The sequence below is a fragment of the Nanorana parkeri genome, unplaced genomic scaffold (assembly GCF_000935625.1).
Source record: "Nanorana parkeri isolate BGI_ZX_2015 unplaced genomic scaffold, ASM93562v1 scaffold467, whole genome shotgun sequence".
Classification (NCBI taxonomy): Eukaryota; Metazoa; Chordata; class Amphibia; order Anura; family Dicroglossidae; genus Nanorana; species Nanorana parkeri.
The window spans coordinates 114526-167919 of NW_017306735.1; the positions used below are offsets into that span (position 1 = coordinate 114526).

General features: G+C 41.4%; 2 protein-coding genes across 2 annotated transcripts in view; both read left to right on the forward strand.

The window, feature by feature from the left end:
• Positions 1-2244, forward strand: part of NDUFS1 (NADH:ubiquinone oxidoreductase core subunit S1) — a 32081-nt gene extending 29837 nt beyond the window's left edge. The window contains exons 17-19 of the mRNA XM_018560592.1: positions 523-657; positions 757-829; positions 1937-2244. Coding sequence (XP_018416094.1) covers positions 523-657; positions 757-829; positions 1937-2028 — 300 coding nt within the window. The 3' untranslated portion in view covers positions 2029-2244. The remainder of the gene's footprint in view (positions 1-522; positions 658-756; positions 830-1936) is intronic.
• A 12763-nt stretch (positions 2245-15007) lies between these two features.
• INO80D (INO80 complex subunit D) lies at positions 15008-43643 on the forward strand. Its single transcript, XM_018560587.1, has 11 exons — positions 15008-15242; positions 18325-18411; positions 20228-20474; positions 25218-25957; positions 28188-28296; positions 29886-30110; positions 31424-31533; positions 38199-38332; positions 39826-40043; positions 42078-42235; positions 42475-43643. The coding sequence occupies exons 3-11, from the start codon at positions 20257-20259 to the stop codon at positions 43641-43643; spliced, it is 3081 nt and encodes a 1026-aa protein (XP_018416089.1). The 5' UTR covers positions 15008-15242; positions 18325-18411; positions 20228-20256.
• The last annotated feature ends 9751 nt before the right edge of the window (positions 43644-53394 follow it).

Sequence of the window (53394 nt, forward strand, 5' to 3'; positions counted from 1 at the left end):
TTCTCAATTTAATTTTTATTAACTTTTTTTTTTTTTTTCTACTTCATTGCTACCACATGGGGGGTGGGGGGCTCACAAGGCTGCTGTCAGTCAGCAGAGGAGGGACTTGAAGAAGAAAGTTATCCTTCAGGTCCTTCTCTGCTGATCGACAGCAGGCACGTGCAATAGTATGGTATTGGCTTATGTAATTGAAAATAGCCAATAGCAGGCTGGATATTGCTCCCAGCCGCAGGATGGGAGACTTGACGGCGGCTTTTTACCGCCGGTAATTGAGAGGCAGTGGGGAGGAACAGAAGTGCAGCAGGGGCATGGGGAATGCAGAGGCACAGTGGTCTCTCCTCCTTGGGAAGGAGGAGAGCAGAGCAGCAGCGGCTTGTGTCTCTGCTACTGATTACATGGCCCGATTTTCTTGCTAAACTGATGCAGCAATCTTTAGTTCTGTGAGTGAAAAACTTACCTGCCCTAACTTGAACAATGTTTGCTAGATTCAGTTGAGGTACATCTTTGGTTGTTCCTTTACAGTTGGCTGGTATTACACTCCCATATGATGACCAAGATGCTGTGAGAGCAAGATTACAGGAAATTTCTCCAAATCTAGTCCGCTATGATGATGTTGAAGAAGCAAATTATTTCAAACAATCAGCAGAGCTTGGAAAGGTATAGCAATAAGTACATTTTCTGTAATGCCTTCAACATACATGAATCAGATTTAAAAACATTTTTTTTGTATTAATTCCTATTGTGTTTTGATTTTAGCTTGCTAACCAACAGTTGCTTTCTGATCCGTTGGTTCCTCCCCAGACGGCCATTAAGGATTTCTATATGACAGGTTAGTAACAATGAGATAATATTTTAAAATGGCCTCTTGGGGTGATCTTGTGGGAAATGCAAGCTTATACTGTTCTGTAGAGGACCTTAACATAAGCAGACACTTTGATTTGTGAAAGTATTTGGTTGGCATGTTTTTTTTCAGCTCACACTTTTAGCTCTATTATTACTAGAGGTGCACCGAAATGGAAAATTTAGAAACGAAACCGAAATAAAAAGAAATTGTCAGGCCGAAACCGATACCGAAAATGTTTTTTATTTTATTTTTTTTCACATTTTTAAAATATTTTTTTTAATAAACTTTTAAAAATTATTAACTTTTTATTAAATATTTTATTTTTTACTTTTAGGGCCTTGGGGAAATAGTCCTCCATCTCCTTTTTTTCTGTATCCCCTGTTATCAATGAACAGGAATCCTCCGAGTGTTCCTGTTCAATCATAACATGAGTTTACTATAACTACAACAATGAATGGACAGGAGGTGATGTAGATCACTTCCTATTCATAATTGAGGATATAGTCAACTTACCATGTGCTCAATTATCTACAAACACTCACTGATCACTGAGTGTTTGTACCTTGCTCTCCTCTCTGACAGCTGTCACAGGAGGCTGAGCGAGCGGTGTGAGGAGAAGAGCTCAGCCTCCTGTGACAGCGTGGCCTGTCTCCGCCCACACACCTCTGCCGGACTGTGATAGGAGGCTGAGCGGTGTGGGAGGAGACTCCGGCCGCTCACAGCGCTCGCCTCCCGGCTGTCACTTTCTCTCCTCCCCGCTGGGACACAGAGCAGTGCCCAGCGGGGAGGAAAGAAATCACGGATGCGCTGATGTATCGGCAGGAAAATAGCACTTTCGGCATTATGCCAAAAGTGCCATTTTCGGCCGATATGTTTCGGCGGCCGATTTATCGGTGCATCCCTAGTTATTACATTGTCCTGTAACAGCAAATTTACTTGGTACACTTCAATGAAGAAATAGTGAAGCAAGAAGTGTGCCCCCTTGGTGATCTTCTTTATTCTTCTACAGTTTAAATTCTTCTTTTTTTTTTGTGTGAAATCTTTTAACTTTGATTTATTTATACTTGTTTTCTATTAAAATGTCTTCTACAGATCCAATAACCCGCGCATCACAGACTATGGCCAAGTGTGTAAAAGCTGTAACTGAAGGCGCACAAGCAGTAGACGAACCATCCATTTGCTGAAACTGTCTTTCATTAAAGATCTGCATTCTGCTCGTTACCAATTTATTTAAGGAAAACACAATATATAACTCTGTCAACGTCACAACAACTTGGGAATTTGGCATTGTGTCTGAGCTTGTTTGAAAGCTTCTGTGATTACTGTACCTTAAGGCACACTAGACCTCACAATTCATGTGTGTACAAAATACTTATAATCTTATTAAATGGTTTATTACAAGTTGTTGTGGATTCTGTATATTTTAATTTTTAAGTGGGCTATGCTGTCTCCTGTGAAGCTTAAAGAAGAACTCTGGGCACAAATTGTATTAACTCGTGCAGTGGGGCTACCCTTGCACTACAAGGGTCAACTGCTGTTTTTTGCCTAAGGTCAAAGTTATACTCACCCGATCCTTGGAACCGACAATGCTGCCTCCAGTCTGTCTCCTTTTCCTCTGCAGCGATAGTATGTGCATCGGTGTCCATGTCCAATACAGTGTGTTGGACCTTTTGACTGCTGCAGCGGAGGAGGAGGGATGCTCCAGGGTCTGGCCTAAGAGCTGACCAGTTCCGAGGATCAGGTGAGCGACTTGTTTTTTGGCCCTAGGAAAAAACAAGCAGCTAATCCTTGTAGTGCAGGGGTAGCCCCACTGTAGGGGTTAATAAAATGTGTGACCGGAGTTCTTCTAAAAGGTCTGACGATTCAAAATGCAATTACTGTACATATCGTTTGCACATTTTGAAGGAACTCGGAATACTGGCTAGAATCTTGTTATTTAAAGCAAAACTAAATTCCCCTCCCTTCGTTCCCTCACTGCTGCCGACATCTTCACCCTTTTCTTCTTCTGGGTACAGGATCTTCGGCCATCTTGATTGGCCAGAACCGGAATGACTCAACTCCTGCGCATTCTGGCACCAAGGTGTGTCAAATGTACACGGAGCTGCACATGACCAACTCGTACATTCTAAAGAAGATTTGGGAACAGGCAGGTAGGTTTGTTTTATTGCAGAAGAAACCTAGCATGTCTCTTCTCAATAAAAATGCTGCCTGCTTGAAGGCAATGCCACCCTTTGAAAACTGCTTTCCTATTACCTCATTAAAGTGATATTAAAGTCAAAAGGTTTTAAGCTATTTCAAATGCTGATTACATCACTTACAATGATTGCTGCTCCTTGATGTTTCAAAGTTTTAGTTTCCTGCAGAATCAGCTGCTCTCCTGAGTACTGGCCCTGATATCCTGTTAGACTCCTTTCTTAAGCAGAGTGCTATGCAGTCACGCTTGTGTGTGCTAGTAAGCTGTGTGCTTCTCCACAGACACAGCAAATCTAAGCTTCCCCCCCTGGCCCCCAATCCTCCCTCCTCTCTTCTACAAGCTAGATGAACAGTTGATGGAGTCTGCTCCTATCTCCTGTGATCTCGTACTGGACAGGAAGTTCAAGGAAGCTGAGAGACTTGGAAGCAGCTGTTCAGAAACATATTGACTAAATGTTTTTTGCAAAAATGACTATTATTATACAGACTTTAAAAATGTAAAGCAATGCTTTGCTGTTACCGCGCGTTCTGGTGCAGGCGATTGAACTGTTGGCGGGAGGTGTGTTAGAGGTGCCATTTAAATTAATCGCAACGCACCAGAAAGCATAGTAGATGTGATTGTGTGGTACAGTGTGCTAATGGCACAGGACTGTTTGATTAATGCACTGTACTAGTGGGAATGGCCCCTCAAAAACACTGACACACGAACAACCACAGACACAATCTCACACACATACAGGTGAAACTCGAATAATTAGAATATCGTGCAAAAGTTCATTTATTTCACTAATGCAACTTAAAAAGGTGAAACTAATATATGAGATAGACTCATTACATGCAAAGCAAGATAATTCAAGCCGTGATTTGTCATAATTGTGATGATTATGGCTTACAGCTCATGAAAACCCCAAATCCACAATCTCAGAAAATTAGAATATTACATGCAATCAATAAAACAAGGATTGTACATAGAACAATATCGGACCTCTGAAAAGTATAAGCATGCATATGTACTCAGTACTTGGTTTGGGCCCCTTTTGCAGCAATTACTGCCTCAATGCGGCGTGGCATGGAAGCTATCAGCCTGTGGCACTGCTGAGGTGTTATGGAAGACCAGAATGCTTCAATAGCGGCCTTCAGCTCTTCTGCATTGTTCGGTCTCATGTCTTTCATCTTTCTCTTGGCAATGCCCCGTAGATTCTCTATGGGGTTCAGGTCAGGCGAGTTTGCTGGCCAATCAAGCACAGTAATCCCACGGTCATTGAACCAGGTTTTGGTGCTTTTGGCAGTGTGGGCAGGTGCCAAGTCTTGCTGGAAAATGAAGTCAGCATCCCCATAGAGCTCGTCTGCGGAAGGAAGCATTAAGTGCTCCTAAATCTCCTAGTACACGGCTGCGTTGACCCTGGACTTAATGAAGCGCAGTGGACCAACACCAGCAGATGACATGGCTCCCCAAATCAACACAGACTGTGGAAACTTCACACTGGACTTCAAGCATCTTGCAGTGTGTGCCTCTTCATTCTTCCTCCTGTCACAGACCTACTCGGATCAGAGCTCCGTGTTTGAGGCGTGCCGTCCGTCCATGACGTCACGGCCGACTCCTCCTCAAACACAGCTGAGCCACTCACTCGGCGTGCTATCGTTCTGGAACGTAGAGCAAGAGACAGTGTGTTACAGGCTGAACTGGAGAGTGATACACACTCCAAAAAAAACCAAAAAAACATTTTATTTTTTTTAAGGTCCACCCAGTCTCCCTACCTTACGAGAACTGGAGTGGATCCTCAGCCTGGGGTCCAGTGTGAGTTGCTGTGCTGTAATTGAGCTCCATCCATATGTGCATTGCTTGTACAGCTCCCTTGTGTGCCCTGTAGGAGGTGCCGGGAGCCAGAATGTGATGTGACTCCGGTCTGGGCACCTCTACAGGACACGTGAGAGAGCTGTATGGATGGAGCTCCCCCGTGGCCAAAACTCCACCCCACCTCAAGCTGACACTCGGCACCGGGCAGCAAATTTTGAATGGCTGCTTGGCTCGAGAACTAACAGTGCTGCTCTAGGGGGAGGCTGAGGAGCCTAGAAAAGTGGAAGGCATGTGGCGACCCACCAGTTGAGAACCAAGGATCTTCTAGATTAATTATTGCAGATAATCTGCAGATTTTCTATGTTCAGATGGAAAAAGTGCAACAGATTCCCTACGCTTTTTTTTAACTTTTCATACCAGTGTTCACATTACTATCACATCTTAATTAACCAGCTCTCAGGATAACTCTTTTTTAGTGGTTCATTTTTTACCCTTCACCAGACCAATATTATTATTATTGATCATCATGATTTTATTCTATATATTTACATATTAAAAACATTGTTTTATTCACTAGTTTCTACCATTAAATCATTCAGCTCTCGTGGTAATGTTTTTCTGGGGTTTCCCACCCCTCCTGACTCTAAGACTAACCAACAGTACAGTATATGTGAATAGGTCCCCTCATATGTAAAAACATCCACTGACAGTCACAAATTGACATTTGTATTTGATCCTTTCAGAAGACTTGTACAATACACCACGGCCCCAACCGAAAAGTCTGTCCCCTGGGAGGTCTTATACAACTTCAAGCTCCACCCACAAGTTGTCGGCCAGCCTATCATTGGGCAGAACAATCCAACACTCCGCCCCCCTTGTCAAATTTAAAAGCCCCCCGAGTTCCTGCGGATGCTATTACACTGAGGCTTGATAAAGAGGGACACCTTGAAACGCATAGCCGCTGATCCTATTAGTGCTGTTACTTCCCCCACAGCTCACATCAGTCCCGCAGCACTTCCATCACCCCCGGCATTCCGTCCCATCACACAGTGGGGTTACATGACAATCAGTAACCCTTAGCAGTTAGCGGCTCTTCTTCGTCCTCCAACCGCCGCGTCTCAACCTGGCCAGCTGAGTACGTGTGCAGATTAAAAACCTGACTTGGGCTCGAGACCTGCAGCCCACCATCCCGCACACTCGATCACTAAGACCAGGACACAAGACATCAGACGCTACTGCACAGGGGAACTTCAGATATTTCCGCCACTACCCTAACTGTGAGTTACCCCGATTTTCTTTACATAGAACATATTGCATGAAAGCAACTTGCACCCCTAAAAGGTAGTAGCGCTCCTTAGCCCTGTTTGTTTATTTCTGTGTTTTACGGGGTTCCTCTCCCTGTCTGAAGGAGCTTTGCACACCGACCACCGTTGATCACGTTCTTTGAACGCGACCACTGAACAGCAGTGTGCTGATCTATTTGTTTTGACTCATTCAACTGTGTGGAATCTCCCACTTCAGTATCCTGAACCTGAACAATGCCTGCATCCAATCAGATTGTTCAGGTATTTTGAGAGCCAATGGGGCTCACTAGCAAGATACTGAAGCTTGGCTCCTCCATCCACACAGTTTAGCGTAAATGGAGAAATCGGTTGCACTTTTTCCATCTGACCATAGGAAATCTGCACATAATCTATAGGTGTATGGCCAGCTTTACTAAACTCAAGTTTATTCCTGACTAGCAGGTTGCCCCTCTATTGGGTTCCGCAAAACAAACAGGCAGCTCTGGTACATTTTTGGTGCTCTGTCAGCGGTCAGCCTTTTCAACAAGCAGCAGGCTCTCATAGAAACGAGAAAGAGAGCCCCAACCAACAGTCAGCTTACATTTAAAAAAAGGCCTGTGCACAGCTGAGATTAATTAGTGAGATCTGGCAAACATGGAAGAAATAGACCGACTGAAGGCTTTATGACACCAAAAGCTCCAACAGCTTCAGGACTCTGGTCAGAGCTTATTGAGTTAAGATTAGCATATATGAATGAGAGCACATTATACAAACAGATCTGCATACCTGAAGATTTATAATTGTATGTCATGCTTATTTTTATTTTTTTTTAAACCAGTTATTGATATGATATTTATGTCCAAAACTGATATTTTATTTAATAAACTCTTTTTGTAATTGGAATACTTGTCCCGATCCTCTGTTAACCCTTTTTAAACCAGCCACTCTTGCTAGCTGGTTTATCTTTTTGGTATATATGGTTCATTTTGGTTACGGATCTGGTTGACAAGTAATTATGAGATAAAGGGTCATTTAAATGGTTCGGATCCCCAGACAGAAACAAAATCGTTTTCTATTAGTACTGCAGCACCGCATGTGGGCTGGGCACAAAAATGGTGTTTAACTGCATGTAATATTTAAAAAAAGACATTAAATAAAGAAATAACTATGTAAACATTGAATAATGTAATGAACTGAATATTTAGATCATGTCATTGCTAAGGCTTGTATCCCTATAGTGAGGAAAATATGAGCACATGTCCAGACTCGAGAATAGTGTATTATTGTATAGTGTTGCACAGCTATATCCAATTCTGCATACCTGGCTTTATATTATAACGTTCTTATAATATAAAGCCAGGTATGCAGCATTGGATATAGCTGTGCAACACTATACAATAATACACTATTCTCGAGTCTGGACATGTGCTCATCTATTTTCCCCACTATGGGGATACAAGCCTTAGTTAGCAATGGCATGATAAATATTAATTTCATGTTCATGTTCTTCATAAAATTAAGAAACTGACCTAAAATCATGATTTTGTATTGCTTTAGAAAAAATGTGACCCGTCCCTTTAAGAAAAAGTATCGGTAATTGGTATCGGCGAGTACTTGCGCACACCAGCCCGTGCGGCTTTTATCTTACGAACATGCTACACACCCGCCGAAAATCGTACGATTCTCGGCGGGTTTTCGAACATGTTCCTAAGATAAAAGTCGTGTGACCTTACAGTAGCAGAGGTCACACGGCTCCCACACACCTTACGATAATTGTACGATCGCGGGATTTCCTGCGATTATCGGAAGATGTGTTTTAAAGCATTTTCATTTCTGATTTCAGCAGGGAAATGGTTAAGAGTCTGTGCTCAAGTTTCTGCTAATTAAGCAGTGGTAAGTTTATTGTTTAAAGCTTAACATTTCTTTTGGGCAAGTAAGATATTTTTGTTCCCAAACTGTATAAACTGAAGTTTGCCTCCATCCAGGCATGCTCCACCTCCTGCTCTCCACCCTGATGTGGCTCCTGATGTGGTGGTTGGACTCCCATGTGAAACTCTGATGTAAAAAGACTGGGGGAATCTGATATGAAAGTGGAGCTCTGATGTAGGGGGGGACTCTGATGTAAAAGAAAAGGCCCCGATATGAAAGTGGAGCTCTGATGTAGGGAGGGACTCTGATGTAAAAGAAAAGGCCCCGATATGAAAGTGGAGCTCTGATGTAGGGGGGACTCTGATGTGAAAGGAAAAGTCTTGATGTGAAAGGGGTGCTTCTGATATAATGAGAGCTGCTGATGTGAAGAATGGACCCTGATGTAAAAATGGAGAGGGGGCTCTACAACAAAGTGGAGACTGTGACGACATGGTAATCAGTTTGAGTTAAATGTGTATTGGTGTTGGGTTATGTTTAAGTGTGTTAAGGTGCCCATGTACGAGAATCGTGCAGTGTGAACGAAGACGTGCGACCGTTTCTACTGTACGGTCGCACGTCTTTTGTATAAGGAGCATGCTAGATTTTCGGCTGGCTTGAATGATGCTCAGGAGACAAATGCCGAACGGGCCGGTGTGCGCACGCGCACACTGCCCATTCAGCATTGTGGTCATCGGAAGCCCGCCCCTCAGGGTGGCAGGCTTGCGATGATCGCAAGTACGATCTGCCTGTCCAAGATGGGCAGATCATACGTTTTTTAAATTACTTTACAACCATTGCAAGACTAAGGTCTTGCGATGGTTGTAAAGTGTATGGCCACCTTAATGCTGTGTAACCTGGTTATCAAAAGACTGTCAGCACCATCCCTCATTATCTCCCATTGTTCTCTAAAGGAGCTCAAGATAATGACATTCTGGCCAGGCCCCTGCTATGGCTGTCTGGAGCTCGTTAGCAAGTGGAACCCTGTGGTGTTGTGCAGACAGAATGTCTGGGGAGGGCAGGGTGGATGTGATGGGATTATAATCTGATCTGATCACTTGCTGTATAAAAGTTTGCACAGTTGCTCAATAAATCAGAGTTTGTTTCACCCTGCACTTGAGTCTCGACCAGTGACTAGGGAAACTGGGAGCTAAAGATCAGGGGGTTGCAATATCTCATGAGCAAGGAAGAATACAGCGGCGGACATACTCATCCTGAGTACTGGGGTCCGTCACAGAGACCATGCAGCAATCTAATCAGGAGAGGAGTGGGAGCTCCAGTGTAAACTAAAAAAAAAAAAGAGAGAGACAGTATAAAAGACCTCCATAGTTTAGCAGGTTATAATAAATGGAATTGTACTCACTAGAGACAAAAACCCTAGGAGTAGGTGCACTGGCACATCATCAAGCCCAACTCATTCAGGTAACATCAGCAGGTCAGGAAGCCTTTCGGGGATGAAAAATATAACGGATTAGTATTTATAAGGTAGAAGGTCCTATAGGTTAGTCTGATGAAGTGAAACCTCTACTTTTTTTATCCCCAAATGCATTCAAACCTGCTGATTTCACCTGGATGAGTGAAGCTTAACAACATGTTCCTGGACTTACTCCTGGACTTCTGATCTCTTGCTGCTTCAGTGTCCTTTCCCTCTGGTGGTTGTCTGTTTCCTCTACCTGTGGCCAGGGCACGAGGTAGATCCCGGAAAGCGGGGTTCCTTTTCCAGTAGTGCATGCTGTAAATTCTCCATTGCGTTTGAGTTTATCTCTTTAAAGTTAATTGTAACCTACTACAGCACTATGGAGGTGTTGTGCACTCTCTCATTATGTTTATTTTTTATGCATAGTTATCTCTTCATCTCACATTTCTATATTTGATAATAGCAAAGTTTGGACGATCAGGGTCGATAAACAAGTAGGCATCCACGTAAATCCACGTTTAACCCGAATATAGGGAATAACAAATATGTTGACGTTTTCAACAAGTAGGCATAGCTTTGACCACCATCTAGTGGTAGTTTGTAAAAAAAATCCTTTTAGAAGTTTCTTCTGTTAAGCGTTTTAGGTATTTTCTATGTGTGTTATGTACTGTTTATTTTTCTATAGACTCATATCCTTATAAATTCCACCAAACCATCTGAAATAATTCACCATCTATTTTTTATATTTATGACCCTTGTTTTAAAAATTGGCAAATACTTTTCTTTAAATTTTTCCAGCATCACTAATGATGTATGTGGTGAAGGGGTTCTTTGGCTTAGTGCAAGCTGCTAAACCGCTGGTTAAAGAAGAACTATGAGGTGAGTGCTTTTCACTCACCTCATAAATGTCAGGATGCGCTTCAGCTGCGGCGTCTCACTATACCGCGAGCAGCAGCTCGCGGTATACCGCGGCGTCTCAGTATACCGCGAGCTCCGCTCGCGGTATACTGAGCCTAGGGTGACAATAGGACGCTAGTTTGTGTCCTCCCGTTGCCCTAAGGAGAACTATGGGGAAAAGCCTTAACCCCATAGTTCTCCTTTAAGTTATCAGAGTAGACCAATTTGTCCTCTGAAGATCGCTTGGTGCTACCTTGACTGTTGTGCAAGCTAAGTCCTCCAAAATGCTTTCAGGCATGTTATTTAAAAGACATATGTACCAAAACTCACCATAAATACTCAGAGGACTGCTATCTGAATGAATGAAATGCAGCCCTCGACTCGAGAGGAAGGGGGCGTGGCCCCAGAAACGCGTCAACTGAGGCATACCTTGCTGGCACACAGCAACACTATCTGTGCAGCTCTCACATGCTGTGTTTTGCTCTTTGCTAAAATGACGATCAACCTTTGTTTTTGTAGGCTCATTGTCATCTACTCTTTTGTGAGAATACAAAAACAAAATAGAGAAATGGGGCTTTAAAAGTGCAATTTATCAAATGCAAGGAGACCCAGTTCAAAATTACACAAACAAGTCGCTTAATGTATAAAAATATATATATATTCTTTATTAAAATACATAATTAACAAAGATGACAGATTAGCGATATCATTAAATGGTACAAAACCTCCCTGGATCACATATACATATATAGATACATACTGTGTATATGACAATAACTTAACATATCTCCTGTAAATATCTCTTTGTATAATTGCATAAATAATATATTCATAATAATAATATCATCTAATCCAATTCCATACTGAAATGTTGGGAATATATACCTGCTCAATGTAGTATCACTCCTCCAATCCGAGCAGGCCACATCTCCCCCTGCTATATTCCCGCCGCACCAAACCACGCCGTTTGCCGCTACCGGCGTGCGTCATGTGCAGCTGGGACGGGCCAAAAGTCTGCACAACCTGGATGATGCCTATAAATAGATAGGGCGACATCCATTTGCAGACCGCCCCCATATGTTGTAGAAAGTGGATACGCCCGGTGATAACCTGCCCCAGGTGATGGAATCGGCTCCCAGGTGCATAGACACATCAGCCAACACAGAGACACCCATTAACCAACAAACGTCCATTAGTTAGTAAATTATACTACATTTATGCAATTATATAGAGATATTAAAGGAGATACATGTTAATAAGTTATTGTCATATACACAGTATGTATCTATATATGTATATGTGATCCAGGGAGGTTTTGTACCATTTAATGATATCGCTAATCTGTCATCTTTGTTAATTATGTATTTTAATAAAGAATATATATATATTTTTATACATTAAGCGACTAATATGTGATAGCATTAAGTCCCTGTTCATACCTAGGAATTCCATGAACGTGCGGCAAAATGGGCACTTTGACATATGTTTGTGAAAAGCGTCAAAAACGTGCAATTACTTGTTGATGGCAACCCAAAATCAGCCAGGAAAATGTGCTTTTCCCCCCCTGCCACCATTTTATTCTCCAGGGTCTCTGCTTTCAGAAAATTCTGGAGGGAGGGTTTAATGAATCTTAAGGCCTAAAATGTTCGCTTGAATGTGCATGCAAAAACAACCCTGGCAGCGAAAGGGTTAAATGCTTGTTTTTGTCTAGAGTACTGTGAAAAAGCAGTTTTACAAACCTTATTCCACACTCCAGTAGACTTCTCCTTTCCCTGAAGGGTCCCCGAAGCTGCTGTTAGTGCTCCATCCATCCGTCACACTCTGACGTCATCATGTACAACGCAAGAGCAGCAGTCCTATATTGTAAATGAGAACACCAAGAGCCTGCTCACAATCCAGACTGTAAGAAAGAAGATGGGGAGCAAAGGGTAAAGCTAAGTAAAACTGCTTTTTTAAGGTATCCCAGACAAAGAGGAGCATTTAACCCTTGCAGTGCTGGGGAGCCAGGTTAGTTTGTAATTTTCAACTTTAAAAGCATACGTCAGCTGTCATACCATGTTTCATGTGACACTCATATTTAGGATGCCACATGAAACATTGTTAGATTTTACCCCAACTTACCAAAATCCCTTCTCTCTGCAGGCTCCTGTATTTATTTTTTGCCGTAGTTCCGCCTGCACAGCTGCGTCCTCCATTCACAGGTCGTCACACGGATCTGTGAATAAAAAGACTTCCAAGTCCCATCTGCGGCACAGGGACTCATACACTGAGTGGCCAGATTATTATGACCACCTGACGTTTGTAGGATAATTAGCTATAATTTCACGCTGAAGTTGCTAGAGGGCCAGACCATTATAAATAGAGAAGCAGGCTGTTTACCATGGCAGTAGAAGTGATTTTTTTTTCTGAAGATATGGGTAAACAACGCGATTTAACAGCCTTTGAACGTGGGATGATTGTTGGCGCTGGGAGCCATGGAGCGAGTATCAGCAAAACAGCAGAATTCGTTAAATGTTCAAGAGCAGCTGTTGTTAAAGTGTTTAAAGACTGGACTGTCAGCCGAAAATCTGGGTCTGAACGTGCGAATTGTGGCCGTCAGCGACTAGTCAATGTTAGGGCAGAACGGAGTGTGTCAAGACTGGTACAAGACAACAGAAGGGAAACAGTGCAGTGTCAGATTCCTCGCATCACCTTTCAACATATTGTGTAGTCACGAGGCGGCCCAACAAAGTCATCTCGTGGCCCAACGAAGTACTGATGGGGTGGTCACAATAATGTGGCCACTCAGTGTAGATCTCAATGGAGGAGACGTGCCATGATGTAAAGGCACTTGTAGCCTATCGGTTGCTTCCCGTAACCGAAGGTCCATACCTCTGTACAGCTCTGTGGATGGTCCGCAGAGGCCTTTGCACTGCACCCGTCATCCACCAATCGCAGTTTCGTTATTAAATGCAAATGTTTTTTCTTTCACCGATGTGTGCGCTTGTATTATTCTTTCCAAAAGGTGGACTATACCTTTAACCCCTGCAGTGCGGGAGTATCCCCAGTGCAAGGCTAGTTTTATCATTTCCTCGGAGTTCAGCATTAAGAGCAGTAACTGGGTGTTCACACCAAAGCGTATCATGAACGCGTGTCAAATGTGTACAAAAGTGTGCGCTTCGACGCGTGTTCCCGATATGTGCACAGTCATGGAACATGCCTGTGCTGCCAATATTAGCAAATGGCACCCCAAACGCGGCTGATCAAATGCTGGTTTTCCCCGAACGTGAGAATGCACATGAACGTGTGGAAAAAAACAAGGAAAGCATGTCGTCAAATTTGGGGCTGGTACTGCTTTTCCATGGTTGGAGCGCATCCAGAATGTGTCTCTGCTACATCCTAGTGCAAACAGGGCCTTAGGTTCCTTTCACACATTGGTTTTTTGATGTACATCGCGGGTTTCTCTAAGCGTTTGTATGTGCGGCACAAAAACCCGCACATTTTAACATACATGCGGTTTACACGCGTTTGCGGCTACTACTATAGCCGGGAACACACAGGAAGCTGCCCAGAATATCACACTTGTACTTTTTGTTTTCTTGCCGCATGCATGTTGCGCAGGTGTGAACAAGCTACATTAAAATGTATGGGATTTTGTGTTTTGCGCGTTATCGCGCATGTTAAATGCTAATGTGTAGGATGACCCACCCTAATGATCACATTACAATCTATTGCACAGGGCCGCCGTCAGGGGGGTACGGCCGATATTGATGTAAGGGGCCCGGCCAGGCTTAAGGGCTCGGCTCGGGCACCTTACATGAGTATCGGCCGTTCAAGTGACAGGCCAGGATGTGGCCGGGCCCCCCGCAGCACCGGAGGAGGCCAGGGCCCGCACCCTCCAGACCCTCACCTGGGATGCCTCCTCCGGTGTCCCCAGGGGGTCTCTCCACTGTACATTCGTTTTTAAAGATGGCCGCCGCGATTAGCGGCGGCCATCTTTAAAGCTGGCAAGCGCCCACATATCATTTAATATATTGCCGAACAGGCAATATATTGAAAAATGTTTATGCAGCTATACAAACTGCGGTATACAGCACACACAAAACAATACGGATTTTGTCGCAGCTTCCTCATGCTTTACCGATATCATCTTCACAACGTTCGCTAAAATTAATCTCTTTGTCGTCACACCACTCAACTGTAGAGGCGCTAAGGCCGCAGGACACATTAACTGCGCATGCGCACAGGTGCGTCCATCTGACGCCGCCATATTGAATGACCGTCACAAGTAGGCCGCCATGTTGGTTGTGGCAGCTGAGCGAAGCATTAAAAAAACTACGTGGGTAAGTAAGTCAGAAGCGGGGCAGTAAATTGGAGTCCTGAAGGGTGCTGCCTCGGGGAAGTGCATAGAAATTCTCATTTTAGCCGGTTAGTCCAAACTCTGCCATGTTGGTTGGGGAACTATGGTGGACGCGGAGCCGCCATGTTGGTGGTGGAGCTAGAGGCTGGGTGCTTTTGCATATTCTTGGTGGGCGTGGGCAGTCCCTTTTGAGGAGGGGAGTAGTTTACGGTGACTTGGCCCCTCCCCTTGCACTCTGCCCTCCGTATCGTCGAACGAATGGCTACTACACAGGAATTGTGGGCGGGGCGTACGGAACCTTCACATACCGGATCTCTGACATACCGGATCCGGAAGCTTGCTTGTCCCCAGTCCAAATCAATACAGCAGGATAGCAAACGAAATTCTGAATTTTCACTCTGCTAACAGCCGGTCATTTTTTGTGCATTTTTGTTTTTTAAATTGAACTTCAGCATTCCGCGTGTCGGTGTCCCGGATTTCTATTGGCTGCTTCTGCAGATTGAGCCCCTTCCACCGTCTCTGTCCCTTGGATGATGATCTGCCGGTTTGTGAGGAGCTGTGCTGTGGTAAGAAGTGCTTTATGATGTACAGATGTGTCTATAGGGAGAAGTATCTGCTCAAACATCTAGGAGCTGTATTTGAGTGTAGGATCACCTTTGCAGAATGAACTGATGCATAGAAATATGTCCAGGGAGGTGCAAGGCTTTCTACATTGGTCCACTCTCTGAATATGTGTGGTCAGGAAGATCTGATCTGTGTTTTTACTACTGCAGATCAGCTTGATGATTTCTGGGTCAATGAGACAAATGGGAGATGTGATGTGGCTGCTTTGAAATAAGCGATCTGTTATTTTAGAGCTGTGACGATGATGAAGCTGAATGTCAGATGTCAATTTGCTGGAAGATCTCTCATGACCGATCTAAGTGGCAATCCTTTCACCAATGCTGCACTATCCTGAGAACAATGACAGCCTTGGTAGCTGTCATATACCTTGAGTGACAGATCTCCAGGTCACCCATGAGACCTTCCTGTCTAAAGATATTTACAGGCATAAGAAAAGGTTTGATCAGTCTGGTGGTTTAAGGATGGATCTGAGAACATTTGTAGGTCTGTAGGCCTTCTCCCAATGACCCCTTCTTGGGGAAGAATTGAATGGCTCTGGTGAACTCACCAGATGATCGGGGTTGTTTGGAGATGAGCTAAAACCAGCAGTGCACCTCCATAGATATGAACGTGTACGTTTGCATCAGGCAAAAGAGTTTATTAGACTGCCTGTTGTGGATCTTCTTTTAAATGTTTTCAGGCCACTAGTTGTCAGCTTATTAGGTATACGGGGGTCTCTGTTGCAGCCCTTGAAACCCCAAAGGGCCACGCATAATGTCTATATATGTGGTGCTGGAGAAGACTGTCAGGCTTACTAGAGGAAATGATAAGAGGCTGTGCTGGTTTGGTTGGAGACGTATTGCAGAGGGACTGGGGGCATGTTATGTGATGCTTGTAGAGATCACTGCTATTACCTCTGTACAAATCATTGCTTCCACTACTACTACAGACTGATGAGGTCCAAGGGCCACACAACAAGTCCCAAAGGGTAACGGTTGACTGATGGACCTTGGATTGGGCACCAGTGTTTGTAAGAAAGGAAATGTACTTCAGGTATACAGTGTATTTATCTAGGTTCTTGCATATACCTGTAATGGCTTACAAAACATAGCAGTTATGACCAAATCCCAGGCTGTTCTGACATTCAAAAGCCCTGACACTTCTAGGTTGTGGCAAAGAATGCCACTACCTGCCCCTCACACACTCCCATTCTTTCTCTATTTTAGGACCACTGTAAGGTGCATTCACACCAAAATCGGAAGGAAATCGCAAGTCAGCGATGGGTCCGTTGACGTGTAGTTGTACTTTCCGATTTTCTTTCTGATCGGTTGCAATACATTTTTCAATGGATGCTAAAGGGAGGGCACCTAAAGATGAATGGGTGTGAATAGGGCAGAATTCAATCTATCTATCTATCTATCTATCTATCTGTGTGTATATATCTATAGATATATGAAATTGGCATCACTGTGCATGGCACACACAGCTGTATCATCCATTCACAGATCCTATGGTAGGATCTGTAAGGCTGGGTTCACACCTAGGCGTATTGAATATGCCCGTCTGTCGCGCTTTTTTTTTAACCGCGATTCGCTGGGAAAAAACGCGCGACAAACGCGCGTTTCCGAGGGCTACTTGGCTGTATCCCAATGGAAACGCCCAACAAAAACGGCCCAAAGAAGTACATGTACTTGTTTGGGCGTAGGCCGTTTTGTAGGGCGTTTCAGACGGGCGGAAATACGGAAAGGTGTGAACCATACCCATAGAAAACAATGGGATTTTCATGTTTGTACGTTTTTGTAGAGCGTTCATAGAGCCTTGAACGGGCGACAAAACGTAAAGGTGTGAACAGGGCCTAAAGGAAGAGACCACAATTCCCATCAGCCACCGCAGCAGAGAGAATCTTATTTCTCAATGGAATACAAGTGCAGTGATATCACTTTTAGTCCATTGACACTTCCTCCTGTCCCTGTTGCATTTATGCACTTTGGCTGGTGTAAAACCTGCTTCAGCCTATGACTGGGCATTGTAGCAGCACACTCTCTGCTCTTTTCGCCTATCAGGTTTAATCTGGTTATACACTGCTAGTTTTTTCTTATTCAGCCCACGTTGGGCTATTCTTTCGCTGTCAAAATACCTGACCTGTCACTGTAGGACCAGATCCTTCAGTAAAAGTCCATTGAAAAATGAACTTATGGCAGCAAACAGTGGGTGCCAGTGGGGCCACACACTGGTTGAATTAGGCAGAGTCCGCCTCACTCCCCTGACATTCAACCAGTGTATGGTCAGCTTTAGGATTACAGAACTGTTCAATGCCCTATGTAAAAAAAAATACATTTATGAATATATGTTACATGCTGAAAACTGGAATAAATTGTGTTGGGTTTTTTTTCTGTCTGTAGTCCAGCTTTAAATTCAATTTTGTGATCTTCCTATGAAGGACAAAGCAACAGGTTGATTTTAGTGATGGCACTGCCAGTTGCTTCTGTTTACTTTCTTTTTGCTCCTCCGCTGCTCAGTACAGCCTCTATGAGCACAGAATGGAAGCCCAGCACCACCGCTGTTATGTGGGTGGAAGGGCAGCAAGTCGCATGATCCTCCTACTCAAAAGTACTGGGGTTTTTTTTTTCTTCTTTCCTGACAGCCAAGCAAGTGATGATCAGGTAAATATAACCTGCTGGTGGGGCCATCAATGGAGCGGTCCTATTGCTTTGCCCTATATGACCGAAGCACAGCTTCATTTTAATGCAAGAATGCATCTTTAAAATTAAGTTCTCTGACTGGTAATACAAGCGTGATCTAAATCTAATTTTGTGTTTCTTGGTAGAGTAATTTCTACAAGTAACATATTGTCAGTGTGTAATATATAATATTTTTTTTTTTTTTCTGGGGCTGGATGTGGGGGGTGTAAATAGTGCAACTGGTTCAGTGTGAATACTTATTTTATTGTTGGGGTAAATGCTGCAAGTGGTTTCTGTAAATGTTATATAAGTGGTGGTCTTAATTAAGCATAAAAGAATAAGTATCATATCTCTGTTTTGACAGGGGACCTCTTGGACCATACATCCGTGAAGATGTCCTTGGAGATGCTTCACCAGTAACCTTGATGAAATGTATAATGCTTAAAATTGGGTAAGGAAAGCTCTAAGATAAGGATGGAATTTATATTTGGTCATAGTTTGGCCAGTCCAAAAACATGGTATTCAAGAATCCACTGGTGGTCACATTGTGCTAGTCTACTTACTACCAATTCTACCATTTAAAGCTGAACTCTGGGATGAAAAAAAAAAAGATGCATAATTGCCGTGGGTCCCCCTTCCCACAGAAAGGGCAACTGCTCTTATTTTTCCTAGTAGATGATGAATAAGGCAATATACTTGCTTTATTCCTCGCTTTCTCTGCAGCTGGCAGTCTCTTCCACTGTGCAACCCTTCATAATGTAGGCGGGCCCATTAGTGTCCTCCCCGTACAATGCATTACATGGGATGACTTCAGGAATCTGTGATCAGGGGACTGGTCACATGAAGAGGAGGAAGCCTATGGAAGCAAGGAATAAGGTAAGTTTTTATTGATTTAAACCCTAGGCAAAATAAGCAGTTATGCTTTGCAGTGAGCAGTGACACTCTAAGGGTTAATTTTTTTTTTTTTTTTTTTCCCCCTCTTCCACAAAGTCCAACTTTAAAACCCACTTAACCCACCACCTTTCCCCATAGTTAACAGCATATGTATATATATTTTTCCAGCTGTATTCTGGCCAGTTATGTGATGTTCCAGGGTCCTTCTTATCCTCCAGCAATGTTGGTGGGTAATACTCAATGCTGCTTAGAACCGCACTGGTGTTATCATTGCCGTTCTCTGCAGCATTGCATTGAGCTCAGTGCGACATCACTCTCCTATTAGGTTTGCTTATGAAGTTCTGGGCTCGTAAGGAGTGGATAGAATGTTGCTAGGCTTCATTCAGCCTGATCGAGTATTGTTGCTGGAGTACGATGCAGATGGCAGTGCTGAAGAATGTAGCTTGCAAGCGCGCAGTCACTACTTCTTTTTTTCTGGATAGGAAGAAAAGTTATTAAACCCAAAAAACTTTAGTGTTTGTTTCCTGTCCTTAATTCTCTCAGTTTTTTTCTTACACAAGACCAAGATAACAAAACCAGATGTGATCTTCTTATCCTGGTCTCCAGGGATTCCTCTATAGTTTCTGCCCTGTTTCCTGACACTGCCTCAGCACCGCTCTAACCTTTCTACAGCATCTCAAGCAAAAGTGATGAGTGCTAAGGCATTGACCTGAAGTGGGATCGTTCCTTCAGTTCATCAGCCTGTGCAGACAATACCCTCTTACTATGTTTTCATATGTGTAGAATCCTTACTGGAAACCCAGATGCAGCAGACAAAGCACATGTGGCCGCACGACCAAATGCGCAAACACGTGCGTTAAAAATTGTGTTAAGCTCACAGCTCTAACTGCTGCATGAGCTTCTTTGCCACTCATAGGGCAGCCCATTGAAATAACAATACGCAAAAACGTGCCGCATAGTCATGCGCGCCGCAAGTGTGAACCTGCCTTACACAAGTGTAACTTCCTACCATGGGAAAACCGGAACGTCAGCAGCACACCATGGTAATGTGTTCAAAAACATCTTCTTTTATTGACGCATATTGTCACAAATACAGCGCAGGGTCCCCTTCATCAGGCTCAATTTGAAGATGATGAAGGTGACCCTGCTTGGCCTTGGAATGTTGCGCAGTATTTGTGACAATGTGTCAATAAAAGAAGACTTTTTTTTTTTTTTGGACACGATATCATGTGTGCTGGCGACGTTCCTGTTTTCCCATGTGATTTTGTGCAACGCCATCCGCAGTCACTTCAGCACCCACCTCCTAAGAGGAGTGCGGTGGGATTCGTATACAACTTCCAACCATTTCTCTCCTTTATTTTTTTTTCCTCCAGCTGATGTTCACAAGGAACAGAGTCACGTGATGTATGAAGGCAAACACATACACTTTTCCGAGGTTGACAATAAGCCCCTATGCTCCTACAGTCCCAAACTCTGCAAGCAGAGGAGACTCAACGGCTATGCCTTCTGTATCCGACATGTTCTAGAGGACAAGACAGCCCCCTTCAAGCAATGTGAATATGTGGCCAAGTACAACAGCCAGCGCTGCACCAATCCCATCCCTAAATCCGAAGACCGTAGGTATGTCAAGCTGCCCCTATTATCAGCTGATCTAGAACCCAGCTGTCATTCATTGGCATATGCAGAATTATATTGATTGTTTTTAAGGGCATTTAAAGTTGCTCAATTGCCCCTGGAGCCTTTGCTATATGTACAATAATGTTGGTTGTTTTAGAGCGGACCTGGAGTCCCCCAGGAGAAAGGCAAGGGATCACTGTAGAGGTGAGTATCAGTGGGTCGTAATGGAGGGACTTTCCGCAAATGCGGTCACTGCAGGGGTGGGAAGTGTGACAGTGTCTCCTTGTATTCTCACATATAATATTATCTAATACCCTGTATGATACCCAATGAGAGACAGCTGAGTTTTGTACATGTGACATGGCTAGGGCACCCGCCATTCATCTAACCTCACTGGTGTTGTCATTATCATCAGAGACATATCCTGCCCACCCCTGCCTCTGATTACTTCATCAGGGGCTGGATCTAGGAACTGTAAGAATTATCTGGTGTGCCTAGGGAAAAGTTGCCTACTGCATAATTTTTTTATGTGAACCTTCTGTTATCTTCTACAAGGAATCACTGAGACTAGGAGGGGGGGCAGTACAAGGAGTGAATCAGGCTCTGCCTAATGAACATGTGCTAACAGGGAACTTAATGACAGGAGGAAGTTAGTGAGTTTTAAGTGGATTGACTTTTAAAGTGACTTGCTGTACCATGAATAAAAGATGGTGACGGGTATAAAGTGTGCAAAACAAATGGCAAACACACTCATCAATTTGTTACCAGCTTTACAGCAAGGTGCACATGGAAAAGCCTAATACAGTACAAACAGCAAAAAGTTTTCCCAGCACACTCACAAGCCAGCATGCAAAAAAACTTGTCTCACCGCTAAGGTTAAAAAAAACAGAGGTTTAGTGTAAAGTGTGAGCACCTAGATGTATCTGCACATTATGAAGCAGGTTCCGTTGCCCCAAAACTGGGTCATTCTGATTAGGCAACAGACTTAACACTTCATGGTGGTGTTGGCACTTGCCTCCTTCCTCTGTACATTCCTAATTAGAGGTGCACCGAAATGGAAATTTTAAAACCGAAGCGAAACCGAAAGGTAAAAAAAATGTCAGGCCGAAACCGATACTGAAAATGTTTTTTAAAAAAAAAATAATAAATGTTTATTAAGAGTTTAGTACAGGTAACATAAAAGACAGGCAGACATAGGGATCAGCGCAGTTTCAGGTCATGCAGTCACAGCTCTGCATGAGACACACAAGCATATAACAATGCATATATAGGTGTTCGGTTCAAGTATCCATCACATACAGTGGTAAATATGTAGATCGAGTCATACAGAGGGGGGTAAATTTCTAGTTTCTATAGCTACTGAGCGCATCTCACCCAGGAGATATAAAGGTAGCTGCGATCTCCCATCTGGCTAGCCAACACTAAAGGACTGAAAATGTTTTTTATATTTTTTCAATTTTTTTTTTTTTTAATAAACTTTAAATTTTTTTATATTCATTTTTTATTAAATATTTTTAACTTTACTTTTAGGGGCTTCTGGGAAATATTAGGGGTCTAAACAGACCCCTGATATTTCCCTTTTAAATAGAAAAAGAGATTGAGAACACAAAGTCCTTTTTTATCTCTTTCTGTATCCCCTGTTATCAATGAACAGGAATCCTCTATGAGTGTTTCTGTTCATTCATAACATGAGAACATTGTTTGTTTACTATAACTACAATTATGAATGGACAGGAGGTGATGTAGATCACTCCCATTCATTCATAATTGACGGTATAGTTAACATACAATGTTCTCAATTATGTACAAACACTCAGCGATCACTGATCGCTGAGTGTTTGTGCTCGCTCTCCTCTCTGACACGCTGTCACAGGAGGCTGATCGAGCGGTGTAGGGAGGAAAGCCCAGCCTCCTGTGACAGCGCTGTCTCCACCCACACACCGCTCTGCTGGACTGTGATAGGCGGCAGGTGGTGTGGGAGGAGACGCCGGCCGCTCACAGCGCTCTCCACCGCAGCGCTCGGCTGGCTGTCACTTTCTCTTCTCCCCGCTGGGACACAGAGCAGCACCCAGCGGGGAGGAAAGAAATCAGGGATGCGCCGATGTATCGGCAGGAAAATTGCACTTTCGGCATTATGCCAAAAGTGCAATTTTCTGCCAATATGTTTCGGCGGCCGATATATCGGTGCATCCCTATTCCTAATGCTTAGTCACTATAATAGTCTGCTTCTACTGCAATAGGAACCAGCAAGTTCCAAAGTTTAGCCCAATCAGTATGCCTCAGCAATCAGGCAGAGAGGGGGCTTTGGAAGTGCTGCAGGTTAGGGACGAGGTTCGGGTTCACTGCTACAATGAGTTGGAGATTTGTGGTCCATGCAGATTCACCAGGACATGTTTTTTTTTTTCTTAACTATAATGCCCTGCATGACCTTTGAACTATAACAAGCAGGCTTACAATAGCTAATGAGGATGATTTTGGATAAACCAGCCCCTTGCTATAAAACGGGGTTTAGAGCAGCCATATTGTCAGTGTATTGGAAGCTGCTATAGGGAAAGCTGACAAACTGCATAGGGAGAGATTAGGGTCAGTTGGGGAAACTGTACTTTACTTCTGATTACCAGCTGTTTGTAAAATATGCCCGTTTGCTACTTTTTTGTTTTGTTGTTATTGAGGATTCAAAGTGCAGCATTCACTTGTTGGGCCTCATTCACACTGCCGGACGTATGTGCGTATTGTACCATATTCAACCTATGCATATAAATGGCTCCATACACACAGCCGCGTATAGAGCCGTATATTTGCGTAGCGTATATATGCACGAAAACATAATGGAACAGAGATGCATCTGGGCAGCGTATTTATGCGCATATACGCGTCCAGCACATTAAAAATTCCATTACGAGTGATGCATTCTGGGATTGCATATAGTGCACGCATATATAAGCTTGTGTATACGCGCGTATATATACGCATAGACGCGTATATACGCAACATACAATTTTGCTTGCGTTGTGTGTGAATGAGGCCTTAGTGATCATCCTTTCTTGAAGCTGCCTTATGTTTACACTAGGTCGTAGCATCGATGGAAAGAGGAAAAAAAACCCCATCCCTATAGATAAAATTTAGGCATACACTGTTTTTTTTCTATTATCCCTTAATAAAACTGTTTTGCTGCTGGCTGTATTCTAATTCTTATAGGAAAGCCTAAGCCTGTGCTCTTTGTTGCTGGTAAATTTACGTCCTACCTTGCCCATTAAAATTGCCCTGCTTTGGCTATTTTTACTTTGCTGTGTCATCTGTGGTCTTTTATTTCTAGGATAACGCCTGTCTGTACTGTTTTGTCTCTAGTACATTTTGGCCAATTCTGTCATTAAAAAAATGTCCTGCATTGTTTTATTATTTGTAGTCTCCATCCATAATTAATTTTTAATAGAAACTGGACAGCCTTTTTGAGTCAGCGATAACAGAAAGTACCCCACAGCAAACTACTGGCTGATATCTATCTGGTGGTCCAAGTATGTGTTGGTTTTAAAACTACCTGGAAAAGGGCCTTTTTTCCCAAACTGAAGTAAATCGGATTGGGGTGATGCTACTACTGTATGGAAGCCAAGGACATTTTAAAAGGACCCCCCCGTGGATAGTGTATTGTGTGCAAAGGCAGAGCTGGTGTTTAGTTATCATGTTGCACAGAATCACAGGGAGGGACCCCAGTGTCTGACTGAGTTTCCTGTGGAGAAAATTTTGAATTTGTAGGATTACTAAAAAGGCCCACTAAAAAGATCACTTAAAAAATTACTTAAAAAATTAACTTTAACTGCTTGAAGACCAGGTGTTTAGATCCCCTACCTGGCCAGGCCATTTTTCAGTGTTCAGCGCTGCGGTACTTTGACTGACATTTATTCCGTCACGCAACGCTGTACTGAAATGAATTTTATACCATTTTTTTGGGGACAGATAGAGCTTTCTTTTGGTGGTATAGCCTGAGTGACAGCTCGCTCTGCCTATCCAGAGGCAGAGCCAGCTGTACCCACCCCCTCCCCCGTCCGTTACGCCAGTCAGCGCTGGAGGATTGGGGAGGGGGGAATCCAGGATCGAGAAGTGAGTGAACGCCGGTATGTGTTCGCTCACTTCCCGATCTACTGAGCCGACCTGTCTCATTGTCACAGGTCGGCTAGAACCATGAGGCGAGTGAAAAGCACTCATCTCATAGTTCTCCTTTTAAGGCCTCTCGTAAGCATACATTTTAAGGGATTTGAGGTTTTTTTTCTCAATGTTGTCCTGCATGAAGACCTCCTCCCCACTGTACTGTGTTTTTATTGTCCCCCTTGGCAGTGCCTAGCCCCTCCATACATTTTCATTGAAGGCGGATTGCATATAAGCCCTAAAAATGGCCAGAATTTACTAGCAGGATTCACCCACCCCCTAGACTTCAGTGGGATTTGCTGCTAAGTCTGGATTCCAAACACAAACTGAATTCACCATACCCTCTCTAAATCGAACCCGGGCAGTTTTGCTCATCCTCCTGCAGGTTTGTGCAACTCTAGGTGCCTGCTATTATATTTGTCTTCATCTTTAAACCTATAACAGTCTTATTTACATACTTTACAGGTTGTAGAGAAAATATGCATTGAGAAGGGGCCTAAAAAGTCTACAATTGTCTTTACCTTGTTTTTGATCAAAATATGGTTGTTGCACATTCGCTGCTGTTGGAGCACTGGTATTGATTGCGTTCTCTTTATTTACAAGGTACTGCAACAGTCACCTGCAGGTACTCGGCTTTATTCCCAAAAAAGAAAGGAAGAAAAAAAATGATGCATTGGAGGAAGTAAAGGCTAGGAATCAAATGGAAACCGTGGCCTTCAGCTTAACAGTGCCATCCTTGGCCTTGAAGATGCCCAATGGACTGGATGTGATGACCCTTTCCCCTCCTGGGGCCAGACTTCCCCTCCATTATCTGGAAACCGACTTGGATGATTCTTTCACTGTGGAGGAGGAAGAGGAAGAGCTTAGGAAAGGGGCATCCATAAAGAAGAAGTTGCAGAGCAAATTGGCACAGAATCGACAGCGTCAGAAAGAGTCCGAGATTTTAAAAGTTCAAGAGCACTTTAGCCCTAACCCTGCACCTTCCCAGCTGCAACCGTTGTCTCTCCAAGAGCAGCAAATGCTGGTACAACCTGTACCAACTTCGCTGAAATCTACTGGGTTGACACAGAGCTTGACTTGTACGTCACCTCAACCTCAGAATACCAGCTTACCAGTACAGGGAGCATCACCCGTAATGCACACATTAGCACAAACAAGAAATTTGTCTAATAAAAGACCTCTTTCTGCCCCACCGCTCTCCACAGACCCACCACGATCTGACAAAATCCAGGTGACTGCCACAGCCTTACCAACATATTCCTCCTGTGTCAGTCGGTTGCAGCGACTGATGAAACTGTGCACACAAAAACGGCAACTAGAAACAGATCTGTTTCCGCATTTGGGTAAGTCTAAAAACCGCCATGAAAGTGTAAATAAATTCCAACTCCAGGAGAAAAATGATTTTATTAGTCTCTGTGCGCCCGTCCCTCCCCAAGTGTTCTGGGGATTTGTAAGCGTATTGGCTCAAAATTCAGTGTAGACGTGGTATGGACATGGTGTGAACAAGACCAAAGGGGTCCGATCTGAGCAGAGTCGCAGGGGCTTTTCTTTTGCAATTATTTTTGGGGGGTAGTATTCTCCAGCAGTGAAAGCGAAAGTTTAAAAAAAAATGTATGCCACATTAAAGGAAGAATTAAAACTTGCATGCTGCTTGAGAAGCTGGTCAGGGCTGAGAATCCTCATGTGCTGTGAGCTACTGGTCAGGAATAAAACTTGCCTGGGAGTATCTTATTTAGATCAAGGCCTTTGTTCTATGCACTGGACATTAAGTGGAAAGGTGGCCGATTCCATAGTGAAAATAGGAAGTTTCATTCCCTTTAAAGGGTAGCTGTGCTCTTGAACATGTTCTAACGGACCTGCTATTCCCAATCCATGCTAACTATACTCCCTTGTACTTGCCTCAGGTCAGTGGGCCAGCTGTTGTATTAACTACCGGATACACTTGGCCATACCGGGTGGCATTGTGGTCCCCTTAGCTAATGGGGTCGTGTGGTAGTGTGCTTGTCTGCCTTTTCCATTAGGTCCCATGGAGGAAAGACTGCATGTATGCAGCATCAGGCAGCCTATTCTAGTGTCAATGAAACGGGAAGACACAGAAAAAGAAAATGACCAATGTTCTAAACCCCAAAGTGCTCACACTGTTCTTGCTATCTCTGTTCCATCAGAGACAAATCCCATTACTTTCCTTCCCGTTGACACTGATCATGAGGACAGAAAGCGAGGATACATTTTCCACTATGGGAACACTAGTTTTTAACCCCATAATATCTAACATTTCAAAATGTAACTTTTGGCTGCAGTTTGATCTTAGGGCCAGTTCACACCACATGCAGTTGTGATGCAGTCCGTTTATTTGACTGCTGCAGTCAAAATACATCACAATGCTTTCCTATGGGTTTTCTTGTGCCTAATGCACACCATTGCAGTGTGAATAAAGCACAAGAAAGATCATAGGAAAGCATTGTGATGTATTTTGACTGCAGCAGTCAAATAAACGGACTGCATCACAACTGCATATGGTGTGAACTGGCCCTCAAGCCCATCATTTACCTTCAATATTCAATGATGTGCTTTTACACAAAACTTTGCTTTTCAACTTACACAGTTCTTAAAATTTTCCATTTTTGATATTCAAAATGCCAGAAATGTGTTCAGTGAGCGAGATGTTAAGTCTCTCTGCTATGTTGCAGTGTTTTTGGGGGGGGTAGGGTTTTGCTTTTTTTAGTCAGCGATATGAACAGAAAACCAACAAGTATTTGGCACATTTTAGTATGTTTATGTGAAAACACAGATGCTTACTCAATGGAACTTTGATCAGGTTTACTTGAGAGCATCTCTGTGTGTTTGGAATCTGAACATTTGAATCTTCCCAAATGGTCCTTTTATGCAAACTAGTCTTTCACCTTGCCAGACCAGACTAAGCAATTGTGTCAGTACTGTTCATCTGTTTTATTGCATGGATGTGGGGTACTTTTTTTCCCAGTACTCATCAAAAAAAAATTAAACAAAAAGCATGTCTGCAATGGTAATGTCTGCAACGGTAATGCGTACAACATCTAACAGATGATGCTTTTTGGAGCATTTTTACTGTTGCAAATATACATAGAACAATTTTAGGCCAGGTTCAGGAGCTGGAGAATTTCTAAGGTAACACATTTAAAGTACAGGCGCCTTATAATTCTTGAAAGTACATATTAACTCACAGAAACAAAACGTCCATCTGGACACCGCAAACCTTGCTAAATAATTGTTTATTATAGCACGAAGGTACACATCGTCCCGCCATGGATTCTTTTCACTACTCTCTTAACTCTGTGATTAAGCCCATTATCCCAGTGGCAGGGATTTAAAACCAACATACTATTTAATTGTTGCCTAAAATAGCTATACCAGCTTGATGCATGACGTGGTATTCTACATTCAAATAAAATCTGTTATCTTGATGGTGGTTCATTATTTATGCCATTTGTAAAGTACCCAGTGGAAGCCTAGGTTAAAATTATTATAGTAATAGTTTTAGAAATAGTTTTATTAAAAAGCGCTGAAACTCTGATGTCTCCTTTCCCCCAACAGGGTTGGATTGGTCAGAAGACAGTGGAGATGAGCAAGACGAATCCGATAGAGCATCTCCATACCAAGTTGCATGGTCATTCCGAGAGAGTCTCCAACATGACTGCAAAAAGTATGTTCATTTGTGAAGTCAAGTGTAGGAAACCATCCATAGCAACCAGAAATGCTCTTTTACAGATCTGAACATTCTGCGCTCGTTTTAGGAGATTGATTGCTGTATGTTATAGTGTATCTGTGATCTTTCGCATTAGGTTATTAAAGGCCATAGACTGAACAGGTCATGAGCAAATGGTTTGTATTTGTGGGTCTAAGTAACAATGAAGCACAAGAACGATGTGAAAAAAAAAAGGGCAGAAAATTTGTACATACCGTATATACTCGAGTATAAGCCGAGATTTTCAGCCCATTTTTATTTCTCAGTTTTTTTTTGCTAAAATTAGGTACCTCGGCTTATATTCGGGACGGCTTATACTCGAGTATATACGGTAACGCATTTATTTATCTAGGGTAAGTATCCAAATGTATGCAAAAAGTCTTCCTTCCCCACTTTTGCTAAATACTGATGTCCTATAAACCCTGCCTACACTATACCACCCCACTGATTCAGTGATTCGTACATAGTAGTTAGGCGGTACATTTATCATCGTTAGTGCCCATGTCTCTGATATATAGATTTCCTAAACAATTGCAACATAAAAAATTCGACTGCCTCCATGATAAATGGTCCTCTGCTTTTAGGAAATCTACAAGCTTCATTTGTCTGACTGCAAGAGAGTTTACACAGTTGCGCTGCATCAGTGCATGCGTGTTATGCCATGCATTAACGTGTTTAGCACTAAGGCAGACTTTTCATGTAAATAGTCTGCCTAACTCTCCAAAGCATACCAAAAAAGGTGCATGTAGTAGTATTATTATTATTAATAAATATATATAATACAGAATTTTTTTTTTATAAATAAATATAACACAAAGCACTTCAACATATGGTAGCATGTTACTGTTCTTGTAGTATGCTGCAACGTACATTGGGGTGCGTTACCGCAGCACAATGGTTTGAATGGGGCTTAACAATAAAGAATGATTCACTGCTGATGAGTAATGTACTTTTTTGTATAAATTGTAGCTTGAGCTTAAGAACTTTTTTATTTTTCAAGAGGCTGTGAATAGATAAAAAAATAATAGATATATGTATTATAAAAATAATATAGCCTAAAGCTCCATCTGCTTGCTCAATGAAAGTGGAACAAAAGTAAAAACAATGCTGGCGGGCAGATTTTTATTTCCCTGTATATGTCTTCTACCAAAAAAATGTCTTGCCTGCAAGCGATGTGGTTTTTTTTTTTCCTCTTTCTAAATGTATATGAGCCATGCATATGCAGCTCAGTGTACAGTTTCAGCATCTGCCAGGTGCCAGGATGAATTCCTGTGCCTGCCAGGGAGTTGTTTCACTAGACCAGCCAATCAAGATGCTGAACCTGGAAAAAGACTGGACTAAGATATCAGCGGTTGTGACAGAGTAAGGGCGGCCACAGAGGCTTTCGGCGGGGTTGTCTGCCACAAAATGTGCAAATATGTTCTGCATATTCTGGGGGGGGGGAACCCTGGTCGCTCCCCCCCTTTAGTCCCTTTTAGTTGTCCTCATAACAAGAAATTTTATGTACAAATTCACTATATATTCTGTAAATGTCTTCTTCCTTTTAGGTATGATGCTGAAGAAGCACATAGCAGGAGCTCCAGGGTTGCACAACTTTGCACTTATTTTCAACAGAAATACAAGCACCTCTGCCGCCTGGAGCGAGCAGAAACGTGTCATAAGAAATATCGCCACACATTCCGGAAAGCTTTGCAGAAAGCAGCCATGAGGGAGCCGGAGTCTGCTGGGCAACTGATTCAAGATCTACGTATGGCTGCACATATGAAAACCAGGTAAGGATATCTGAAACATTTGAAAGGATTTTTTTGGCATACTAACAACCTTGTTCCGGAACCTTTCCACTTCATAGTATTCAGGAGTTTCGCTTGGCAGAGCCACTTGCTTGTAAAACCCGGTGTTACATTTTGCAGTTGCAAGCTGTGGTGGGGTGGGGGTAACATATGGTTGCATTTTGGGAAATGCATCCCCTCTGGACAGTAAGGTCAGCAGGAATCATTGCCTCCATGGCACTTTTATATTGTCATTGAGGGAGCTGAATTTCTCAGCCAGTCCATCTGTTAACGCTGGTGTGCTTTTTATTAAAATTAGCGTTTACTGGGCTCTATTCTGACCATGTAATATGTCTGGTTATAATGGCTTCAGCACCAGACTTACTGACTGTAGCTGTAATGTGTCTGGAGTATTTTCCTATATAGCTGTTTACCCAGTGTCAGTATACATCGTGATCTCTTTCCTGTTCATTAGTGTAATGTACAAGTGATCTGCAATATTGAGGTGTACGCCATGCATATGCGCTGCAATGCGTTTTTAGAACGCATCGCAGGGCATGATTTTTTTTAATTTATTTTTTTCTTTAAAAAAAAATTAAATTAAAGGCCGTGTGTATAACTATCTGCTTTTATTATTATAAAAAGAAACGTTTAATTTTTTTAACTCCCATTGGGCAATTTGAGCACTGGTGTATATAAGCTACCATTACTGGTAAAATTGGGGCCTGCAAATACCTGCACAGATCTGAATATCGATCCCTTTATTTTTGTGAAACGACTTTGGATTTTAGGTCCAAGCTGTGCAAATACCCCCAGGGCTCAATAGCACTTGCCAGCAGTTAAACAGGGCAATGAGGCTTTATCTAGACTTGGAGAGATGACAAGCTGCTTGATATGGTGTGGTCCACACCAGTCACAAGGGGATTGATATGAAGACATGCACAGGTACTTGTTTCCTGCACTGTATTCGTAACATTCATTGATATGCTTTGGTGGACTTCATATGTTCACTTTTAAATGAGGAATGAACTGAATGGTGCTGACAGAATGATGGAAATAAATGCCCTCTGTGAAGGCATTGATGCTCTTCAAGTAGGTTAGAGTAGAGGTTTTGGATGCCAAATTATTAGTTTATATTGTTACTCTAATTTTTATTGAGCTTCCAGTTTAACAGACATACCATAGCTAACTTGTTGTTCATTTCCTTTTGTCTTTTTTTGTGAGACAGTCATAGTTTCCTTCAGATTTGGCCCACCTAGAGATTTCTCTTGTGTGTATTTGTCCTATCATTATGTTTCTTTCATTTTTGATTATAGACCTATTCAGCCAGAACTCCGAGGAACAGAACCTATACTCTGCAGTGCAAGTGTGAAGAGTGAAACATGCTCAAACCGTGCCCTTCCATACACAAGACACTGTTTTCAGCGTATCCTTTTTTCTAGCGTTCTGAATATTTCTATCACCCGATCAGGTGGATGTGGTAATGGAGGGCATTAACCCCTTCATGACCAGTGACGTACAGTGTACGTCACTGGCATTGGGCCAGTTTAAACGGACTCTGTTTACACTTGTAAAGCCAACCGTCGGCTATACAGTAGAAGTGATTCTGGCGGCTCAGGTGCCGCCAGATCGCTTCTACAGGTCGGTAAACGGAACATCCCGCCATGTTTCCCGGGCTCCGCTGCCCCTCCTACGGGCTAGGGACTGGCTTCTCTGGTGTCAGGGGGAGCTGGGGAGGAGATCGGCAAACCTCCATTCACCGATCTCCCTCTGCTATGGAACCGGGAGCAATGCAGATTACATCACTTCCGGTCTCATAGCTGTCATTGCTTGGCTTCTGAAGCCCAGCAATGAGCTTTTGAAGTGCGATCTGCACATCAATGGCTTATTTAAAGTGTAAAGGTGATACTAGTTGGACCCCCAAAAAAGGTGATCTGTTGGACCCCCAAAATCACCTTAACCACTTCAAGACCAGGTGTTTATACCCCCTTCCTGGCCAGGCCATTTTTCAGTATTCAGCGCTGCAGTACTTTGACTGACGTTTATTCCGTCATGCAATGCTGTACTGAAATTAATTTTATACCATTTTTTGGGGACAGATAGAGCTTTATTTTGGTGGTATTTAATCACCACTGGGGGTTTAATTTTTTACTATAATTAGCAAAAATGACAGAAATTTTTTTTTTACAGGAAACATTTATTATTACCCAGTTTTTTGGTAAAATATAAAAGATCGGGTCACGTGGGGTTAAATAGACACCAAACATGTCAAGCTTTAAAATTGCGCGCACCCGCGAAATCGCAGAAAACTACCATACCCAAAATTGGCCATGGGCGACGCTTTAAAAGCTTTTACCGCTCATCAGTTTAGTGTTATCAGTGATTGATGGCCCTAGACTTATTGCTCTCACTCCGACGTTCGCAGCGATATGTAACATGTGCGGCGTGATGGGCGTAATCGTCTTTTTTGCACGTATGCACCTTCGAAGCATGTTTGCATGCGTGTATGTATGGGTGGGGACTTAATTTTTTTTTTTTCACTAAACTACTATGCTATCACATGGGGAGCTTGTAAGCCCCCCCCCTATGTGATAGCAAATAAAGTAAAGAAAAAAAACATTTTTTTTAAAATTGAATATTAAATTTAATGTAAAAATAATTACAAAAAATAAAAATCAAGTCCCCAGCGAGCATGTGCGTCTTCACGTAAACACGCGTCGGGTATGCCTATGTATGAAAACGACAATCGCACTACCCATGTTATGTATTGCTGCGCCCACCGGAAATAGAGCAATAATTCTAGGGCCAGTATTTATGTGTATCTCTAAATTGATGACCTGTGGGGGCTTTTAAAGCATCGTCTATGGACTATTTGGGGTACTGAATTTTGTTGCAGTTTCACGGACGCTCCCAATTTTTAACCTGGGCATGTTGGGTATCTATTGTGCTCATTGTGACCTCCTCTTTTATATTTTATTTTAAAAAATTGGTATTTTATTGTGTTTTGGGGCAATTAAGTGCATTTTTCACGAAATTGTGGGGTTTGATAAGGAGTTGCGCTAATATCGTGCAACTTAAAAATTTGCAACTGCCATCCTTTCATTCTACAGGGTCTTGGCTTTCAAAAAATATATAATGTTTGGCGAGTCTAAGTAATTATCAGATCTAAAATGTGGATTATAACATGTAAGCAAAAAAAAAAGAAAAAAAGGCCTTGGCCATGAAGGGGCTAAACTAGGTTACATCAAAACAAGTTGTATATTAAAGTGACCCTAAACTCAGGACTGAAATCTTAAAAATAAATTTGAGTATCTTCCCTATTTACAAAAATGTAGCTTTTTTTTTTTGTGTATTACTCAGCTGTAGATCCCCAAATCATCTCTGAATTAGTGCTGACAGTGTCCTTCCTTCTGGAGGGTGGCTACTTTTATTCCCCATGGTCCCTGTGTGTGTTGTAAAGTAGCTACCACTCTGAGCTCACTCCTGTAATCAGTTTCAATACAAATTATTAAACTAAATGTGAGATTGTAGTCCATCACAGAAGTGAGCTTGGAGTGGCGGCTGCTTTACAACACACAGGAACCATGGGGAACAAAAGTAGCCACCCTCCAGAAGGAAGGACCGTGTCGGCACCAACTCAGAAGATTTGAGGATCTACAGCCGAGTGATACACAAATAAGTTACAATTTTGATAATAGGTAAGGTACTTGAAAGCATTTTTAGGGTTTAAGTCCTGAGTTTAGTTTCACTTTAATAATACAAATTCAGTTTAAATCGTCTTTACATTCCACCAATAGATCTTAAACTACAATTAACCCCTTCGTGACGGGAGATGTACACTGTACGTCCAGCCACAAAGGGACCAAATGACTTGTCACGTACACTGTACGTGACGAGTTATTTGCTGCTTTAGAGGGCTGTTAATCGCTGAGAATCAGCTTTTAACATTCATTAATGGATGCCCTTACTACAGAGGCATTCATTAATGAAAGGGTTAACCTTTTTCAGACACCCGATACCTTAATATCGGGTGTCTGAGAGTCAAAGCAAAGCGGACACAGATGCCGGCTTTTGCCGGCATTCTGACAGCTCGTATAGATCGAGAGATATCTCTCTCAAGCTATACTGGCTTTTTTTTTTTCTTTCATGAATAGATACAAAATGTGTCTATTCCTACAATGTATCTATTCCTGGAAGAAGAATGTTTGTTTGCTGATCGTTGTTGCAACAATCAGAAAACATTTAGTAACAGCTGAATCCTGAACTGCTGCAGGATCAGTGTCACTAACTTATTATCGGCTGTTCTGAAGTTTGAAGCAGCCTGATAATAACCAAAAAATTATTAATTTATCATGCAGTAACAGTGAGATTAATTCACAAAATCTGCTTGATATAATTAAATAAATAAAATAACATTTTTAAGTAAAAAAAAGGGAAAAGTGTGAAAAAAAAAAAAATTGTGAAAAGTGTAAAAAAAATAAAAAAATGTGTAAAAAATAAAATAAAATAAGGGACAAATAAATGAATGTATTTATTGCATTTTTTTAGCTGTGCTGGTTTTGTAAAAAAAATACTACAAATCAAAACTGGGAAAAGAGTTTTTTTTTTAAACGGTTTTTTCCTCTTTTTTTATATTTTATTTGTCCTAAGTGAGGCGTTAGACGCACATATGTGATATAAATATGTAGCCCTATCTGTCCTCTAAAAAACAATATATAATATGTGTGGGTGCACTTTGTAAGAAAGTATATTACTGACGTGGAAGAATCACACAGCAAAAATGTCAAAAGTGTGTCAGTCATTTACGAACAGAAACTAAAAACAAGCTGTCATGAAGGGGTTAAAGGTTCCTGTCAAAAGTATTGAATCCAGTTAATGTGTGATGCACAAGTCTCCTAAAATAAACAAAAAAAAAATTCCTTTACCTTTCTGACTGAGCCAAATTCTCCACTTGTATCCACATGTACCCCATCCTAGACACTGCAGCTCACAGTGGAAGAAATTCCGCAACAGAGGCAGTTCTATCAATCCAGAAAGCAGTGGCCTGAACTAGAGTGGCCAGGTGCTAATTGACAAGCTACAGGCTTAAGAATCAGCATTGACAGTGCTGATAGCTATGCCCCTCAACCCCTTGTTATAATTCTAGTGCAATCGGGGAGCCTCATTGCTACAGGCATGTCATGCTCTGCCAACCCCCTGATGGTCAGATGGCATCTTTTACTAATCAATCTGAAAGGCTAGAGAACTGAGCAGTAGTGCCCTTTAAATACTTCCATACAATTTTGTGTGGGATTTTCCAGCAGCTGAAAATCAATTCATGCTAAATGAATAAGTATCTGTGCCGAGCTCAGGTAAATGATTACCACAAAGCCGTTAATCTATGAATAACTATTAATGTAGCTGCTAAATTTTTAATTAAAAGCTTGCAACCCTACACTACAAATTCGGATAGACTAATTCTAGTGATTTTCAATCAATCAGTTCCAGGTAATGGCAAGCAGTGATGTTGAAATCTACCAGAGGTCAGTAGAAAACAAAACTTATTCATCTTGTTTTGGCCAATAATCAGACCCCTAAAATGACTTCCAAGTATCCGCTCCATAATTTCTGAAATTCAGACTTGGAAAATGTAGAATGATGCTGCCAAAGTGAGCATGCTGGGTATTTAGTCAAAGATGATCTATAGTTCTCCGTTTTATACATGTGAGTATGAAAAGCGCTGTGGGGATATTTCAGTTTGTCTTTTATCGCATTTTAACCTCTTGCCGTCCGCCCGTTAAGAAAAAACGGACGGACGGCAGACTCGCATCCGAATCTTTAGTTTTTCCTTAATATATTAAAAAACAAAAACCCCAGTGGTGATTAAATACCACCAAAAGAAAGCTCTATCTGTCCCCAAAAAAGGGTATAAAATTCATTTCAGTACAGCGCTGCATGACGGAATAAATGTCAGTCAAAGTACCGCAGCGCTGAATACTGAAAAATGGCCTGGATGGGAAGGGGGTTTAACACCCCGGATGTCAACTGGTTAAAGCTGGTTTTCTGGCACCAAAAAAAGATGTCGTATTGGTCTTGCTTATTCTTTGTGAAGGCTTTGAAGTTTAAGTCCAACCCTTTTCATTCATTAAACCTAAATATGTTCAAGCTTTTGTTATTAAGGATTAGCGCAGCTCACAGTTTCCAAATCATTTCTTCTTCCATCCTGCCTGTGTCATACCCAGAAACCCATTATTGCCTCCTTGGCAGCTGACATCTTTGCCATAGTGCATCCTTGAGTAAGAGGAGCAGTCTTGTAAGTCACTCCCACAGGTCATGTGTGAGTTTACTTTATTTACATTGGGCCTGTTAATCTGCTTCCCTGCTGTCTGAACCTCAGTCCTGTAAATATGTTGGCACTGTTACTGAATGTGGCTGGCAGGACTTGAGGTAATGTTATAAGCAAGTGCAAAGGTCCTATGAGCACTGCAGAGGTCTGTAAATTGATAGTTTTAAGATTATCAGGTTTCTGGGGAAAGAAATGCAGGATCAATCATTGTTCCTTGCATAATTTTAAAGAAGAACTCCAGAAAATGAAAAAATTAACCCTTGCAATGTGAAAATTATACTCTCCTGATCCTAAGTACTGCGGCAGTGAGCACTCTCCTCTCCCCAACATATATGTCCCCTTCCCCGCTGTGGTGGTGGAATATTGCTGGCATCCTCACGTCTACTGCAACTGCAGTAGACGTGAGGATGCCACAGATCCTTAGACCACAGGAGCCCAGAGAGGAAAAGGCTGCAGGGACTGTTCTAGCAGCCGAGCGGGGCTGAGTATATTTTCTTTATTTTAGTCCCTAGACCAAAACGTGCAGTTAATCTTTGCTGTGCAGGGCTAGCACCACTGCAAGGGTTAGTTTTTACATTTCCTGGATTTTTTTTTTTTTTTTATTCAAATTTAAGCTACATGGTAAAAGATTAGCTGCACATACAAATAAAACACTTAGGCTGGGTTCACACCTGGGCGTACTATAGGCGTGTTTTTTCTGCTCGTTTTGCAGCTCGTTTTTTGCGTGTTTTTATACCTCCCTGGCGGTCTGATTTTTTTTTTTTCCTTTTTTTTTTTCTCTATCTTTTTTCCGGGGTTTTTTTTTTCAAACTTCCCGCCGGTTACGCCCCCCGCGACGCGGACGCTCGCATGGGACGGAACCCGGAGGACACAGCGGGGATCGCGGACAAGGTAAGACCTACGCTGGATTCCCGAGTGTGGCTCGGGGTTACCGCTTTGTTAAACCCGAGCCACACTTGGGATTAACAATGGATACGCGCTGAAATACGCCCCAAAGAAGCTCCTGTACGTGTTTGGGCGCTTTTCAGCGCGTTTCCACGGGCTGAAATACGCCCAAGTGGGAACCATGCCCATAGGGATTTCCCATAGTATGGGATTTCACTTGCTGAGCGTTTTTCAGCGCTTCGATCAGCGCTGAAAAACTCCCAGGCGTGAACCCTGCCTTACAGAAGTTTCCTCTTGTGCAGCACCTTTTGGTGGGTCTGTGATTTAATTTAAAAAAACAAACTGCTGCTCCACCATTGATTTTTACTGGTCAGTCATGAGATTAGCTTGATTCAAAGTCAGATTAGAAAACGTATAATGGAGCGTTTGAATCTGGAGCAGTTGCCCATGGTAACAAATCATATTCTCTATTCAGTTTAAGTTGAGCTTTAAAAATGAAAGATAGAAATAACAGCAGAAATAGATCATGATTATTTAAAAAACACCAGTCAGCCTCTAAGTGTTTTATAGATTGTGGTATTAACTGTATTGTGCTTCTCGGCTTTATATTTGTTAGAACATTTACATTTTTCAATTCTAAAAACAAATTATGAATACATTTAAGACTGCCTGCATTTAATAGTAATAACATTTTAAAATGGACTTTTCTTTGTGCTGTCTAACAGTTTTCTTCACAACACCCTGAACCTATAGTGCCTCACATGGCCATCTTTCTTGGTAAGTTGCTTGAAGAAGGCTTTTCGCTTGAAATCGTCCTTTTTTTTAAAAAATAGATTTTAGCTGCTGCCTGCAAATTGTAGTTTATCTTAACACCCTGTCAGACATCCTGTCAAACAACTCTCAGCAGCTTTTCACTAGTTGCACAGCAAAGTTTGCCGATGGACAGCAGTGCTCTGTGCCTGTGTTTGACATCACGCATCAGACACCCCTGTGTGAAGAACATGCCAAGAAAATGGTAAGCAGGAAAAATGGAGCTATTCTTAAAGGTACTTTGTTTTGGGGAGATACAAAAAAGATATAATATCCAGAAAGGAGTTGCAATGGAAATCAAACATGTTAAATACGACAAACAACCTTTGCAAACCTGTAAATGGCTACTGGTGTGGGCTATTGGTGTGGTTAACATTGAGGTGAGTTAATTTCTAGCATGACCATTGTTCTTACTATGGTGATAACTGTATAACCACCAATTCCACACTGCCCCTCCATAGATGGATACCTGCCAAGCCTGAAGCCCTGTGTGTGTGTGTTGACATCCCGCACCACAAGACCTTTCTCTGTTGGCCGCGCCCCTCCATAGAGCCCCATAGAATATATTTCCACTTGTGCAATGAAAAAATTAGAAAACCCCATTATATGCTATATGTTCCTATTCACAGAGCTTATCTAACAATAATAATTTTTAAAAAAATATCTCCTTACGTTTTTAGCTATCTCTATTTAGCAGGCCTTTGCAAGCTCCTCTCTCAATTTCAGCAACCGCAAACTCTGTCTATCCTAACAGAAAGACTTAGGGTGGTCTTAGCGTCTCCCTTTTAACACTGAATATCTTCGGGGCTTTAATTCTGTTAGGACAGACACCCTAGATCAGGGGTGCCCATTAGGTAGATCGTGATCTACCAGTAGCTCTCAAAGCTGATGCTGGAAGATCAGGAAGGGTGTGAATGGTGGCCCCTTTATTCCATTTTGGTATATTTATTTCGCTGTGCACACATGAATACCTATTAGCCCGAGTCTGCTGAGCCAAGCTCCCCGACACCTTTCTGGTGGTTGAAGTGCTATGTATTACATCAAAGAATATTAGTTTACACAGCCTGTTGCATTACACTGTTTGCAAAATACAACAAGGTGAGACAGCAAGGGGAGAGAGCGAAGAGAGACAGACAGGAGAGAAAACGAGGAATGATAGCCGGGAGAGAGAGAGCGAGGAAAGACAGCCAGGGGGATGAGCAAGGAGAGACAGCCAGGAGAGAGAGAGAGAGAGAGCGAGGGAGGTTTTTTTTCCGTTGGTAGATCTAATGTAGCTCGTCATTTGAAAAGTAGATCTTAACACAAAAAATTGTGGGCACCCCTGCCCTAGATCATATAGTTTACAAGTGACAATGGAATCTGCCAGCACAGTACAGAAAGGGTTAGTTATTTGAGACAAAATTTCCCCCAACCCCCAGACAGAACTAAACAGGATTTTTCAGTCCTGGAATTTGCACAAAGAGCATCTTAAAAAAGTAGGCTGCAAGTTAAATAAAAAATAAAGTTGTGCTATGTAATTGGGAACATGTAACAAATATAAAGTAGGCATTTTCCCAATTTTGGCTGCAAAAGTGGAAATAAACTTTAAGGCTTCTTACTTTTTAGAGTATATTGAAGCCAGACAACTAGCACTCGCATTATAAAATATACTGAGCTTGATTTTCAAATGATTTGTTTTCTGAAATGTCTCAATGCTAGGATAATTTTTTGCGAGGAGACAATTCACGTAAAGTTCAACACCAGCAGCAGAGGAAACCCAGGAAAAAGACCAAACCTCCTGCACTTACCAAAAAACACAAGAAAAAGAGGAGGCGGGGTCCAAAACGCCCTCAGAAGCCCATTCCACCTGCAGTGCCACAAGGCAACCTCTGTATGCCCAGCAGCCTCTCACTGCCAGTTGAAGTCTCCAGTATAAGGTGAGTTCTGGATCCGGATTTTGATAAGAGTATATTTTGAAATTCGTAATCTCTCTCTCCTATGAATTATTAATTTTTTTGTAACACATAGCACATGTCGGAGTTATGTTTCACATGCCCAGGAATATCTTAAAACACAGCAGTCTCGATATGTAATGCATTTATTTTTATCATTATTGTGGCTGGTATTAGACTATTTCATATGTGTCTGTACGATATATGTGTACAGGTAAAGCGCTGCACAAATTGTTGGCGCTATATAAATACTATGTAATAATACAGGTAATACAGTTCATTTAGCATATTTGGGATGTATCTCAGGTACCACTATGTGCCACAGTGACATTGTTAGGACAAGGAAAAATGTATATACACCTAAACAGCACTTGGTGTGCTAGTGAAAAGTAAATGTAAAGTGCACTTTTTTAACTTGCATCTAAACCAAAAATGTACTCTATTGCTGCTTACCAGTCCTTTGATATTATGACTGCATTTTTTTCCCCTTTTCTTATGGTGAACCAGCCAGTAATACACTTCCTGTCATAGGGTGGCTACACGCACTCCTCCACTCTACCTATCAACGGGCAATGTAGCCATCCTTGGACAGCAGCATTGTAAACCTGTGGAGAGGGTAGTGTTAGAGGGACTAGTGGATTTAGATGAACTTTGCATAAGCAATAAATTAAAGCTTAAAGGAGAACTATGAGGTGACTGCTTTTCACTCACCTCATAGTTCTAGCCGACCTGTGACAATGAGACTGTCGCAGGTCGGCTCAGTAGATCGGGAGGTGAGCGAACACATACCGGCGTTCGCTCACCTCTCGATCCTGTCACGGCCCTCTGCTGTGACAGGGGAGGTGCTGGATTCCCCCCTCTCCGATCCGCCAGCGCTGGCTGGCGGAAGGGACGGGGGAGGGGGCGGGTACAGCTGGCTCTGCCTCTAGAAAGGCAGAGCCAGCTGTCAGTCACGCAGCTAGCTTCAGCTGCGGCGTCTCAGTATACCGCGAGCTATAGCGCGCGGTATCCTGAGCCTAGGGTGACGGGAGGACGCTAGTTTGTGTCCTCCCGTTACCCTAAGGAGAACTATGGGGAAAAGCCTTAACCCCATAGTTCTCCTTTTAACTCTAACACTTTTTAAGGCGTTACAGAAACAGTTGTTTACTTTTTGAGATAATTGTTTAGCTATGATTAAACACTGGTCTGTTTAGGCACCCATGTCAGTGTTAAATGGTTTGTCTCAATCCTCTAAGTTCCACTTTTGCTGGACTGCTTGGTCTGTTAAATGAATGTTATAAATAGCAGACTTACTGGCCATTTCGAAAGGTAATAAAATTACAGGTGGGGGACCTGTTAAAAATAACAAAATGAGTGCTGTACGTGCATCCGTTGTTTGGTTCATGGAATTTGAAGCTAAGTTTTGTTTTATTCCTTTTTGTATGGGCAAAATATTGGTTGAATGCATCAAAAAAGGTGAGAGTGGATGTGTTATGGGTTTTTGCTGTCTGTTACCTCAATAAGGAGATGTTGCATTGACTTGCATATCCGACTCCTGAACAAAAAGTAAGGAAACAAGGCTCACAAGTACAGGAAGACAGGGAAAGCAATAGTGCACAATTCTGCATGACTGGTGTGGTAGGGTGTAGGTTTTTCAAGGGCAGGAATTGATGCACTTGGTAGATTCACTCTTTGTCCTAATACCGGTACTAAATTTTTACAGCTGTCACCAAAACAGGAATTAAAGGAATGGCACACCTGTTCTGGTGACAACTATTGTAGTGGGGACTGCCTCTCTATTTTATAGATTTGCTCTCACTTCCTGTTGCGTCTGTGGGACCGGAAGTGTAGGTTTATCTCAATAGGACAGCCAACAACAGAATAATCCTGAGGGATTTTAACACTTCCTACTCTATTTAAAACTTGAAGAAAATGTTTTGACTCTAGATGCAATTTGATTTCATCTTTCACACTTTGTCAACTCTGTTTTGTATATTAAAGTAGAGTAATACAGAATTCTCTCCTTCTGTTTTGCAACAGAAGTCCATCCACACCAGATTTGAGCACGGAGGAGTTACCTGATGACATCACTAGTGAGATCACGGACATTCCTCATGATCTGGAGCTGAATCAGGAAGATTTCTCCGATGTCCTCCCGCGTCTGCCTGATGACCTACAAGACTTCGACTTTTTTGAAGGTAATCATGTTATATAAACTCTTTGATGTGTAAACGCAACATTTCTCCTGAGAAAAATCTCACATTACTAATGATTTACTCACTTTAAAATATATATTTTTTTATTATTACTAAAAGTTAGACTTTTGCTTTTAGTTAAGTGCAACCGTGGACTTTGTCATTTATTTGCCAATAATTTTTATCCTTTTTTAAATGGTAACAGTCACACTACTACAGTAGCGTTATTCAATATCTTTCAGGTAAAAATGGAGAACTTCTCCCAACAACTGAAGAAGCAGAAGAATTGGAGCGGGCTCTTCAAGCAGTTACATCTCTAGAGTGTCTAAGTTCCATTGCGGTGTTGACCCAAGCAGATAGTGTTACTGGTCAGGATCTTTCAGAGCGTGGAATGACGTCCTTCTCTACAGGGTCTGGAACCACAGAGATCCACTCGCTGAGCCGAGAAGATCATACAGACCTTGGAAAATTACTCAATGGGCATATGGTTCATGAAAACTTTTCCAGTCTGGAACTGGATGAAAGCCTCCTTGGTCGTGCTACTTTGTGTAGCCCACCTACACCTCTGAGTGGGCATATTCAGAGGCAGTTTTCATCATCTGCCAATGTTGGCCTTAGTTCTGCCACTCTAATAAGCCACCGCTCGCTTGAAGAGAGGTCTTTCACGGGTACATACCATGAACTTCATGAAAGCAGCCATTGTTCCCAGCGGCCTCTACCTGCAGAAATTCTAAGCAAAACGGATAATGTAATCACCTCACAACAGCAATACAGCAGTGACCATCGGCATTCTTCTCCTCATGATAGCCATTATGACAGTGAGCATGTTCCTTCACCTTATAGTGACCAAATTACATCTCCACATGCTGCCTCCTTCGCTGGTGATGGTTTAAGAGATGCATTTTCTTCAGAGGTGCCCATTATTACACAACACTTGCTCACCACCCAAATGGATGTGCCTCTATGTGGGGTGGTAAATGCTCAGTCTCATTGGGGTAACCTCCCTGTGAACCTTGGTGATCCATCTACGTTCAGCACCTTCCTCAGTTCTGATGGGCACCTTCTCTCTACGTCTTTGTCCACCCCTCAGGCTGTCTCTCATTCAGAGCCTTCGCAGCCTATCTTCTCCACTGTGACCCCCAACAGCTCTAACATGCTTCCGGGGTTACCGCAGACAAGTTTCAGTGGCCTAAGCCCCTCTCCCTCTGAACTCATTGATTCTACACCCTCCAAACAACAGCTCCCACAATTTATTGCAGCCTTTGGCCATCAGCTGACTTCTCACAGTGGCATCCCCAAAGACCTGCAACCCAGCCATAGCTCCATTGCTCCTCCTGCAGGATTTACTGTAACAGGTGCCACAGCTACAAGTACCAACAACACCTCTTCATCAATCACAAAATCTAACTGATATTATTGGCTGTTTAAAGAACAAGTAGTATGAGAAGCGATTTATCACTTTCAGCGCCTCTTATCACATTTCCCCTGGAATATATTTTTCACGTTAATGAAAGGTGGAGTGTATTCAGTACAATGTCCTCCTTGTGCTGCAATGGCACTGGTGCTCCTACTACCCATGTTTTGTCTGCTTTCCTGTTTTTTATTCACAGAGCAGTGACGCTGGTTTCTAAAACTTTCTGCTTGGCTTCTGACCACAGGAAATATGCATCATGTCTTTTACTACCTGACGTTGGCCATCCGGATAAATGTAGATAATGCAGTGCTGCAAAGCTGTGGCAGTAAGTGGGTTAGGCTATCAAGGAGAGAGTGAGCTTTCCATAAAAGAGCAGTAATTAGGCAGTACTGCTTCTCCATACTCCTTTTTTTTTTCAATGCAATATGAACCCAGTGTCCTTTTTTCTAGAGAAATTAAGCTATCCCAATCTTGTTCCCTGTGTGTGAATCTGTGTGAGTGCGTGATTGTGTGTGCTGTAGAAATACAAAAATCCCAAATTTTAGGGGGTGGTGTTGCTAGCACTTTTGTTTTATGTAGCTTCCATTCCATGTTTTCTGCTTAACTTGGTGCATGGTTCATACCATAGAAGAAGTATTTATGGCATGAACAGGCAGCGAAAATAAAAAACAATTGAGTTGAACTAGACTATAAGAGTATAATGCATGGTTTGGTTCAGATAGTTAAAAGTTAATATTGGAAACATTTTTATTCCACCATCTCTTTGCTATTCAGTGTCCATTTTAACCTAATTTTTGCACATTGGCCTTTGTTAGTTTCTAGCAACAAAAGAGAATAACTCTTATTTAATTGTTTTATAAGTTATTTTTAAGGAGCTTTATCCTGACTTTGTAGTTGGGATTCCTGCACATGGGGATAGAGATGGCTTCTTTTGGAATTCATTTGAATTTTTTTGGTCCGTGATTGATTGAATATTTTGACTGTCAAGTTGTAGACGAGTAGAAATTAGATTACCACTTAACCATTTGGTTAAGCTTACTAAATTTATATTAAGACAATAAATGTAATATTGCTTCAGCCATCTCAAATATAGAACTTTAAAGTTTCCTCAACCAGGGGAGTTTTAGAAACCCGTTTACTGTTTGCTCCCCCCCCGTTCTTTACCAGAATAATAGTTTTTAAATGTTCCCAAACCAATAAGTGTAAAATCACTTTACAGAACTGTATAGTAAAATTTTAATTTAGGTACAGTCCACTAAAAGTAATAACTTTATGGGCCAAGAGCATGCAGTCTCCCTAACTAGTATGATGCTTTCTCCTTTTTGCCAGCCCTGTCTGCTTAATTGAAGATTGATAAATGTTGACTTCGATTCCAAGACTCTTCTCATCCAGTCATTAGATAATGATATCCGAAAACTACAGCAGGTTTTATTGGAAAATTTAATAAAATGTTTAATGTGTTTAGTAGACTTTGCTGTATCTCCCTTTAAAGTGGGGCACTTTTGTTTTATATTACTGTTTGGTGGGACTTTAAAGATCAACTCTGGTCAAAAAGGAAACTTTTCAGTGATCAGCTGTTAATATGCATTAAACACCATGCTGACATTACAAAGATCATTCATTTCACTCTACTTTTATTTACATTTCAACACCAGGATTAGAAAGCCTTTCAACCTGCTGGGCCTCCAGCTAAAATCCTATAAGCATATCATATTTAGTGCTATACAGACTCTCTGCTGAGAAGTTCTTCAATTTTTAGTGAAGGTGGGCCGGGATTATTCATTTCAGAAGGCTAATGGGTTTGCATTGTGAGAATAGGTCTTAAAGAGAAGTGTCTAAGGAGAGACTTGCATATATGAAATCTGACTTGTTGATTGGTCGGTTCTGAAGCTTTGATTTCATAATTTTATGGGAAAAGATGAACCTAAAGTCTTATATGTTTTAGAGGTTGCTCACAGTTCATTTGGAATACCTACAGCTAAGTGCAAATTGCTAAACGTGCAGTTGAAATTTAATATATGTGAATTACCTTACCTGCCAAAGAATTTGTCATTCTGTTTATTATTTATTATTATTATTATACAGAATTTATATAGCGCCAACAGTTTGTGCAGCGCTTTAAAATATAAGGAAGACAATAACAATACAATTTAAGATAAGATGGTAAGGAGGGCCCCGCCCGTGAGGGCTTACAATCTAGTATTTTTGTGAGCCAGGAAACCTTGCTGGACATTGTAATTGGAAAACTGACAGCACTGTTTCTTTTTTTCAGTTTTGCAACTTAATTTATCACATACCTTCTCATTGGACAATTAATCCACATTAAAAAAACTGCTATTTATTTGCCTGTTAAGCAAACTGGTAGCACAGAAGATGAAATACTAAAACAGTGGTGTGGCAGGCACTGTGTGACTTGCCAGACTGGCTGAGCAGAATTGCACCTCCTCTGGCAGATGAGATGATTCAAATACGTGTATTCCAGATGTGTATTCAGTTGGCTGTTATGGAGACAGTTGGTCATCTTTATTTCACACTATTCGACTTAATATAAAGCAAGGTATATGCCCCTCTACAATATTTTTCAGACAAAGAAATGGGTGCAGCCACATCCACGGTCATCCTGATTGGTGTAAGGTACCCCTTCAGCAGGCTTCATGCAGCGCTGTGATTTATTTAGGTGAAATTTTCAAACCTGTCAGATCCTAAGACGGTAATTCCAGAAGTCTGTGGTTGTTTGGCCGTAATTTTACATGCCGCATTTTATTAATGTATGAGTTTGGCCATAATTAGGCATGTCCTCTTTTGACAACCAGGGAAAGGTCTGAAAACATCCTTGATCTCTAAGTGCACCCTGGGCCCTTCTCTAACCTTCAAAAATATCTTATTGAACACTGTTTTTCTAATGGTCATAGAAGGTTTTTCCATTTGCTGGAAGTTTTTTTTTTTTCTCAACTGGCATTACCAATTTTATAGCCTCTCTTCATTGATCTTCGCTCAGTTTGAGTTATATGCTACCCTATTTATTGCCATGAATGAATTTGTTGCAGTGCTTGCAAAATTTTGTGTGGCCAGGCTTCAGGCTGCAGCATAGATTTCTTTTTTTCTCTAATTTGTTTCAAATATTTTAGTTCAGCAATGGAATGGTGTGTAGGTCAGTTACAAACTGGGGGGAAATTAATTCAACATTATGAGCACAGTCTCATAAGAGCATCAAACTTTACATCAATTGCATGCTCCATCATGACCCATGCTGAACACAGTAAATGGAAAACAAGGATTGCATACATCTAAAGGGTAATTGCAGTTTCAGAGCATAAAGCTCTATATGCCCTTTCTCTCTCTCTCTCTCTCTCTCCCCAAGATAATAGGATTTCATAGCTTTGCATGAGACTTTATTGGATATACACTGCTGGTTTTTCCTAGACTGCTAGTGCTTACTATGTACTACATACTATGTGCCAGCTGCTGGGATAGTATAATGAAGTACTGAGATTGACTGTCCATTATAGTCTGATAGAGAGCAGGCATATACGTGGTAACTGGCTCTCTGATTGATGACGCAATAAAGCGGACCTTTACCCATATCTTTAAAATAACGACAAACACAGCTTTATAAATGTTTAGTAATGACAAGCTACAAACGCATACTTCTAGATAACTGCCGGCTTTGTATTCTTTGCATACCTTATTTCTCTTTTCTTTCCCAGTCTTTCGACAGTGGCCATGTTAACTAAGGGCAGATTACTAGCTCTCCATTTAATTCCTAGAACTCTGGCACATGTGACTGAGACATGCTACCAGGCACATCTCGGGAAGAAAATGCCTTTCCCTGAGATCTCATGAGATTTCCCAGCAATGCTCTGCTGTAGTAACCTTCCCAGGATGCAACGCTTTGTCACATTAAATCATTTGTGCCAGAACTTGACCAGGAAGTAGATGAACTATATTTTTAAGTAAATTAAAAACAAGTTTTTTTTAAACTAATGAATGTAAGATGATTTTAAATCAGCATGCAGAGCTGTATGCTGCTGTGATTTTTTTAGTAAAAGGGGTTAACGGTCTGCTTTAACCAGCTGTAGCCTGACCAGGCAGTGTATAGCTAAGTAACACTAATGCTAAAGTATGACCGTATATTTATTATTTTGCAGGGAAGGAGAATCACATGGAGCTTTATGTTCTAAATTTGGTTACCCTTTTGTGTGTGGTTGTAATTAGTGGCTTTCTAACGTTTCTTCCCACTACCACTACTTCGTACAGCCTTTTTAATATGACTGCATTTCTAAAATTGAACGCCGAGGATAATTTTTGTAAATTTTCCATATAGTAGGTAGTGGCACCTCTTATCCAACCTGTACAGGTGGAGTATTTATTATGGGGTATGTGCAATTTCTGTAGACTAGCTTCCTCAGGTCAAGAATTCCATTAAAAAATATTAGTTTGATATAGCAGAACAATATTGGATATGCGGAAGAGTTTTATTCGTGGTCTCCTTTTATGTTCCCTTACAATTCATCTGTTTTGTATTTTAACATAATTGTTGGCCAAAAGATGGTACATAATGCAAGTCACTATTTTGGAGTAAAAAAAATTCTATATCGGTTTTCCGTTTTTCTTTTTCCCCTCTTTATTTTGGACAATGAGCTTTTTCAAAGATACTGTAGGTGTTGGTCAAAATAGCCGGTTTGTTGCCATCTTTAAATATTTTTCCTTTTTTTTGTTTTTTGTGCCCCACCATCCAAATGTGCAACACAGATCTTATTACATGATAAAAAGTTAGTAACTTAAAATAAACTGTATGCTCACCTTCATTTAATAGATCATATAGAGGTACCTATAGCACATAAATGGCTATGTAATGAATAAGATAGGAGCTAAAAGTTTAAGTTTTATTTTTTAATGGTGTGCAAAGAAATCGTACTGACTGTATAAGCATTGCATTCTGAGATGAGAAATATTCCTTGCACTAAATATTGGAGTAAATATAAACCTAGATTACCTGCCTAAAAATGTACAGTCTAAAAAGAGAAATTCTAAATAGTGTCGTAGGTAACATTTATAAAAAGACTAATAAATGATCTGGTCAGGGCTATTAGAGAAGAGCAGAGTATGTAACATGTAAGGGTATTTCCCCCATTCCCCTAACAACCAGTCACATTTAAAAAAAAAACATTTTTGCTATAAGAGCGTAGATGAGAACAAGGATAATATATGGTTATTGCAATGCTTCCGCCTTATTGTTCAAAAAGAAATGTACAGCACTTCAATAGAGAAAAACCCTGTTAACCAGAATAATGGTATACCTTTTTGGTTTTATGGTTATTCAGACGCCTGTAGATCTTATTTAATATCAGATTTGTTTAATTATATATGCCTATGCAATTAATAACAATAGTTGCAGGGGTGAAACACTCATCAGAAGTTAGTGCTAGTCCTTATTTACTCGAGTAGGGAACAGACAATTTTAATTGAAAACTCTTTAAAAATTGGGCTCTTGTCCTTTGTTTACCCCCTGGTCTTCTGTGAATTGTTAAGCTTTTTCTCGCACAGCACTGCAATATTGTGACATAGAACAATGTTTATATTACAAAAAAATGGTAACAATTTATATTAAGGTGAATTCTTTATCTAGTCCACTAATTTGCAGCAATTGGCTAACCTACCCTGTTTCCCTGAAAATAAAACCTAGTACTATTTTTGGGAATTGCTAAAATATAAGACCTACCTCGAAAATAAGACCTAGTTGTGACCATTCCCAGGGCTGGTGGTGGCATAAGGGGGAACCTGAAGAGCCGCGGGAGAGAATCAGCGGTGCCAATGAAGCCAGCACTAGAGGAAGCGAGGCGGCAGCACATGGAGCAGAGCCGCATAAGCTGATGTTTCCTCTATAGCGCCCATGTCTGACACAGGCAGAGTGATACCAAATGCACTCCGCCTGTGAGGAATCGATAGTGAAAGTGTGCTTCGCTTTTTCTGTTTACCAAATTGCTCTTGGAAAGGTATGGGACGCCTGATTGCCCTGATCATCCTTTTCTTAACTTTGCCATTTTGGATTATTTAATTTGGATTTGCATTAACTTTGGATTGTTATACATTAAAAACAAATAAAAATAAGACCTACCCCGAAAATAAGACCTAGTGTGTTTTTTGGTTTTTTTTGGAGCAAAAAAAATTATATAAGACAGTGTCTTATTTTCAGGGAAACACGGTATTACATTTTTAGTGATTGTTCAATTCACTATTTTGGCTCTAGCAGAGGTATTTATTAATGTAGTAATGCAGAAGATTATCCTGACCTTTAAGAAATAAAAGCTCATATGCATATAACAAAAAGAGAAACTATTACTGTAATAAAATTACCCATCTCCATGGGGTGGACATAGTGGTGTTTTTTTTTTCTCCTGCTGCTCCCTCAATCTTTTCTCTGCTGTACTTCACAAATTCAACAAGTAGCATTTCTGCTTTCAGGTCACTGGCAAGGTAAAACCCACTGGCTGCAGAAACCGGGAGTCATGAAAAAAATTCCAAGTAGATACGTTTCCATATAAACTCTAAAAAAACTCTTAACTTAAACAAGTCTTCAAAATGTTAGGGACCCTAAACTCAGGCGTTAAATCTTAAAAATGCATTTGTGTATCACTCAGCTATAGATCCTCAAATCATCCCTGAATTCATGTTGACACTGTCTTTCCTTCTGGAGGGCGGCCACTTTTGTTCCTAATGGTCCCTGCCTGTGTTGTAAAGGAGCCACCGCTCCAAGCTCACTCCCATGATGGACTACAATCTCATGGTTAGTTAGCTAATATGCATTGAAGTTATAGTCCAGGGGTAAAAATGTCAAGTCCTGAGCTACTAGCCAGGCCTTAAGAGTTACTCGCCACCAGTTGCCCACCTAAACCCTGCCCTAGCCATAACTCCGGCCCTAAACACACCCTCTTAAATTATCTTATGAAATGACACTGTTACATGTTTTATGCAGAATAAAGTTACCAAAATAAATATTAAAAACAACTTTAACAATATTACCATAAAGCTCCCTGTCCCCACATATAAAATAATACACCCCCCTGTTTCCTGCCCCCCACAATGTAAAATAAAACACAACCCCCCTCACCTGCTTGTCTTTCTGCAGGGAGGCGAGTAGGCACGATTCCTGGTAATCTAGTGATTAGTAAGGTCTGCTGCAGACCTTACTATCACTTCGTTTTCGGCCGGAGCTCCGTGAAGAGCTGCAGCTGAAAGGAAGGAAGACAGACCAGCCAGGAGAAGCTGCTCCCACGAGTCGGGTCCGAGACCGCAAGCCTGACTGATTTTCTACTCGCCTGCACTATTTCCACTCGCCAAATGCGAGCAGGCGAGTGGAAATTTTGAGCCCTGTTATAGTCTATCATAAAAGCGAGCTTGAAGTGGTGGCTACTTTTACAACACACACTTGGACCAGGAACAAAAGTAGCCACCCTCCAGAAGGAAGGACAGTGTCCGCACCAACTCAGAGATGATTTGAAGACCTGCAGCTGAGTGATACACAAATAAGATACATTTTTGTTAATAGGGGACTTGAGTGCATTTTTAAGATTTAAAGCAGTATTTTAAACAGAACTCCACGTTCTCCCCCACTGCAGTTAATAAACATTTTGTAAAATAGGTACCTGAATTCCAGTTATCTTCTGTCTGGTCTTCCTCTACTCCTCCATAATCGACAGCGGAGAGTTTTCAATGCTAATAAAGAAAGGTGCTCAAATAGTGATGTGCACATTTAATGTGTGTTTTGCGGCACATCAGTGCTAGTTGGGTTAGGTATGACCATTTTTTTTTCAGTAGCCCAATAACGCATGCCCATGGGTTAAAAAGTACTTGCCACATTTTTTTGTTTTACCTGGGCAGGTGCTTTTACTTAGTGTATATTGGGCTGTTATTGGGGAAAAAATTGAAGGACACTGCAATGAGCATTACCCATTAATGTGCACACAGCAGTGTGAATGCAGCCTAAAATAGTGTATACAAAACATTAAATGCAGTCTTGATCACCTTATTGTAGGAACCAGCTATACTGGTATCTGCTTAAAAGTGCACAACTTCATTTGAATAACTGACATAGCTAATGTATCTGTCAAATTTTTGCAGAGCAAATTTATACTCCACTATATTGGGGGGAAAAGTTGGAAAAATCCAAAAAGGGATTGCATAAGTGCATCTAATTTTTGGTGGTTTTGCAACTGAGATAAACCTCAAACATTTGCAGTGTTATTTCATGCTCTAATTGTCATCCGTTACTTTTCCTGTTCCATGCGACATGTTGCCTATACATGGCCAAGGGCTGTGTTTTTTTTTTCTTTTAGTGGTAATCTGCATCTTCCTAGGTTGTTAAAAAGGTCCAGTTTTCATGCCCCAGTAGCTGCCGTAGAATATAGCAAGTCTCAGGGATTCCCTTGGTGGAAACAAGGGCAGTTACTATATCTATAGAATAGTTGAAGTCACTTAATTCAGATGCGTATGAGTGTGTCTGTAGAGGTTGTATGTGTTCTTATCCATGCTCCTTTTTTTTTTTCCAGTTTAATAATTAAGCAGAACTTGCTATATTTTTTTCAGCTTTAATGTTTTATTTAATGATTTTTCCTTGTTCCCTTTTCCCCTGTCTTGGCCTTTCCGAAAACCCTAAATTAGAATTTAAGAGAAAAGTTATATTAATTTATGCTAACATTGCCTCGTAAATTATACATTTTATACTAAAGCTGTATTGAGTGTATTGGATTATGTTGCATATGTGTATTTGATAGCTATATTAAAATATCTATATACAAGCTTTTTATTTTACTATGAGATATTAAAAGAAAAAAAAAAAGAAACATTTTTACACTGGAATTACGGGATACCGTGTCGAGGTGTAAACACTTTTTTTCCTTGCTACCATGCAGATCTATTTTAGGAATATGGTCCTTTTTATTAGTGTCTGGAGAAGGGGGTGCTGTATGTGTTGCCACTAACAGCAGATAGCCACAGTTTCTGGTTGCTATGGTGACCCAGACAGTTTTATTTTCCAGACACTTTTAAGGGGCCTGGTGTATGACCTGTCAATGCATATGCAAATCAATTTGTGGTGTGCATCAGTTTTTAGCACATCTGTATGTTTTTAGGTAGGTTTGTATACAAAGATAAAGTTTAATATATTGAAATGTGTGGGATAATTGTGATTTATTGAATATAGGTAAGAGTTGATATTAATGAGATAATGCAGATATTCAAGTTTTAAACAATTCAAACTGAACAAAAAGTGAATTCTATTGCGGTTTTGTTTCCCAACTTTATTTTGACTCTAAACCCCAAATTTAGTATTATGGTGTAAAGTCTCCTATCCGTTTACAATGTGTATGTAAATTTTAAAAAAGGTATTGGAGATGCTAATTTCAATGTCTTAGTGAGTGTGTAAAGTGGTGAGTGTTTTTAGCAAGACATTTGTGTGAATTCATGTTTATATCCCTAGATACTATTTCTGCAAAGTGTTTTAAATAGATGTGCCAAATTCTGACGTACCCCACATGATCATACCGGTATTCTTTTCAGCGTCATTTATATTCATCTCTGTCCCTATCTTCATTCAGGATCTATTCGATGGGATAATTGTATTTAAAGCTTTTGCACTGGTGAAAGTTGCACAGGTGCTATAACCTATAACACTTTTTTTTTTTTTTACCTGCCATTTTTCAAGCAAATCTAGGCAGGACACCCTTCTTGGACACACATTTCTACATAT

Coding starts and splice junctions, on each gene's coding strand:
- INO80D (XM_018560587.1), top strand. CDS start 20,257: ATGTATGAAGGCAAACACATACACTTTTCCGAGGTTGACAATAAGCCC. Junction 25,958..28,187: donor AGATCTGTTTCCGCATTTGG/GTAAGTCTAAAA, acceptor TTCCCCCAACAG/GGTTGGATTGGTCAGAAGAC. Junction 30,111..31,423: donor GCTGCACATATGAAAACCAG/GTAAGGATATCT, acceptor TTTTGATTATAG/ACCTATTCAGCCAGAACTCC.